General features: G+C 37.4%; 4 protein-coding genes, 2 long non-coding RNA genes and 1 pseudogene across 10 annotated transcripts in view; 4 read left to right on the top strand and 3 right to left on the bottom strand.

Moving 5' to 3' along the window:
* LOC133706794 (F-box/kelch-repeat protein At3g06240-like) overlaps positions 1 to 3,171 on the top strand; it is a 3,573-nt gene extending 402 nt beyond the window's left edge. The window contains exons 1-5 of the mRNA XM_062132338.1: positions 1 to 1,211; positions 1,348 to 1,701; positions 1,849 to 1,897; positions 2,418 to 2,622; positions 2,799 to 3,171. The exon at positions 1 to 1,211 is cut by the window's left edge and continues 402 nt beyond it. Coding sequence (XP_061988322.1) covers positions 1 to 1,211; positions 1,348 to 1,701; positions 1,849 to 1,897; positions 2,418 to 2,622; position 2,799 — 1,820 coding nt within the window. The 3' untranslated portion in view covers positions 2,800 to 3,171. The remainder of the gene's footprint in view (positions 1,212 to 1,347; positions 1,702 to 1,848; positions 1,898 to 2,417; positions 2,623 to 2,798) is intronic.
* Positions 3,172 to 12,323: 9,152 nt separating this feature from the next.
* Positions 12,324 to 21,465, bottom strand: LOC133745603 (uncharacterized). 3 transcript variants are annotated; one of them, XM_062173702.1, is made up of 13 exons: positions 21,297 to 21,465; positions 20,990 to 21,196; positions 20,734 to 20,829; positions 20,043 to 20,131; positions 19,812 to 19,940; positions 18,937 to 19,057; positions 18,057 to 18,135; positions 17,842 to 17,951; positions 16,937 to 17,008; positions 16,149 to 16,327; positions 14,335 to 14,431; positions 13,118 to 13,165; positions 12,769 to 12,874 (listed from the first exon to the last, which is right to left on the bottom strand). In XM_062173702.1, exons 1-12 carry the CDS (start codon positions 21,378 to 21,380, stop codon positions 13,124 to 13,126), a joined length of 1,305 nt encoding a protein of 434 aa, XP_062029686.1. In that variant the 5' UTR covers positions 21,381 to 21,465; the 3' UTR covers positions 12,769 to 12,874; positions 13,118 to 13,123. The 3 variants fall into 3 exon arrangements, with proteins under 3 accessions (XP_062029683.1, XP_062029685.1, XP_062029686.1); XM_062173699.1 differs by lacking the exon at positions 13,118 to 13,165 and having other exon boundaries at positions 12,324 to 12,874; positions 21,297 to 21,463; XM_062173701.1 differs by lacking the exons at positions 13,118 to 13,165; positions 16,937 to 17,008 and having other exon boundaries at positions 12,324 to 12,874; positions 21,297 to 21,462.
* Positions 21,466 to 38,206: 16,741 nt separating this feature from the next.
* Positions 38,207 to 41,479, top strand: LOC133743061 (uncharacterized). The gene is made up of 2 exons (XM_062170797.1): positions 38,207 to 40,030; positions 41,176 to 41,479. Exons 1-2 carry the CDS (start codon positions 38,611 to 38,613, stop codon positions 41,184 to 41,186), a joined length of 1,431 nt encoding a protein of 476 aa, XP_062026781.1. The 5' UTR covers positions 38,207 to 38,610; the 3' UTR covers positions 41,187 to 41,479.
* A 3,990-nt stretch (positions 41,480 to 45,469) lies between these two features.
* On the bottom strand, positions 45,470 to 47,748 carry LOC133742288 (glycine-rich domain-containing protein 1-like; annotated as a pseudogene).
* A 3,822-nt stretch (positions 47,749 to 51,570) lies between these two features.
* Positions 51,571 to 55,988, bottom strand: LOC133707045 (probable leucine-rich repeat receptor-like protein kinase At1g35710). The gene is made up of 2 exons (XM_062132591.1): positions 52,733 to 55,988; positions 51,571 to 52,212 (listed from the first exon to the last, which is right to left on the bottom strand). The coding sequence occupies exons 1-2, from the start codon at positions 55,935 to 55,937 to the stop codon at positions 51,824 to 51,826; spliced, it is 3,594 nt and encodes a 1,197-aa protein (XP_061988575.1). The 5' UTR covers positions 55,938 to 55,988; the 3' UTR covers positions 51,571 to 51,823.
* Positions 55,989 to 60,081: 4,093 nt separating this feature from the next.
* Positions 60,082 to 61,210, top strand: LOC133707334 (uncharacterized). The gene is made up of 2 exons (XR_009845059.1): positions 60,082 to 60,754; positions 60,857 to 61,210. It is a non-coding gene; the product is annotated as an uncharacterized LOC133707334 (long non-coding RNA).
* A 5,139-nt stretch (positions 61,211 to 66,349) lies between these two features.
* LOC133706398 (uncharacterized) lies at positions 66,350 to 67,472 on the top strand. 3 transcript variants are annotated; one of them, XR_009844510.1, is made up of 4 exons: positions 66,350 to 66,627; positions 66,741 to 66,817; positions 66,900 to 67,042; positions 67,129 to 67,472. It is a non-coding gene; the product is annotated as an uncharacterized LOC133706398 (long non-coding RNA). The 3 variants fall into 3 exon arrangements; XR_009844509.1 differs by having other exon boundaries at positions 66,724 to 66,817; XR_009844508.1 differs by having other exon boundaries at positions 66,355 to 66,817; positions 67,129 to 67,470.
* Positions 67,473 to 71,479: the final 4,007 nt, after the last annotated feature.

The following is a 71,479-nucleotide window of genomic DNA, read 5'->3' as shown; positions in this document are numbered from 1 at the left end:
GATTCAAGTGCGTCTCTAAAAGGTGGTATGCTCTGATCACCGACCCCAGGTTCGTAGCTAAGCACCTCTCCAATTCCATGCACAACAATCTCTCGACAACTAGCGTCCTTTTGAAGCGTTCAGTCTGCAAGGACACAAGGGACGCTGAACAGCCTGAAATGGTTTTCTCATTTCTTAAATTTCGCAACGATATTGATAATGGTGGTGACCATGCACATGAGGAGCATAGCTATTTTTCTGGGGTGGAGGACGTCGAGATTCCTCTGCAGACCAGCTCCGAATCGCTGCACATTGTAGGCCATTGTGATGGGATCATATGTCTAGTTGATCTAACAGGTGATATGGTGTTTTTGTGGAATCCAGCAATTCAGGAATCCAAGCTTCTGCCTCCCAATCCATACCTGCAAGGATATGCGTTCTACTATTATGCTGTGGCATTTGGCTATGATCCTAAATCTAATGGCTACAAAGTTGTTAAAATTGGTTGTCCTTATCCTGTTGGTAGAGAAAGGGATGATAATGGATATTACATCTATGATCCCTACAAAGCGGTATTATACACCCACATGGGTACTGATTCTGATTCTTGGAGAGAGATCAAGACTTGTTCTTTAGAAACACAAACTACTATCCTTTGGCCCGAAACTTTCCAGATGTACTTCAAGAATGTGTGTTATTGGACGGGACAGGAGCAAAATAAGGAATTGCATGCATATGAAGTAGACTATCCGGAGGATCAATTCATTGGGAAGGTGATCATATTCTTTGATCCAGTGGATGAGGTATTTCATGATATGTTGTTCCCGGATTGCTTTTATGATGGGAATGAGTTTTTTTTTGGTATGCGCCTTCTAGTGTGGAATGAATCCATTTCTCTTTTTGGATTGCAAAATACTTTTTCAAAATTAGGTGTATCTTTTGGAATATGGGTGATGGATGAACTTGGTGGTCCTAAGGGTGCTTGGACTAAACACATAGCATTCGAGCTTACCGAAAAGCCATTAGCATTTTTGAACAGCGATGAGATTCTTTTGGCGGACACAGAGGACACAAATGGAGATGTAATTTTTTATAATCTGAGTACCAAAAAGCTCAACCACCTGCCCATTCAAAGTGTACGAGATGATGACTATAAAGCTGTTGTCTATGTGAATAGTATAGTTTCGGTCTTGGGAGGCAACAGGCTTGGGAGGAGAGAAGATTCTAGCAATGTACACTTTCTTACTCCGTTTCTTATCTCTTAATTAATGCTTACTAATCTTTGTATCAATAAGGACGCTGAAATTCTAATTTTGGTTCAAGGAAGTAGTACTGTGCAAATTATAGTTGCTTCATGCTATTTTGCAGGCTGAAATTTCTCACTCCAAGTACACTTCTTCTCCATTGAGTCACTCGATTTTGGAAAGGACTCACTCATATTCAGTCTGGGCAATTCCACCAGATGAAGTGTCTATCAGAGTCAAGAAGGTGATGGAGGGCCTCCGGGCCGAGTTTGGTGGCCCGGAGATCGAGCCCCACATTCCCGTTGTGGGGTCCATTCGTATGGCACATGAGGATGTGCTCAACGAGTTTAAGAATTATCTGCAGTCTCGTGTAATTTCAGGGTACAAAGCTAAAGTTAGTCGGGTGGTTTTTAGGAGTTCTTATTACCAGTGTGTTTCCCTCCTTGTTGATTCATCATTTTCATGCAAGAACTATGAGGTATTTAATTTTCCCACTTCTTTCTATCAGTTTGAACTTTTTTTTCCGGTGGTATGTATCATTTTAATCTTTTATTTTGTCTTGATTTAGTGGATATGTATTTTCTGGTTATTATAATGACTTGTATCAATTTTTTATTGCCCTCAGATAACGCAAAGAGCTCTAAACTGCAACCAAATATTTGGTTTCTGCAATCGTAAGTCCTTTTCATTGTAGATGTTCTTTTCACAATTCGTTTAATTGCACATGTGCTGCACCTGGTTATGGTTGTAATTTGGCTTTTGTCATGCAAATCAGAATCTTAGAACTTCAACAAGTTGAGAATCTTCTTCAGTTGATCTCGGTCTCTTTGAATTGAAAAAGATACATTACTGATTCATCTTGAAGCATCTAATTAGGTGCTCTTACATACAAAGTACATACCCTAAATTAATTGTAGTTTATTGAGGTTATATATATGTATGATATGAAGTATATGAATCAACCAATTAGATCTCCTTGGTAAAATAAGATATCATAGATGCCAATTCTTGTTATGGGTTTGCTGAGCATATAGACTATAGAGAGTGAAGATAATTAGATTGCCAACGTTGATCTTTGTCTGCCGAATTGAAGCATAATCTACTGATCATCGGACTATAAATGTTATTCTTCTCCTCTTATTACTAATAAAAGAATGGACTATTGAATAGAATGCCATTGTCTGTTCTCTGCAGGAGTTAGACCACATTTGAGCCTCCTTTATGGGTATCTGACCGAAGAAGAGAAGAAAAAAGCTGAAGAAAAAGTCAATATTCTGGATGAAAGCATTACTAGCATGAGCTTCCCCATAACTCGACTTGCACTGTACAAAATTGACTACAAGGATACAACTCTCAAATCTTGGGAAAAGATTGCTGAATACCCCCTCCTATTCGATTGGTACGTGCATTTAGTACACGGCTATTATTATATATAGCTTCTGTTGTAATATAATACTCTTAATAGTTAGGGTCTCTCATTTGATCAAGAATAAGATATTTGTCTTTAGATTCAATGTTTTCCTTGTTCTTTTCTTGGAGTCCATTAAATCTTATACTATTTTTCTTTGAATCCAGATGGGTCAGTGCCAAGGTATGAAACTATGTCACTAGCTCAAGGGTTTAGTCAATAGCAGGGACTTGGATGACACATTCAGTCCTATTGTAAGACCTACCACAGTAAGGTTGGTTCTGGCTCTTGCAGCTACAAATGTTTGGAAACTAAAAGGCATCTGGATGTGAGAGTGCTTTTCTTCATGGAGAGTTAAAATGAGGTTTCATGAGACCAATATAAGGGATTTGTTGATGAGATTAATCCTCAATATTGTCCAACTGCCAGACTTGCTGAATTCTTAAAATTTGAAATTTCTTTGGCTCTGGTCACCCCATTTATCATGCATTCAGATTACTATCTTGTACCTTGGCTAGGTTCATTTAAATCTTTTATGTATGGATCCGATCAATACTTTTTGGACCCTTTTGATATACTGTACATTGGATTTCTAATCTGGAAAAGTGGATGTTCTGTTCTCTTTTTTCCTAAAAGAATCTCAGAGAAGTTTGGTAGGCCTGCTAACACAGTCCTCCTGATTTGTTAGAATGCCTCAGATTGTATCCCAATTCAGTTTCCTAGTTTGTAACTCTTCTCTTTCCTTCATTCTTGATAAATATACTGGATTCTAGCATTGCAATAAGTTATAATAGGATCGAGCTCCTCTGCATTGAGAAGCCTGCAGTTTTGGCGAAGTTCATTAAATCCTGATCTCTAGGATCATCCAATGGTTATGCGAAAGCCACATCAGCTAACATTAGATTGTTAGTTGTCTTCCTTCATAAAACAACGTTAGGCTGTCGTTAGTCCGTTAACTCCCCCCATAAAATTCAAGAATCCATTGTTTTTTCCCCCTGAAAGACGAACTGGGTTCGGAATCCTTGATGAAGAACAAATGCTAAAACTCTCTGTCCTCTAGTCCTTTCTTTATCTCTTCCCCAATTTCTATCACGAAAAGAATTTCAAATTTTACTTGCAAGATGATCTTGCTTTTATCCCTAAAACTATATCAAGCATCGTTAAGACTTAAGAGGGCTCTTGAGATTCAAATCTGCCTGATGTTTTCTTTGTCCAGAAAGATAAGTTTTGAAGAATTAAGACTTCGATATGTTAAAAGAAGAAGAAGAGAGGAAAAAACAAAAAACTCAACCGGGGTAAATTCCTTTCATATAATATAATGATGATTGCGAATTTGATTGCAATATATCTTGGAAAATGGCTGGAAAGCAAGGCCTCTAGGTTCCCTTTCTCTTACTAGTTTATCATTACCTGAGAGAAGTTTATGGACAGTTTCATTTTGTATCTTCATCTCCCCTCTCTGCCCAGAAAGTGGTTGATTGAGAGAATGTTCAGTTTGTTTTTTTTTTTTCCTGGAGTTAACGACGGTTAAGAAAGAAATACGAACCCTAGATATTGGCAGACGTGGCTCTTTCCAAAGACATTAGATTACTTGGAGGAAGGAGATTTTATTAACTTCACCAAAACTGCAGTCTTCTCACTGCAGACGAGCTCGATCCGTTATAATAACCATACTTTTAACTCAATCTTCTCATTGAAATGTAGGACGATGCCATAGATACAATAACATATTTAAAATTCTCTGTTTTAATTTTGATCAATAATATAGTATTCTTATGCCGAGGGGCTTACACTTTATTTATAACTCCACCACTCAATTTATGAAGGTTATAGTTTTCGCGTTCTCACAATTTGTTTTTCTGTTGCAACTCTTCTTGTCCGTTGCTTTGTTATCGAAACAGAATACGATTTCATGCAAAAGAAGTAGAATTTTTTTTGGTCCACGACCACCAGGTGAGAGATTCACCTTTCTGCAAAGAATAATGACAACCTTCCAATTACTGCCAAATCGTTTTCCAATAGCTTGCTCGAGCTGGGTGTAGGTGTAAGTTTTGTCAGCTGCTGGTACGATTTTTTCATCGGCAAATGCTTGGTAGACAGCCTGCAATTCCTGCCACAACTTGTGAGCGCGTGAGAAGTACTCAGTCTGAGTAGTAGTGTCTTGGCTACATTGGCCATGCTTATCATACTCGTGTTGCCAAAATTTCATTGGCCATGCTTATCAGTTGGATAGTTATCCAGTAACGTCGGCCAGCTTTGCTTTAGTTGTTCTTGCAATGTCTTTTGTTTAATCATCTACAGAAAAGTTTAATTGTTACACAAGTGAAAATGTACAAGTGATATGGAAAGATCTATTTTTATGACACACAATTAAAATAAATATACCTCATCTATCTGAAATGGTGTTCCAGCCTCATCACAATCAATTCCATCTCCCACATTAGTCCAGTTGGAGGCGCACATGCCGTGGAGGGTGAACCTCAACGGCACACGATCTGCTTCCATTACACACCTGTACTGTCACGCCCCGAATTTTGAATAATAAATTCAAATCCGAAACATGAATTAAACCACTTAATCAAATAAACGTTCTGAATTTTTTTTTCTCAAGCAACCTCAGCACATGATACACAAACTCCAAATCTCGAGACCTCGAGTTCATTATTACAATTCACTCTCACAAGCAATATTGTAAAGCTCTAAATGAGCATAACACACCTCACAAAGTAATTTAGATTGCCACAATTGCAGCCACTCTACGCAGCTTGATCTCCATCCTGATTCTCTTGACCTGTAGTAGTACCCGCTACACAATTTGAATAGTGTACCGGGATTGCAACAACACCAAACCCGGTAAGCTTTTGACAGCTCGTATGAGTAAACAAGAAAGAACTGTTGATTTATTAAAATACATTTCCTTTAACTCAAGTATAGAAATGTAGAAAAAACACAATCACATCGACCACCACAAAACCACGTCACTTTCTCACTCTCATATATATATATATATATAGACACTTATGAGTTACTCTCAATTTCCCTCATAAGATCACTCAACATTTGGCAGACAGACTAGAGCTCTAACTGATCGTAACCACCGGCCCGGCGCGAGAGCGTGGTTCACGATTTAATACTATTAGTAACCACCGACTCGGTACAAGAGCGTGATTCACTAATAGATGCCATGGTCACCACTGTGACCTATTGATCTCCACAGATCAATACATCTCCACAGATCAACAATTTATTGTTTCTCAACAATTAAACTCAACACCACATATATTTTAACAACAATAAAATATTTATATAGGCATTCGCACTGGAATTATTAATATCAGCTAAAAGTATCAAAAATTAAATATAAATATTTAGAACTTTGGTTCGTGAATGAACCATGTGCGGTTTACTCACCTCTAATCCCGCTGCGTCTTCTTACAACTCGAATAAGAATCACAATCCGTCCGCCAAATCAAACCGTCAAACACCTAATCATAAGTGACTTGAATTTAGCCAACAACTTATAAAATAAAATAAAATAAATGACGATCTGACGGTCAGATCGAATTTATACGACGATCCAACGGTCAGATCGAATTTATGCGATGATCCAACGGTCAGATCGACTTTATACAATGATTCAACGGTCGGATCCTCACGGATCGCCCTTTGGATTATCCTCCCGAAATTATCACAAAGATCCAACGGTTGGATCTTCCTGAATCGCCTTTATTAACATCTCCTCAGATTTATATGAAAATCCGACGGTTGGATTCTCACGAATCGCCTTCCAAAACACTAATTCACAATTATACAAAGATCCAACGGTCAGATCTTCGCCCGTGACAACACAAAGTCATCGGGACAATCATACGATCAACATATCAAAACTACAAGTCCATCGGACGGTCCGATCTTCACAGATCATGAATCGAACGATCGAAATCGATCGAAACGTAAAAATTCATAACTTAATCATACGATATCCAAAAATTGCGTATAATATACCAGAATGATCGTATTGAAATATGGAATCTAAAAATGTACAGAACCCATATTATTGACCCCCGGAGGTGGCCGGAAAGGGCCGCCGACCACCGCCAATGGTGTCGGGGCCGGGCTGCCCTTCTTCATCTCATCAAGCTTAACAACTTTTCTAACTATCATGTAAGCTGTAAATGACCGGAAGGGGTCGAAATTACCTAGAACAGTCGAGGTGGCCGGAATTTTTCCAGAATCCGGCAGGTGCTCTGATCAACGTAAAAACCTCCACCACTCGCTTCGATCCTTTCTGGAGACTTCTTCAGAAACTCAAGGCGAGTTCACGGGTTCAAGAATCAATCAAAACAAAGCTCTACAGATCGAGATATCCTGATCGAAAGTTTCGGTGGCCGGAAAAATTCCAGAATCCGGCGAGCTTGAGTTTCAACGTAAAAACTTCAACCTCAGGCCTCGATCCCTTCTGGAAAGTTGTTCAGCTCCTCACTCTGAGTTCACCAGTCCAAGAAACACTCAAAATGACGTCCTGTAGCTCGAGATATTTGGATCCTTTGCTCCGTTTCGATCCGATCGGGGTTGAGCTCCAGCCGCCTCCAGAGACAGCGCCGCCGTGCATGGGTGCTTCTGGGAGTTTCAGATGGTTGAAGCGAACCTGTGGATGGAGTTTAAGAAGGTTTCGTGATCGGTAGCTCGAGCTACCATGCTTGGAACCAAATCGGGGTTAAACGAAACTGGGCTCTTCGCCGCCGCTTCCGGCCGTGCCGCGACCCAAGATTGCCACAGACAGCTGCGCAAGGCCGAGACGAAGCCAATGGAAGTTGTCCGTGGTCGATTGGTGGCCGGTGGAGGAAGGGAAAGAACGGAGAGCGTTTGCTCTGTTTTTGTGTTTTCGGTCGAGAGAGAGAGAGAGAGAGAGCCTTTGCTCTGTTTTTGTTTCTGGTGTCGGTCGATCGAGGGTGTCGGCCGATGATTAAACAATCTCAAGCAGCCCTACTAATTAAACATAATCATGAAAGGTAAAGCAGTGCAATCATGAAAAGTAAAGCAATGCCATAATTATGTTTTTGCTTTGATTAAAGAAAACAACCGGGTATTACATTTACGGCTCATTAGGTTTATAGTAACAAACTGCTTTGGGCCATCGCATCACGAGTTGATAATATTCAAAGGGTTTACCTAGTGAATCAGTTCCATGCTGGAGAGAAAACAGTACTACTAAAACAAGAAGAAGGAGAACGGAATTTCCTTTGAAGACTGACATGGTTAATTTGCAAAGCTGCTGGATTGATTAGAGGAATGATTAAGGTCCTCGATCATGATATATCTGTATTTATAGCCAATGCACCACGTACGAATCTAAAAAGGCTTGATTCATCCATCAATAATGTTGACCAGATTGAATGCTCAATCCAGAAATGGTTTGATGAGGCTTTTTCTTTCATGCTTTTTCAGCCTTAAGCTTGACACACAATGACTCACTTGGCATGGCTACCCCTAATATACCATAGAGAACTCTTCTTGTTTTTTGAACAATTAATGATCTGCTTCCTACACCATTATGAGTTTGTCAAACAGAAAAAAGATAGATACACACTCATGCACAGTTGGTTTGGCATACACTTTCAATTGAGTCATATACACACTCATGCGCAGTTGGTTTGGCATACACTTTCAGTTGAGTCATATAATTTGCTTAATTGCTGAGTCGACTTGCACACCTGATGAGATTCTTTTTGGTCGAATTTACAAAATCTCACTTCAGACGTCAAGTATTAAAAAAAGCTCAATGATGAACAACAATTCCCTCATCTTTCTTGTGGTCTCATTAACTCTGATGATTAATTATCTCAAGAGTCAAGGCAACTCCATATCCCTTCCCATGCATGCCATCTCTCATATCTTCTGGTTGTCTCCCTTAATTTCACTAGCTAATCATGCTATCTAGCTCCTTCATTTTGTTATGGAACTTTCACGACCTAATATATATGACATTGCAACGTACAATCGAACCTCTGTTCAGGATTAAGGACACTAATAAAGGCTGAATAAATTAAATCACGAGGATGATCGATATATACATATATAGCCAAAAATAGGTATTGATCTTATATCTTATATATATTTGCCTGAAACAGGGTGAGTTAATCACAACCAGTTTGCATTGGTTAATGATCGACAACCATGAACCATCATCGATCATTGGTACAGACTATATATACGGTTAACTAGTAGTATCTTGTATGACCTGATTATTATTCATACACTTTGCACTCTGAGGTATACATAGAGATAGTGTTTTAAATTTATCTGAGAAAATTAGGATATCAATCTAAATAGCTCCAACCCAAATGAACAATTAATCACCCTTCTAGCTAGTAAGAGTTGAATTGCAAGCTTTTAAAATTAGGGTTCCACTTTTTCCTCAGTTTTAAAATTACGTGAGGTAGGCAGCTAGGGTACCAATCCACTTAGTATACTAGAAATGAAAATAATGTGAATATGGGTGTATCAATGTTGAGTACATTTATCATATATGTTTAAACTATTCTTCCTAGCTTGAACAATTATATCTTTGCTTAATTGGTATATATAGACTAGAGACTAGATTTGTATCCTTTCACACAGGCCTGTTACTTATATGGCAAGTTTCTTATGAACACCAATCCTTTTCATCATGTAACTCAACACTCAAAGACCCCAAATGCACAACCCTAATAATGTTCTTAGCAAGTAATCGAAAAGAAAGTTCAAATAGATAGCTAGCAAGAAAAATATTTATGATCATCAGTTTGTCTCAAAGTACGAAGTTGTATATCTTACCCAAATTTTAGGTGGGGTTCGGTAACGTTTTCAAGTCATCTTTTTCATTTTATAAAATGAAAATGGCTTGAAAATGCGTTCGTTGGTCTGTTTTCAAAAATACAGAAAATAAAAATTGAAAATGATTTTTTATTTTACTCGTAAAACAGGAAAACGACAAATAGACGTTTTCACCTTTTCATTCTCATATTTTAGAAAACACGGAGATATATGTATACATTTTCATTGTTTTTTATATTTTCATACGGTACCAGACTCATTTTTGCTGTTCTCGTTTTTGAAAATTGTTTTCGAAATAAACTACCGGACACATTTTCGGATCTCAAAAATCCAATTTTGTTTTCTCGTTTTCATTTTCAAAATCGGTTTTTGAAAAATCATTTTTAAAAACGTTACCGGACAGGCCCTAGTTTTTCATGTTTTCAATAGCTTAGGGTTGAAGTTTCACTATAATATATAGTTACAGATTGAAATAGTCTTCTTAGATTTCATAAGCAATAACTAGAGTAAAAGTATCAAAAGGTATTTGGAAATATGCATAATTGCCATAATATTTCCTAAACTTAGCAATAATTATCAATTTACACTCCAAACTTGCAATTGAGAGAATTAACTCCCTAAACTTGGTGAAAACTACCGATTTGCACCCCCTCTGTCAAATTCAAAGTTTTCCATCCAAATATGAGGGCTAATATGGTCAATTTATATATTTTTTGTAATTTTAATTTATTTCTTTCAGTAATAAAAATAAATGAAAATTAATTTTTTAAAGGGAGATATTTCATGCCCTTCCATCAACTTATTTACTCATTCATTCATGACTTTTTTTTTTTTTTGCAAAATTATGCTTGCATTTTATTATTTCAATAAGAGAAATTAAGTGGAGAAATAAAAATTTAGCACGAATCGAATTGATGAACTACTTTATTTTGGTTTATAAAGATTGACTATGTTAATTGCAAAAAAAAAAAAAAAAAGTTCATCAATTCGATTCATTGCTAAATTTTTTATTTTTCCACTTAATTTTTCTTACTGAAATAATAAAATGACATAATTTTGCAAAAAAAAAAAAAAAAGTCATGAATGAAGGAGTAAATAAGTCATGAATGAAATTGTACAAAAAATTAAATAAATAAGTAGATGGAAGGGCATGAATCTCCCTCTAAAGAATTATTTTTCATTTATTTTTATTGTTCAAAGAAATAAATATAAAATGACTATATTACACCTCATATTTGGAGGGGTGCAAATTGGCAGTTTTTGCCAAGTTTGGGGTGTTAATTTTCACAATTGCAAGTTGAGGATGTAAATTGGCAATTATTGCTAAGTTTAGGGGGTATTTTAGCTATTATGCCTTGGGAATAATGTGATATCTCTATTCATCTCTCAAGAAGGTTTATATAGTATTACATCCGTATCTAAGTTAACTATGAGACTAATGCTAATTGATACACAAAATAATCATAATAAAGTTAATTGATACAGCTCATGTCAAAACACCCCCTCAAGTTGGTGTATAGATATCTTGAATGCCCACTTGTGAATTGAGTTGTGGAATACCTTACTAGAAACAACTTTGTTAGAATATCTACAAGTTGATCTTTGGTCTTCACATGGGGTATATTAATGATCTCTTAATCCAGCTTTTCTTTGATAATATTATGTGCAATATTGATGGGCTGCCTTGTTGTCACAAAATAGATTCATAGCCCGTTTGGGCTTGAACCCTAAATCCTTTAGTAAATTACGTAGCTATAATATTTCTCATACACCTTAGGCCATTCTTTTTTGCCTTCGCACTAGATCTGGCAACTACTTTTGGTTTCTTACTCCTTCATGTAACAAGGTTACCTTCCACAAATGTGAAGTATCTTGAGGTTGATCTTCTATCAGTGATACATCCGGCCCAATCTGCATCAGTGTATCCAGCCACCTCCAAATGATTATTTTTAGAAAATATGATTCCTTTGCCAATTAACCGAGAATACGATATACTGCATTCATGTGGTTTTTCACTTGGAGCATGCAAGAATGGCTCACCACACTCACAGCATATGCAATATCAGGACAAATGTGAGAGAGATAGATTAGTCCGCCAACTAGTATTTGATATCTCTCGATTAGTAGGCACTTGATTGTGATATTTTGCTAACTTTTGATTCTGCTCCATAGGTGTATGCAAGTGTGAGTAGGTCTAAGACATATTTCCTTTTAGATATGAAAATGCCTTCCTCTGATCTAGCCACCTCAATGCCTAGGAAGTATTGTTAAACTTTCTCATAACATTTTATTATGTTAATGTGATATCTAAATAATGGAAGAGCATGTGATATCTAAATGATGCAGTTGTTGGCATGGTTTCTTCATTTCAGTGAAGACGCCCCTAAGCCCTTCGGGTTAGAAGGGCAACCCCACTTGATAAAGGTGGTAGCATCATAAATAATGGAAGAGCAAGTCAATACGCAAATGAGTAAAGTCACACGAGGACAGAGCAAAGGCATTCCATAATGGAATACAAATGTCAAAGTACACATTCAATTTAATCAAGAAGATTTCTAGCTGGTGGGGAAAAGGATAGGCCAGCTTAAATCACAATTGCTTCAGATTGTACGAAAGTTTTTTCGAATAAGGAATCATATCCCGTTGTCATTGATCTCAAGCCAGAACACCACATAACATACCTATTCTCTACCAACTATATGCAGATAAGAAAGGATGGTACATAAGATAGCATCACTCATTAAACATTCAACAAACATTGACGCTTACTAAACTAGCAAGCTGCAAGCCTAGAACTAAAAGTACACAGTGGTGATGATGTGATGGTACGTCAAACTCTATACTACTTACATGTGTTAATAACCTCCCAACATTAATGTAATGTTAATTTCCACCATGTGCATTTCACTCATGAAAAAACTTTCCACTATTTGTAACAACTCCCACTTTTTTTGATAAAGTTTCTCACATCCATTTAATTAATTATTCACACCCATCGAGTGTGTTTTGCTAGTATCATTTATGCAAGGCTACTCACTACAGTTCTCAGTAAAAAGAAATTAATCACTTTCATAGGATAACAAATGGTTACCAAATTTGAACAACCAAGGCTTCGATTGACCTATGACTTGACAGATACTAGAATGTATCCTACAATGATAGCCACGATAAGGAATACAGCAGCAGCTATGATGCTAGGAGTGATTTTGGCATCAGTGGTGTCGGTTGATTTTTGGCTACTTTCACCCCTTGATGTGTCAAGTCCACCCTTTTCCAAACAGGAGCCAGATGCTGTGGAAAGAGGCACCGCCACATCCCAAAAGGATTCGGTGACTGCAGAGGGGGCTTCTCTTTCTGGTTCCAAGATTTTTGAGGCATCTGTTGGAACTTCCATAGATAACAACTCCACGCAACGATCTTTTAGAACCTAAGTGAGCATGAAAGTCATAGGTCAGAATTATGAGAGGAATTTGTACTAGAATCAACTGACAAGGGAATAAAAAGCTCATACTAATTAAAACCTAGTCCACAGGAGAGCTATTCTGCCTATTCAGAACCAGAAAATGGTACTACTGTAATGTTTTTTCCTCAACCCGCAACAACTCCACAAACTGATATTACAAAATTTACAAGCTTCTCACACGGATTTATATAGGGTATATGAAAATACCAGCTTTCAGTGGCAGTCAAGACTCCAAACATATGTATCCTTTAATACCTAAATGGGACATGTTGCCAAACTGTGAATTTAAACTTCAGATTCAAGCAAATCTGTGTTTCAAACTGACATTCCCGCAATAGAAATACGAGATTGTCTGAAAAGAGAATAAACATCTATATAAATTGGAGATTAAAATGACATATACTGAATGCCACAAAGATCGAATCACTCACAATGGGTGTAAACTAGAACTTTGGAGAGTGCAATTCAAGGGTTCAAATCTAATTCAAGAAAGACTGAGATCCTGGCGTGTAGTCAGAGATATTAAGGTAAGACAAAACTTAGCAGAAGGTGCAGATTTACAAGTGAATAGAATAAGATATACCATGTCCTAATCTTTGTTCCCCAGCAGTGGCAATAACCATCAACCTTTTATTTTCCAGAGGGAATTAACAGAGAATTGATCTTCCCTTTCAAAATGGAAACATTCAGCTCCAGTGCGTATTCTTTATTTCAAAATAAAAATAATTAAATCAATCAAAACAATAATGGAAAACACACTCACTGCAGAAGTAGGTTTTCTTTCATTATTTAGTTCAAGCAATATTTCGCTTGTTCCACTTCGTGGCATAGCTCTCTCTAATTGCATATGTTGATTCTATTTCATCTGCGCAATATATTCACTTCAACAGCTCTTGATAGCTTACAAGGAGTGACTTCAAATAATTTTGGCAGGTTTTACTAGTTGTTTAGACCTCAAACTAGAATTGCACAAGATCAACTCACTTTTATGGATCATCAATCTTGTCTTAGCAGCAAAGTTCACTTTGTTTTACATCATCCTTCCCTGATGAACTCCTCTTCTGCAACCAGTCCTCTTCTTCCTTTTTCAGTTTTTCTCCATCTCCCAGAAGGCCAGAACCATAAGGCCAAGTCACTCTCTCAAAGCTAACCCGGTTCCAAAGCCCTCAAATGCATCCAAACCCCATCCTCCGGTTCAAAATCCCGAAAATGAATTCAATCTCAATGGCCAAGTCCAAATATGCCAAAGAAAATGTGGCGTTTTATCTTTAGCTTTAAAGTTCTAATTTAGAAAATCCGTTATGGATAAAAATAAATCAAGAAGCATAAATTCTATGGAGATGCACCACCTTGTAAAGAGCGTAGTGATGTTTTTCTTTTATTTTGGTATAAGCAGAAGTAGTGATCAAGTCAGAACCACAAACCTCAAATGTCTCCGATGGTTGTAGGTAGTCACACACAAATGTGCCAGCCAACCAAGGAATAAAGACTCGACGAGGAAGTGAAAGACCGCATGCTTTTCTGTTTCAAATGCATAACAAATGTGGTCAGTTTGACAGAGTGCAGTTACAATTCACTAACAATCAATATACAAAATGGCTGAGACAAATAAATCACACTAAAATTTAAGGATATCTTGACAGATATACTGATATCGAGAAAATGTCGGGAGTTACTTTTATAAAGGATGATTTGTGCATAATTTACTTTCAACATTGGGGGTACAAAACACAGATGACAATCCATTTATATTTAGAAAACAGTCCTAGGTTTAAAGGTGAGTTTACTTGAGAAAACCATTAGAGATTAACTAAAATTATGAAGAAAATCGTAAAATTAAACCATTGAACCCTTGTAATTAATAACCTGTAACACCACTTTTCTGCGACAAAAAAAAAAGGCCATAACATCAGTACAGAAAGAAAACACCCATTACATCAGAAACCAAAGTAATACAGACCAAGAGGAAATAAGAAATCAGAGTAGGCCATTACAACCGTAAATGCCTGTACTAAAAACAGATCAGAGTAGCCATAACCAAAAATATAAATAAAAGAGGCCCCAAGAGGGGTCCATCTAGAAACAGTCCAAACAACTAGAAGTCTAAACCATCTAGCTCAAACAATTGTAGATACTGAACAGTCAGTGACTCAGCTTACTTTACGAAAACCCGGACTCACCCAGCTGTTTTTACAAATCCCACATCAGACGAAAAAGAACTCAATTCTCCCAATCAAATTATAGAACAGAGCTAGCAGAATGAAAGAAGGGTCACAGATACTGACAATAAATCTTCTTCCTCTTCTTACTTCTCAAAATGGGCAAATTCCTGAATCTGGTATTTCGGGGACATATGGTAGTCGGGAAATATCAAAGATAAGAGGGAAGACGAGTTCAGCATCCGTATCTGCCTGATGCTTCCAACGAAAGGAACCTTGCTACCAGTCTAACATATGCTTTACAGCATGTCCAATGCGCTCTCTAATTGAGCTCCTTACACAAAATTTAGGGAAAGCCAGGAAAAAAAAAAAAAAAGCTCCAACCTTGCTCTGTATGTGTGCTCCTCAAATAGGGGAATCACTAGGTGCTCCTAAATCTGAGGAGAGAGAGAAAATGGCTCCCTAGTGCATTAATCAATTAATTCCCTATTTAAATTTCCAATTTTTTTATTTTATGATTTGTTTGCCATAATTATGAAGTATAAATATTAAACTTAAAAAGAGAATAGTAAATTGTGGCTCCTTATAATTTGGAGAAAGATTTTTTCGTTCCCTAAAAGTAGCTCCTAATATAAATCTTAGCTATTTTTTTAATAAAAGTGATGAAAAAATAGGGAGCACCGTTGGAGATGCTCTTAGCCTTAACTGATTTCAATATTTTGCGACATGAAAAAATAACCCACAAACAATATCAAAGTAAGGTGATAGTGCAAGAAAAATGAGTTGCAACTTCAAGGGAAACGTAGTATATAATCTTAAAAGAAAGTACTTCGGTATTTCCCTGTTTTATATATAAACTACACCTAATGAGTGGATGCGGGGAGATTGTGCAACAGATGAAAAAGATGAGATAGTGACCTGCTTCAGTTTTATTAAAAGAAAATAAATGAAGCATTTTTCTGTAATGTAATGTACAGAAAATATGTATAATAACAGGTGAATAAAAATGACATGACATATTATCAATCAAGTTCATTGCGAAGGATCTTGTTTTACTGAATTAAATAAGCATAACAAACCTTAATGATTGAAGTACAATTTGGGATACGGGTGTCCCACTGGATATCCCATCTCCTACTTCCTGGCTATCAGCATCATCTCTTGCTTTCTCGATGCCAGTGTCAATTGGACCTGTCTCTCCATCTGCCTCATCACAGATGATATCTAGTCTACTTTGCAGACTTGTGATAATATCATCCTGCAAAAATATATAAGAAATTCAAGATTCTACAGTAGGTGAGGAATGGCCATGAGGAGTAAAACTAGCAAAATACAGTATCACAGAAATATCAAGGTCGGTGCAAAACAAAATTTTAGTCAGTAACTAAAGAGCAATGTTATGTATTAATATAATTTAAATTTTACACTATGCATTGCAGAAGTTCTACTTTTACTATATCTGAAGTCAATCTGTCCTCGTGACCATCTCCAACATGCAAGAATGCAAGAATGCTTCATCAAAAGCAAACAAAGCTTTGAGTATATTTGAATATCATAGAAAAGAAACACTCCTTATTTATATGGACCCTAAGATCTCCACTAGTACATTTGTACCTATTTGATACAGCGAATTGTTTCAATTGTCAATCTACCTACTGGTTCCAATGCAGTGAAATTAAAATCTATTTTATTACAGCATATTGGCATATATGCAGTACATTGCAATATATTTTTGGCTTTATGCTGATGTCTAATAATAAATAATCGATTCAATCGTCCCATCCACCTATTAGTTTCAGTAGATTGGAATTAAAATACAATATATAACACAGCTTCTCTTGATGTTTAAAGGCTTCCGTGGTATTACCCCTTTTGATTGACAGCTGAAACCAATATGCATGTGAGAGAAATTTTGCTCCCAAACCCTACTTAGCCATACCTAGTAATCGCAACAAAACTGCAAATATGACACTGGAATTTGCACAGCCCAACAACTTATCTAGCAAATTAAATTGAATACATTAAAAAGTTAGTTTAAGAAACAAAGCTTACATAATTATGAACCATTAAGGGTGCTCAAGTGTTTCAAAACATATCCTGGACACCATCCAATAGAAGTGAATTTACTTGTTCTTTTTCTTGTTTTCAATACCCAGAACCTCCCATGTGGTCTGAGGTTCTATCCCCCTCAAGGTAACTAGCTATTAGCTAGAGTTTCCTATCTCCTAAAGATTGTAGGGTTCATCAGGAGCCCCAGTATCAAACCTGGGTCTGAAAAGTGGGTTGGGGAGATTGGGTTGAGCAAACCATGGGCCTGACCATTCCTACTAGTCCCTGTTGGTCCTAGAAGTAAATGTACTTGCAAGGCACATAAAGATGTGATCAATTAAATGAAAGAATAGATTTTTATTTATTTCATCCAATGAATATATATTTGTAATATACAGTCCAGTCCTACATGAGTCTTACTTCTAACGAGCATGTGCACTCTACCAAAGGAATATGCATTAAAGTCAACTGCTGATAAATGTGAAATCAAATTAACTTGAGAAACTAAACCAATAACTAGTTTCATTCTAAATCAAGATCAAAGAATCTAAAGTGATGGCCTGCTGTATACCCTTATATTAAAAGAATCATTACAAAATCAAAAGTGACAGCATTTTGTGTGATGATAACTGTGAATTTAAATTACTTTGGAAAACTAAATAAATAAATCATCTCATTCAAAAATCAAGACCAAAGAATAAATAGTTATTTCCTATTATGTACCTTTATATCAGCAACAGCTTGTGAAATTGGTTCTCGAATATTTAAGTATGCAAAGGAACAAACAGAACCTCTAAAAGCAAGAACACCAAGAGCATCTTTTTGGCTGCATACTTTACGCAATATAGACAAATGTTAGAATAAAAACTTAGAATTGTTAAGACATCACAAAAAGAAAAAAATGAAAACTAAACAAATTAAGGGATACATAAACATACCTTCAGTATCTTCCACAAATGGTAACAGCAATTCTACTTCATGCAAACCATCTGATGTGGATAGATCATTGTGTACAACCTAAAATTTTATGCAAGACAGAAACACATGTATAAGAGTTGAGGTTAGAAAAGTCAACTAGAAATTGATGACAGATGATTCTGGCAAGGGAAAAAGCACAATAATTAATTTACGCCTAAGGTGAGAATTAGAGCCCAGTTTCTCACACTTTTGATTTTGGTTCTAGATTTCAACTGTTAGTTAGAGATAAAGGAAAATACAAGACTGAAAGAAGGGAGAAAAGGGGACCAGAAAGAAGATATGAAGGACAATCTATGAAACAACAAAAAATGAAGGAAAAAAACATAGTCTACTTCAAGTTGTTTTTACTGTCAACTTTATGTACCATTCTATATACATTTTCTCTCCCTCCCTCTGCTTTTTCTCCTTCAATTTTCCTAATATTGCCTAATCACTGACCTACAAAATAAAAAGGGAAAACCAAAAGAAACAAATTACTAAACTGACACTTACTGATTTAGTATGCATCAGTTCAAACTGGAGGTGAAATTAATTAACTCCACACCAAAAGATTCCATATTAATCGAAGTGCCCTTCTAGTACTGCTATATGTTAGAAAGTTCTTTCCTAAAGAAGAAAACAACTGAGGTTGAGATAACATCTTTTTGACTCCAAATTATATGTTTGGTAAATCATTGTACCATCAAAGACATCAACATATGACAGAATAAGGTCATCCAGCGCATCAACAAACATGGGCAGGTTGCAGCTTTTCATATTCACACAAGTGTTTTAGAAAAAAGAAAAAATATTGTGCAGAGAACTGTAACAAGTGAGGAGATAAATAAACCAATTACTTACCAAATTTCCATCCAGCATGGCTTTTGCACTTTTTAAATATTTAGCATGAACTGAAATTTCATGACGAAGAGCTTCACTCATAGTCTGAACATTTGATGAATTCTTGTGAGATATAGGTAACCTGGAATACATAACTCTACCATGAGACCACATTCTAGAGCTAGTCAATGAGGTATCACTAAAGGAAATACAGATCCTATTATTTACTAAGATATTATTCTCAGTCCTATGAGATCATATCAAGTGGCTCAGGTATAAGCCAAATAGAGTACAACAGACAAGGAAAGAATAGAGGATCAACTCCAATGTCCTCCATAATGCATAAAAAAGGACTCCAATATAATTTTGGTTAGACATTTATATGCTTGATAGTCAAATCATCAGCATGCAGGTTACTTTTACATTAGTGAATTCTATCAACCAGTCAAATGAGTGTTTCCACTGAGAAAGGGGGGGGGGAAATGGCACGACTGCACGAGGCGTTTCAAAAGTTGTTTTTACTTTTTCCTTTCAACTTCATTGATCTTTCTATGCCTCTGTTTTGTAGGACCCATGATGGAAAAGGGATTTCATAATCACCTTTCATTGAAGAAAAACAATGAATTCTAAGATCTAGATAAATGTAATTATAGCGCAATAAATATAGCAGATGATTTTTGATAGATAGAACTTTCAGGAACCTAGGCTACTCATTTTCATATAGGTCATTCAAATGCAAAGAAACTATCATAGTTCCCCCTAATCTTCACCCAGAAACAGTAGAAAGAGATAATAAATTCTGCCTTCATGGTGCAATGACAATGATAATACATCTTTTTCAGAAGCAATTTTTAAGTTAAATATAAAGACATATCAATTTTAGAAAAATACCATACCTAATATCGAAGTTGTACATGCACCTAAATCTTTGAAGGGAAGTTAGGACCCTTCCCATTTTGAAGTCACAAGGTCTTAGGCTGCTTGATGTAATATTTGAAGTCACCATACAATTTCGACATGTCCATCTACACAAATAAACTTGTTAGTGAGCCTGCAATAGCCTTCAACAATATTAAGAGAGCATATTGGAACGAGAAACAATACTTGAGTTCAGATAGGAAAGATACCTCCTTGGACTATAGCAAATGTGAATAAGAAGTCTCTCATCCCAATCACTCTCAGAGAGCGGCGCAGCTTTGGCAACTCCCATTACAGTCTGCAAGGGCCTTTTCATTAATGAAGACAAAAATAATTTTCTTTTTGTTCAGAACAAGCATGGGATATATTTCAAATGAATATTGGAGTTCACATATCCAATGTATTATTTGCAACACATAAGCCAGGAATAATCTCTCCATCAGGTTTTCATAATTATAAATTCAGAACCTTAGCTAGCACTAAGCCAGCAAGGATTTGATCATAGAGAACCAAATGAATTCTACACAGATTATATGTGGTCAGATTTTCTATTATATTAGGTTTTAGAAGATGAAAAGGGTGTGCCAACTAAAATCAGAGGTTAACTTAGCAAATTTCATGGATGGGATTTGATAGGTCTTAAACAACATATCAAAATCCAACATTGACGAGCTAAACAACATTCAACCTAGCAATCTCCTCTCTTCCTACATGCTTCCACAGTAACTAATCACACAAAGAAAGCTCATCGAGCGACTCTCCGGTACAGCATTGCTTCACAAACGTATTATCTACATCAAAAGTACATACAGCCTATGAAGATCGGTACTCACAACCTGTTAAACAACATACATATATACTAAGCAAACATCAGTGTCCAATCCAGGGCCAAAATACTACCTGGCAAAGCACAATGTTTGAATTCTTGAATGCATTATCGCTGATCCAAATGTAAATCCCAACCACCTTCATGCCGCCCACCAACATTCTTGACACCTACAATATCAATAAACACAAAATGCAGTCAAAACCCTGGTTACAGACACACAAGCAAAATTGTCGAAACCCCGAAAATGAGATCAAATTCTAGATTCTTTAAATGCAAAAACAAGATAACAAATTAGCAATGCATGTATGCAACATCATGTAGATAGACCTGACGAGCATGTTCGGCGACCCAATCCTTGTCAATTGAGAGAGAGTGGGAATCAGAGGACTGAGATTTGGGCTTGAGCCCCTTTCTCTTGTCGGGCTCGACGAGGGAACAAGGCGGAGCTCCGGCGTCGTTAGGCGGAGTCGGGACCAAATCAAAGACGAAGCCTCGGTCGAGGGTAGAGCTGAGCTTGCCTATGACGAGCCCCACCTGAATCGCACAACAAACAGAAGAAGACGGTGAATTTGAGAATCGGCGATGAGTGTGATAGTATTGGTGGAGAGAAGAGAAAGAGAGAGAGAGAGAGGACCTGGGCGGGGGTAGAAGAGGATTGCTCGAGGCGAGCCTCGGCTAGTTTGAGCTGGGTTTCCTCTCCGATCACTGCTTTCACCATTACTGGTCTGAGCTTCTTCAGCGGAGGGGTTCGAGTTTTTGTTCACTAGTCAACTTTGAAAACTTTGACCCACATTGGGTGTTGCTATTTAAACCCAGCAAATTTCTTAATATACCCCCAGTATTTTAAATATTATCCTATATTTCCTGTTTTACCCCTGTTTAAATAAACCCAGCAAACCATATATCTTCAAGGTTGAGACCAGTTAGAGTACTGATCTGGAAGGAGGAGATCGCGAGGAGCATTCCCGTGATCAAAGCAGAGAAGCTTGAGAAGATTTGAAGTGGGCTATTGGATCCGATTACATTCAAAAATTGTAGAAATTCCAATCAATCAATGATTTAATTACTTCTCACCCATATCAATACAAAGTATGGAAATTTTTTTTTTTTTTTTTGTCGTGAAACTGATATTCATAAAGCCAAAAGGCATATGGAGGCCCAAACAAAGTCAATGGCAGGCAATAAACCCCTCAAAATCAGAAATTCATAAGAATTAAGACATGAGTAGGATAATAACTAAAAACCAAATTAAAACTTAAAAGCCCAAGCAGCCCAAAAAAACCCAAGCCCTAATCAAAGTTTCTTCTTCCTCTCCACTTTGCAGCCGCCATATCAGATTCGTCACCGGAGCTCCGACGGAAATCGCGAGCAAGGATTGGTAACCAAGGGTGGTCTGCAGAGGTGAGGATACGGACAGAGCCGCCATACATTCTCCAGTTGACCGATTACGAAAAGATCTCGCATAAAAGGATAACAACAACCAAACCAAAATAGATCTTAGCAAAGAAATCTGAGATCTGAAGAGGTGGTTGCAGAGGTGTACGAAATCTTCCATGGCAGGACAAGGTAGACAAGAAGAAGGAGATTTGTTCACGGTTTGGGAATCTTGAGGAGCAAAGGAAGAACAAAAACTGAGAATGACCATGAGAACAAATCTGTCCAGATCTAAGATCTAAACACAACTTGGAAAGAGAGTAATTTGTAATCTTGTGTTTTCAAGATTAGCATTAAATGTGTTGCCTGCATGTCATAGCTAGAGTCCTCTAGAATTCTCAATGTCTTGGAACTCTACAGACTCTCCTAGTTTAAATGTGTGTTTGCAGCTTTATGATGTAACCAAGAAAAAAGAAGAAAAAAAAAAAGATAGCAGTAGCAGCAACTAGATCTGCTTATCCTCCTTTGTGATTCAATTTAGCTTATTGTGCAATAATACCAGTGCATAGTACTGACTCTAAAAAGTAAAATAGTAAAATAATAAGAAGAAAAATTGATCAATTCTCAGTCATGAAATTGATTCAATTCTCAGTAATGCAATAGTGATACCAGATGTTGTTAGATGAAAAAAAAAATCTAGTCATGAAATTGATCAATTCTCAGCAAACCAAGGTACCCAGACAGCAACTTTAATAAATCAGTAAAATAGTTTTTTTTTTTTTTTTTCGAACAATCCATTAATATACCAAGAATGTAGGTAACAATATAAACATGACCCATCCTCGCAGGCTACATCAATATTGAGCCATGCAAGATAACCCTAAAGCTACATAAATGTCGATACCCTAAAATCAGCACCAGAACCAGAGTAATCACGACAATGTTAGGGTGATGGACCAGAGTCCGCCCTAACTTATTCAAAAACACCTAGGACCACCCTACGCAGAGGGGGCTTCCCCAATGTCTATACTTACATCAATTTTCAATTTTTCCCTCTCTTTTTTCCCCTATAGATCACCTAGCAGCTCTGGTTATGTTCCTTTCTTCTGTTCTTTATGAACAAATATATTTGTAGGTGAAGAAAACCCAAATCAATTACAAAGCAATAATTTAGAAGTTTCCATCACATAGTGATCTTGGAATTGTATTTGCATATATTGCAAATTGCACTAAAAGGATAAAGTTGGAATCCATGTACTCAGGATTCAGGAACGAAGAGAAACTTAGGCTCCATTGCATAGGTTTATCAATGGATTGTTTACAAGTTAATAATAACATGTGCTTATCAACAATCCGTTTCATTGAATTTTATATGCAAATAAATTGGTAATATGAATTGGCTTCTCTACACTTTCACCACTTCACTAGAGTCTTTAATACCTTCTTCCAACAAGAATTAATACCCCTCCCATAATCTTTGCTTTGATAAATAAACTCACTATTATTAGCAAAAAAGGAACTCAAAGAGGCAATCTGGTTGAAGTTGGGCAAGTGTCAAGATGTTACGATGACACAACAAGGGGCGACCTAGTTAGTGTTGAGCTTTGGATTAAAAACGTTTTTTTTTTTTTTTCCTTTTTCTTGAGGTTTAAATAGAACCACTCTTTGGATATATAGAGTAATGTGTAGGGTGAAGGACATAAGAAAAGAAGAAAAAATAGCGCTCGAATTTCAAGAAGAAATTAGTCTTAAAGCTCTTCTTTTTTTTTTGAGCTAAATACTGGTTACTACATTGTGGTTTAGGTCCAAAATCAATTCAGTCCCTGGACTTCTAATTTTATCAAAAACACCCAAACACCCTTGCAGTTTCAATTTTGATCTAATAAGTCCAATCTGTTAGTATTCCGATAATTGAGTCATTTAACATGTTGACGTGGCTCATATATGGCCTATGTTTTATGATGTGGTGTTGAGGTGGCATGCATGTCAATTTAGAAGTGGGTCTCACTATTAGAAATCTATCAAATAAAAAGTTTTTCATCAAATAATCCAACTATAAGTTGAACCCATAGCAGAATATTAACGAATTGAACCGATTAGATCAAAATTGAAAATGCATGGGTGTTTTTGATGAAATTAGAAGTCCAGGGACTGAATTGATTTTGGACCTAAACCGCAGGGTAGTAACTAGTATTTAGCCCTTTTTTTTTTCTTTCAACTTTGTGAGAACTTTTTTTCCTTCTAGTTACATGAAGGGTAAATTTGGATGAAAAAAAATTGGAGGTTCTAATAAAATAGTTAAATAAAAAAGTAGAATGAAACTAACTAATTAACTTTTTATTATTATTACTTTTTTTTTTATAAAGAATACTGTCAACTCATTTATAGATCAACAAAATTACACATATTGACCCACTTAGTAGGGTTATCAGAAAGATTCGTTACCTAAGCAGTGCAACCATTTTAACCAACAATGAAACATATCCAAAAATACACAACATTATCTACGCAAAACTCAAATGTGCATAGATATTGTTGGTACTCTTAGCGATAGTCCTCAAACCTGAGTCGAGTTAGGTGTCATCTCCAGTAAAAGAGTAGCACCTCCATCAACCACCTCTTGACTTCCAATATCTCATCTACAACTACCACATCTCTAGTCACTGCAGCCCCTTCCTCGATTACATATCAGCCTGTTTTCGAGGAAACCTCTTCTTCCTTATTTTAGGACACCTAGTTAAAGTCTTAGAGACATTCTTGCTAACGTTTGGGCGCCGTTCTTTCTTCTTATTCAAAGAGATGTGCACCACGTCATTTGTATTAGGCAAATCAAAACTATCATCCACATCCAGAGGCAAATAGTCAAGCTTCTCTCCTTCGGTTTGTCATGCACAAGTGATAAAAATAAGTGAGACTTATATTAATAGGAAGCCCACGATAACAGGAAGAGATTTATACCAATATTGTAGCTGTAAACTGCTGGAAACCACTGAAATTGGCGTTGATGACGGTGAGGTCGTGGCTACAACAACGAGGACGTGTTCGAATGGCTGATTCATTCCACTATTTAAAAAGTTAGATAAAAAATGACCAAAATATCTCCAACGTGAAAGACCGTCATATCTCTCTTGTTATATAATCCATTTTAACAAACCATTTGCTTCTATGGCTCTATGAGGAAAAAAACAAAGAGTTGGTGGCCCTATGGGTAATATAACATTCACAAATAGCCCTATATGTAATTGGCCTAAATTTTTATCATAAAATGTTTTTAATAACAAGTGGAGGATAAAGTGTTGAGAAAATTTGGTCTTGTTGACGAGTGATCATTTTCTCGGACAGTTGTAAAGTTTTCCAAAGAGAACAGTGATATTCTTAACCATGTTCGTAAGTAAGAGAGAGATTAGTTAATATGTTGATGGGGTTGAATAAACACCACGATTGTTCAAAAGTAAAAAGTTGTAATTCAGATTATGAGAAAGCTGTAAAACATTCTTTTAACAAAATTGTGAAAGCCATATGTTATTACCATATTTGTTTCTACACCTGTCATTTTTTTTTTCTGTCAACAAGATCGTTTTTGAACTAAGTATCTTAACCTTTCCTAATTGCGAGATTGAGGACCTCTAGCATCCGGGTGATGATGCTTTGTTCGCTAAGGCGGAGGGTTGAGTTACCCTATGGCGATTGAGTGTTGGCGGTGAAAGATAACCGTGCAAGTGATGATCAAATTACAAACGATCGATGTATATATTATGGAATTAAAGAACGGGATGTTCAATCAAAGAGTACATAATTTTACTGTAATTAATATTGATTGTTAAATTTGAATCAAAGCAAAAATGATCATTTAGGTCAATCAATAAAGTACTTGTACAATTGTTCAAAAAAAAATTAAGAATTAATTTCAATTTACCTACTCCAACTTTAGGTCCATTTTCATCTTAGTCATTCTTCTTCTAATTTTATCAAGATTACCCCCTGTACTTACAATTTTGATAAGCCGTATTCAATGTTTGGTTCTCTGTCCAAATTGGACATTAAATGTTGATTAGACCTTGCACTGCTGGTCAATTTTGCTCAGCTCAGCCCACCCAAAGCGTTAAATATGACAATTTGTCAAACTTTTCCTTCAAAAGTTAAACATTTCCCAATGAACACATCTTGCCATCATCAAAATTTGTGACCCAAATTTTTTTCCCTTCTCATCTTCTTTTCTTTTAGATCAAGACCCATTTGATTTCCTTGTTTAAGACCAAATTAGAAGACTGATAATTGAACCAGTTCTTGAGAAGCAACAAACAAGTAGAAAACATAAGAACCATCACATGTGATTACCAACACCTTTAAGTTAAGCATTCTCTCCACAAATTCGGGCAAGACATAGTCATGTGCTTGAAAAAACAAGACCACCTTTGCTTTTGGTAGCTGGATGTTGGGCCATTCCATTGAGAACTTTTCATCTGCAAAAAACATGATATGCACATATGTATTGTTAGTGTGGAGAGAAATAAATATGAATCATGCACTAATAATATATGAGTATAATTGCTAAAGAGATCGAGAGATTGGACAACGAGTTGATATCGATAACAGGCGAGCCTGCATGGTTTGACCATTCTGTTTCCTCCACCATTAGGTCTCTATAAGTAGGAGACCGTTTATATAGTTTCCCTATTCACGCCGAATATTGATCATGACATCAGTACCACTCTGCGTCTTCTCTATACAAACCTCCAAACACCAAAACCTCCAAGCAACAAGGTCTCCGTCATGTAATCCCTCTTCTCTCTTAGTTTCCTTTTACCTAGCCTCTTGAATTAGAATTTTTCATTTTTGCAAGGGAATATAGATCAATACTTTTTTAACTTTTGGTATTGTTGATTTTTGTTTTCCTTGTAGTATTGCAGCAAGTTTCCCTGGATTCGGTCATATATCTGGTAATACTAAGGGCTTGTCCGGTAACGTTTTTAAAAATGATTTTTCAAAAACCAATTTTGAAAATGAAAACGAGAAAACAAGATTAGATTTTTGAGATCCGAAAATGTGTCCGGTAGTTTATTCTAAAAACAATTTAAAGACCTTCATATAATAGACCAAACAAATGCAAGAGCGACGTGAGAATATGGAAGAAGAGAGCACGTTCTTTTTTTTCTTTGTTTTGGAAAATATATCTCCGTGTTTTCTAAAATATGAGAATGAAAAGGTGAAAACGTCTATTTGTCGTTTTCCTGTTTTACGAGTAAAATAAAAAATTATTTTCAATTTTTATTTTCTGCATTTTTGAAAACAGACCAACGAACGCATTTTTAAGCAATTTTCATTTTATAAAATGAAAAAAATGACTTGAAAATGTTACCGAACGCCACCTAATATGGCTTGATCAATTGACTTTTGAGTAGTTTATGAATTGTTTACTGGCATCGTGCTTCGCCTTGTTTGAAAGAACTGTAATCCTAGATCTTCGTGACATAATTGTTTTTGTCCAAAGATATGGCTACTAATATGAGGTGGCACAGTGATAAAATGAAGGATGTAGCTGGTACTATGAGCCATCCGACAGATTCTATTGCATGAAAAGAATTTGATAGAATGTATCCCAACTTTCAGGAGAGCCACAAAATGTTAGATTAGGCCTTGCAACTGATTGAGAACACGAGCCTCTCTTATAGTATGTGGCCAATGATAGTAGTTCCATATAATTTACCGCCTTGGATGTGTATGAAAAACCAATTCTCAATGATGACTTTGCTAATTCTGCGGCCGAACACACCAGGTAAAGACATTGATGTCTTTTTGCGTCCCTTGATCGATGAATTTAAGGAGTTGTGGGAAATTGGTGTTCAAACTTATGATAAATCTACTGATTCTAGTTTTATCTTAAAAGCTGCTATGTTGTGGACCATTAATGACTTTCCAGTTTATGCCAATTTATCTGGTTGGAGCACTAAGGGTTTCCTGGCATGTCCTGTGTGTAATAAAGATACCAAATCTCAGCCTCTAAGGAGTAAAATTTGTTACATGGCGCATCGTTCCTGGTTGAGAAAAAATCATCCATGGCGCAAACTTCCAAAATTATTCAATAATGAAGTTGAGACAAGAAGACCCCCAAAAGAGTTGTCTAGTGATGACATATTGCTTTAGCTTGCTTAGCTTCAACCTTGTAGGCCTGATAAACACAAAGATAACCCTGATAAGAATAGGAAGCGAATAGTAGCTAAACTGAACTGGACAAAGAAGAGTATATTTTTTGAGTTGGAGTATTGGTCCAAGTTGAAAATTAGACACAACCTGGATGTAATGCACATTGAAAAAAATGTATGTGATGCAGTTGTTTGGCTTAGATAAGAAATCCAAAGATACAATTAAAGCTTGACTAGATTTGCAAGACATGGGAATACGTGAGAGCTTGCATCTAGAGAAGCACGGTGAAAAATTAAGAAGTATCTTGCCTACTATACTATAACTCCACCACAAAGACTACAATTCTGTGAATGGATGAGCACTACAACATTTTCTGATGGGTATATATCCAATATATCTCGAAATGTTAAAGATGGGAAAATCATGGGTTTAAAGACTCATGATCGTCATGTGTTGCTACAACAGCTACTCCCAGTTAGAATTCGGCCATTCTTGAGGAAAGATGTTTGTGATCCTATAGTTGAATTAGCAAGTTTCTTTAAACTAATATGTGCAAAAACATTAAAGGTAGCAAATTTAGAGCTATTGCAGCGTGACATTGTGGCTATTTTATGCAAGCTTGAGCAGGTATTCCCGCCTGCATTCTTCGACATCATGATCCACTTAGATGTGCATTTGCCACAAGAAGCCAAAATTGCCAGACCAGTTGGATATAGATGGATGTTTCCGATAGAAAGGTAATAAAGATTATTCTTGTTTATTTTTTTTATTGATTTATTCGAATATTTATTTACTATCAAATTACTATCTACTTGGCAGGAAGCTTGGGGATTTATAGGATTACATACGTAATAGAGCTTGACCCGAAGGTTCTATTGTTGAGGATTATATTGCAGAAGAGTCACTAACCTTTTGCTCAATGTATCTAAATGATATTGAGACAATTTTCACTCGACCTAAACTAAATTATGATGGGGGTGAAACAAATGCAACTTTGTCTATTTTTGCTCAGAATGTACGACCACTTGGTGGGTAAAAAATGATTGATTGGTCAGATGAAAAGAAGGAACCTGCTTATTGGTATATCTTGGACAATTGTGATGAAGTTGAACCTTTTAAAAAGTGAGCGATTAATTTTTTATTTATTATCAACTTTATGTTTTGATTATATATTTAATAACCCTTTTCATTGATGTGTATGTAGTCAACATTATGAAATTTTGAAAAGAGAGTGTAGTCAAGCTAGAAGAGAGACAAAGAGATCAGTTTACTGCATGGTTCTAGACTCATATTACAGAATTATATAACCTGGGATCAAGTGATGTGACCAAAGAATTATATGCATTACCATTTGGTCTAGAGGATAGTGTTGGTACCTACACGATCTATAACGCAAATGGTGTTTGATGGCATGTCAAACAGCTAGAGCAAACCAGAACAGTGTAGAATAGTGGGATCATGGTTCCAGGATCACGTAATGACAGAGAAAGTGACTTTTATGGATAGTTGGTTAGCATTGTCAAATTAGACTTTCCGTACGGCTATTCAGTTTTTCTATTCAAAGGTGAGTGGTTTAATACAATAATACAAAGAAGAGAACAAGAACCATTTGTGATTACCATTTGACATCGTTGAATGTAAACGATAAATGGTACGTAAATTAAAGATCTGTATGTACTTGCAAAGTAAGCACAACAAGTGTATTACCTTGATGATCCGAAGTTAGGTGCTGGTTGGAAAGTCATTCAAAAGATTCGACACAGACATATATGGGATGTGCCTGAGAATGAAGAATCTCATGATGCAGAGACAAGTTATGTTGATGAGGTAGACCAAGAAGAAGAGGCTAGTAATATCATTCATCCCATTGAAGAGAATGTTAATTCAATACCAACACTTTGTAGAAGAGATGTCGAACCTGAAATTGTTGGTTTGAGCATCAAAGATATTGAACAAATCAACATAAGTGACGATGATTTTATAGATGATAATTCTCTAGATGAGGAATTACCATCAGGAGATGAAGATAACACTCGAGAAAGTGATGGATACAGTGACTTTGATTAAGGTAAATGATTTTAAATGTACGTGGCTCAATAAGTGCGTGCAAATCATCATTAGTTACTTTTCCCTATATGGCTATGCCTTCCTAACTCATAACTAAACATCTTTCAGTCCTTAGCATAATTGCATATTATATTGTTAACTTGGTCTTTTTGTCGTCAGTTAATTTCTATTTTTGTTTATTATTTAATTATGATGTCGACCATGTGTGCAAGGAGGCTTTGCTTTCTTATCTTACCAAAATCACAACTGCTTCTTGTCTCTGTTTCTTACTAAATATCCACTTTTATAGAATTGGATTAATCAATGTCAGATGCTCTGAGAATTCTGCATGTGTTTTATTTTATTTTTATATTCTTTTTAACATGGTTTAAATTTCAAGTTGGTATTGATTTTCATTCTTGATATTTACTGTAAAGATATTTTTATTTAGCTTACTTATGGATATTTATTCTTGATATTAACTTTTGGTGTTTGATTTTTGTTATATTGTGTAGTTGGATAGATATGTGGCTAGGAGCATGAAGATTAATTATGTGGTCGGCTCCTATCTTGATCCCCTTACAGTTAAGGTAAACCCTTTCTTATTTGGGCCTATAGGTCTGATCACATGCTTTATCTCATATTTGTTTGTTGGTCTTTAGTTGTCTAATTCAAGTTTAAACCACTGGTATCTTGTGTGTATTTTTGCTTTGATTAGTTGGTAAGCATTCAGTGTGCAGTTTTGGTATTGAAAACTAACTTTTGTTTAATTTGATGTTTTGCACTGATTAAATAATATTTTATGCTCATCATGAACTCATTTCTGTACAACGTTATGATTGCTTTCTTTGATGTTTCCTTATCAAATCCTATTTACTCATTTCAATATTCTTTATCAAGGTCCACCATATATATTTTCATCTCCTTAGTTTCATGAATTTTGTTGGGGTCAGCAGTGTTTTATGATTAAGACTTTTAGTGCAGGTATACTGATCGGACACGTACATGTTCAAGGAAAGTCACCAATGCCTCTGGTTCTCCATCAAAAGCCGTCTGCCTTTCTGATCTTAATTAGTTACATATATTATTTCTAGTCGAAGACTTGTGAAGCATATTATAAAAGTGCTCAATTTGTTCATGTTAGTTGGATTTGGAAAAAAGAATTGATGTTAGGGCTCTGTTTTATTACTATATTATACATAATAAATTCAATTTTTTGGTAAAAACAAATTTTATTTATATAATTGGCGACAACTCTTAGATTTGTTGCCTAATATAATTCAACAATTTATTAAAAATTAAAATTAAATTTAAAAATAATTTAAAATTTGAGAATAAAAGGAGACGAAGTGAGTTTCGTCCCCTATTTGTCTGATTAGAGCCATTAAATTTAAAATAAAAAATATAAAAGGAGACAGAGTGAGTTTCGTCCCCTATTTATCCGATTGGCGCCATTAAATTTGAAAAAAAAAATTTGAATAAAAGGAGACGGAATGAGTTTCGTCCCCTATTCGTCTGATTGGCGCCATTAAATTTGAAAATAAAAGGAGACGAAGTGAGTTCGTCTCTTATTCCTCTGATTGGCGCTAATTTAATTAATTTTTCCTCCATTCTCTCAATGTTCAATGAGAATGGGGGATGAAATTTCATTGAATAGGGCTAGGGGACAGTTTTTATATCTTCTCCAAATATATTAGGAGACGAAATTTATCGGTCGTTGCCTTAAACAATTTGGGACGAGCATTAGGACACGACTTTAGCCACAAAGCAGTTCTGTCTCAATGTTTTTTTTTCTTTTTTCTTTTTGGGGACGAATTCTCAGCTTTGGTGACAAAATGATTTTGTCCCTGAATGAGTTTTCTCTAGTAGTGAAGAAAATACCGGAAAAGGTTTGGGTCTTCCTTTTTTCGATTCGTCGTGTATGGTGAATGAGAGGATGCAAGACTTATAGATTGGAAAGATAGTTCGAAGACGAAGAGAATGAGACCAGTTTCATGGCTTTCGGTAGCCGAAATCGTCACCGGCGAAGCCAGGAAGTTCCAGCAGCGATCAACATTTACTGGGCGGTTTTAGTAAGTTTATTGAAATGGAAGGTTCGATTCTGCCATTTATAGAAGGGAAAATTTTGCAAACAGTACACCAAGTAAAGGCCACTAATAATTCTTATACATAAAGTTCCAAACCGATCATTTTGGTACACGGACTCTTGAGCTCGACCCACTATATAGACACGACGTCAATGACGCCGTTAATCCTTGTGTCATTTTTCATTTGTCTGAGGGTAATTAAGTACTTTCGTCAATTTCCTCTCTCTGACTCTCTTGACTGTACGTGAGACTCTCTCTCGTTCCACAGATCCACTACTCTCTCCATCCATGGCCGCCGCGACCGGAAGCTTATCAAGCCGGAGATGAGCCGCCACCAGAAGGCCGGCTCCATACCTTTCCACCACCTCTAGAAGGCCCACGACTCTCAGTCTCTCTCAAACCCCAAAATTTCCAGAATGGAAAAGCCCCAAAATGAAGAACCTTAACCCCAAATCAAAGAATCCCAAAATTCCCGTCACCGAAATCTCCCTGTCGCTGGCTCCGCCCTCCTCCTCCTCCTTTGATTCTCGTTTGCTTGATCTAAAATAGTTAGTGGCTCACACTTTCCCCTTTCTCTCTCTCAGCTCAGGGTTTCTACCTCTCCTTTCTCTCTCAAAGCTTAGAACATAAATTGAGGTCAACCTCTTAGCAATGCCTTGTCATATGCATTTCACAATTTGTGTATTTACTAATGAGTTTTTGTCATTTTTATGGTTTTGTTCTGGGGAGAAATCGATTATTGGGTTTGTTGCTATTGTTTGCAATTCTTCATGTTTTGGGTTTGCTGATGTGCTTCTCATTGTACTATTTTGTTCTTGGAAGAAAGGACATGAATGAATGCTTCAATTAAGAACCAATCTTTCTTATTTTGGGATGAATATTTGAAGGGAAAGAAGAAGCAGAGCTGGACTTTACTGAAGTTGATTATTTTTTCTCCTTTGGTTTTATGTGAAAAAGGAAAACTTTGCAAAGTGGGTAGTCTTGCTTCCTCTTCTGGTAATTCATGTTCTCGGCACCAATATTGGAGAATCCTGAAGATGTTTCAGAAATAGGTTTTTGATCAAAACGGGGTTTTTACTTTTGGGTTGGACCAACACATCAGAGAGCTCAGACCTTATAGACGTTGGCTGGACATCAGTTTGGGTGCGAATCTGCACAGATGATGAGCTGCGAGATGGATTACTATCTAGTCAGTCGAGGTCTTGGGCGGCTTGGTGGCGGAGCAAGTCGGGTTCTGGTCGGGGAGGACTGGAAGAGGCAGTGAGAACCCGGAGTTGTTGTTGCTGTTGTTGAACACCGGGATTAGGATTATGGTAATGGTTGTTGATTCAGCAGAGGTGAAAAGCTGTGGATTGATTAGGTTGGAATTGCAGAGGTGATCGGGATTGGGAGGGAGGAAGAGAGATGGGTGCCCATAGTGAGAGAAAGCGCTGGGTGCCTAGAGAAAGAAAGCCGGGTGCTCAGAGTAAAAAACTGAAAAGACCATAATACCCCTCAAATTAACGGCGTCATTGACGTCGTGTCTACATAGTGGGTCGGGCTCGAGAGTCCGTGTACCAAAATGATCGGTTTGGAACTTTATGTATAAGAATTATTAGTGGTCTTTACTTGATGTACTATTTGTGAAATTTTCCCTTTATAGAAATATGATTTTAGTAAAATTACAAAACTGCTACTCACTTTAAACCCTTAGAATTTCTTCGTTATAACTCCGATTTTGGCGTGCTACATGTTCACAAACTCGGTTTGTCACGCCTCCAAATTCAATGCCAATATTATACTGAAATATGGCTCGTGAATTTGTGGCATGAGTTAAAACAAATAAAACTTCCTCCTTGAATTAATCAACAAAAAGTGAAAGAAATTATATATATGTCTGAATAATACTTTTATTAGAAAACAAAATCATTATTATCTTTACAAAACCAAAATTTAGCAAAGTTCAAAACATTACACATATTCAATGGAAATAGTAGTAGAAAAACATTCTTTTATTTAGTAGGTTCATCCCGTTTCCCCAAGCATCTACTCGTTACCTGAAAACAAGAGTGTGTAGCATCATGAGCAACACAAGCCCAGTAAGTAAACAACTTACATTCTTATATTAATGTGTCTTATAAGAAATCAAATTTGAACAACCAAGTAAAAATGTACCGAGAACCATTTATATGTTCATACCAATTCTTAAATATGTATGTGTATACACACAACATATATATATATATATATATATATATATATATATATATATATATATATATATTCAAATATATTCAAATATATTCATCTGCGTGAATGTTTATGAGACTGCTAATAAATCACATAATCACATCTTTTTATCGAATCGACAAATATTGTAGCATTAATAGGTGAAATAACCTGAAAACAATGTATGCTCGATTCTCTTTTCACTTAACACCGTAACATATTAATAATATATCGCAAACAGATATTTGATCAAAATAATATACTTATACTTCTATTCTTAGTGAATATTTCAGATTAACTGATAACAATTTATAGATCCACGTGCTAGGGTCCATAATACCAAAGCACGGGTAAGCCGCAACATACCGAGGACACTAACAAAGTATGGATACTCAAGGTCGGCACTTCCTTCCTATGAGTATAATAGTGCACTATCTGTAGGGACTAGTGCCCAGACTAACTTCACATATCACAAAATATTTTTACCAGTAATTCAATTAAGCACGGGGTAGTACTAATCACCCGGTTTCACATCTCCAAGCATAATTACATCAATAAAGCAAGCTTTAAGTAGTAAATAAGACAATTACTTAAATACTAACAAAGCATATAAGCAAGCTTACATAAGTAAATACAATTGAACACTGTCAATACACAATTAGAGTGATCAAATTAATATACACACAGACACACAATTAAACTTGAAAGTTAACGTGCAATAAAGTAAAGGTACTGTAAATTAAAAATAGCAAGAGAATATTAGATAGTAGTCAAAGAATTAGTAGTCCTTTTTCCCATAGTATTGGAATTTTTGGTCCAAAATGTCCATTCGTCTATCAAAATAATGGTACCAAGTACCGTCAACTCTCCGTTTTTATAACTTGTTCAATTTATGTCCGAAATAGGCAAGTGAGGATAGCAAATGAGGATACCATGTCAGAGGTTTTTTTTGTAAGAAATCCAATGGAATAAGTCATGTAATCTAATTCGAAGTGATAGAGTCCAGAAATGGCGAAAAACCCAGAACAGCGCAGAAACTGATATTCTTAATATTAACCTTTGATATCTAAGTTTTTATCTGCTGTATATTTTCCTATTGCTTCTAAGACTTTGCAGAATAAAAGTAGAGATACTAAGCTTCAAACTGATATAAATTTTGTAGAAAATGGTTAAGAAATGCGGGAGATACAAATTTTTGAATTTGTGATAGCTGTGTGAGATTTCCAGCGAGTTTACTAGTTGAAAACTTTGATTAGCCATAACTTCTTCATTTCTTAACCTTTTCTAGTGATTCAAAAGCCTAAACTGAAGCACTTTTCATAAGGAATTTAATAATTTGATTACTTTTGACAAATGTACAAAAATATAGATATGCAGCAAAGCAGATTTTTTTCCATTTTATCATCGGTTATGCATTTTGATAAATCTTAAAGGCAAAAGAGTATATGAATGCATTCATGTACTTACTTAAGAAAATCAGAAGTGAAGTGAAGATTTTGGTCTTGGATTCAAGCTTGGACTTTTTTGACAAAAAGGGAACTTCTTAAGAAAAAAAGGATGAAGGATTTGTGTGAAAAGCTTGAGTTGAGTTTTCTTTTCAACTAAGGAAGCTTCTATTCAGCTTTGCACTTGATCTTGAAGCTTGAAGAAAATATGATACAGATCATATGTTTATATAGGCTAGAAACATGCACTAGAAATCAATTGTTGACCATCTTGTTTGACTTCCAAAACCATACAATAAAGTGAGTTGATAGTCTAGCTAGTTTTTTTTTGTTTTTGATCAGATAAACAACTCAAATGCTACAACTAGTCTTTCGTGAGTCGAACTCACAACCTCCCACTTTCAAAGGGGAGACTATGCCACTAGACCAAATGGTATTGGGCGATAGTCTAGCTAGTTAGGGTGATTGTTCACAAGGAAAAACAAATAGTAAAAGGGTTTGAAAAGAAATTAGCTAGCAACATATACGTATTGACATTTTGATTGTGTGAGTGTGTGTGTACCTCAAATAAAAAAAATAAATGATTCTTGGTATTTCTTTATTAAATGCAAGTATGTGTTGGCAATAATTAGCACAAAAAAAAAATATATGCATGAGAAAAATAAAAACAAATAATAATCTCAAACTTAACAACAATATACAATCAACTCACTATTTCGTAAGTAGGGCAAAATGGTGCCTTTGGCTTCTAAAAGAAAAATGTTCAAAACAAAGTAAGATTTTATAAATGTAATGAATAATATAGTGCTCTACATCTGACACTAATTTTCGGATTATTACGGTTTAACGTCATCTACAACTTTCGTGAAGAAGTTTCCTCAAAATTTAAGCTGAAACAAAAGTCAACTTTTGATCTCTTAAAGGATCGAGACGAAAGTAAAATGTAAGATTCTTAATTGATTACCGTCCAAATAATCGGTAAATAAGTCAGTTTAGGTACATGGCATAATATAATCAGTGTAGTTTGCACCACACAACGCTCCCCAGAAATATGGGTTGCATGCTCAGCCCTCTCAACATCCACCTCCTGCTTTAGAACCACCACCACCACCACCACCCTACGCTAAGTATTTCTTATTGTAAGGTACATATCTTGTTCTTAGATTACTTTCTTCTTCTTTCTAGATATATTTTCACATTAATCTCATGATAACTTTTCAGTCTCAAACATTTGTAGTGTATCTACTAAATAGGTGTATGTAAGTAGGGCTTAAATAACATAAACCTTCAAACTCAAAAAAGATGGATGCACATTGATATATGGGTTCTTAACCCATTGGTCCATTTTTAGGGAAAAATTTTCCATCAACCCACCAACAAAATATTTTCTCAATCAGCCAATTTAAGCGCGAAATGACGGTTTCAATTAGAGAATCATATCTAAATGGTAAAAGAACCAGTTTCAGAAAAGGCCTCCAACTACCCATAAACATTCTCTGCAAGCATTGCAAGTTTATGTCCATGATCATGTGGCATGGAAAAGATAATTCCTTTTATTTGTGGACCCTTAAGTATTGACTTTGATGGAGATTGCATTCACTTAAGGGTACACAAATAGAGGATTATCATACCCATTCATCCGAGTAAGGAAGCTGGAATAGTGCTGCATATAATCATCTCTGTGCAAAAATGAATTTGGTTTGGGTTGGAATGAAGTGGCTTATATGTGAAAGGAGAAGAGAAAGACTTTGTGTGAGTTTTGTGGAAGGGAAAATGTGTCTTGTTTTGTGGAAGCCTAGCAAACCCAATAGAGCAATATATACAAAGAAGTACGTGGTTAGTGGTTTCTGCTATCAGAAAATTAAAACTAGTCTGTGTTGAATCGAAGAGACTGAGCAGCTTAACAAAAGAAAAGGTATCAAAACAAGGTAGAGATATTGCAAGCTCAGAACGAGGACCCTCCATGAGTCCCTGACATCTCTCTCACAGAATCACACTTTTTTTTCCAAAACCAGATGGCTGCTCACTTCTCAGCCCCTCTAAAATACCGTGTTGACATCTTTGGTGGAGCAATCGCAACCACAACAACCACCCACCAGCCTTACTTCATCTTCCAATGATAGCCTATGGCTCCCTCAATCCTCTCTCAACGACTTGGACTAGATTAGGCATGTCAAACCCACCACCACCACCACCACCTATTCATTCATAACCATCCTGCTCACTCCAAGACCACCACCTCTGCCTCCTATAAACCCAACAGTCTGATCCGTTTAGTTAACAGGTCAATGAATGGATCAAAAAACCCGTGTGACATGTTCGAGATCTCTGACCTTATCCTCGTAAACCCTTTTATTTGGGTCTTAAAAAAAAAAAACAAAAAAGAAGAGAAGTTACCAGAGTAAGATCAGAGATTTCTCTTTTGAAAAATATGTCACTCCGTTATTTTTGGGTCCGAATATCGAAAATGAGCAATCATATATTCCTCCAGCGAATCCGAGAGCCTTCTCTGTCACACGCTTCTTCTATTCCCCAAGTGACTCCAAACCCGTAAAACGTCCCCACTGGCCACTACTAGTTCTCTCTCTCCTTTTCTCTCTCGTGAGTCTCGTTTCCACTCCACACCCTTGCCGAGCTTTCCACAATGGAGAACTACTCCAACCACTCCTACCCTGACTCCCGCGAGTCGTCCCCACGCTCCCGCGAAATCGACTGCGACACTCCCTCCTGGGACGATCAGCCTCCCTCCTCCGCCGCCGCCGCCGCCGCCACCACCTACAAGGTCAAGCTCATGTGCAGCTACGGCGGCAAAATCCAGCCCCGACCCCACGACAACCAGCTCGCCTACGTCGGCGGCGACACCAAAATCCTCGCCGTCGATCGCAGCATCAAGCTCTCCGCCTTCATTTCCAAGCTCTCCTCCCTCTGCGAAACCCCCGACGGCGCCGTCTGCTTCAAGTACCAGCTCCCCGGCGAGGATCTCGACGCCCTCATCTCCGTCACCAACGACGAGGACCTCGACCACATGATGATCGAGTACGACCGCCTCTACCGCGCCTCCGCTAAGCCCGCGCGTCTCAGGCTCTTCCTCTTCCCGATCAACCCTTCCGCTCCGGCCAGCTTCGGCTCCAACGAGTCCAAGTCCGAGCGCCAGTGGTTCGTCGACGCCTTGAATTCCGTTCAGATCCAGTCCCCGGAAGGCTCCTCTCCCACCGCTCCGGTCTCCGCCTCCTCCACCAACCCCGATTTCCTCTTCGGATTCGACAAGGGATACGCCGCCGCCGCCGCTCCCGTCGCGAAATTGCCTGATTCCGTCACGCCTCCGACGGTTCCTGATTCGCTTGTGAAGAACACGCTCGCCGCCGGACCGGAATTGGTCTCGGAGCCGACGCTGTCTCAATTCGAGATTCAGAGGCAGATTCAGGAGCTACACAGAATGCAAATTGCTGCCGGTCACGAGCCGACTATCTATCAGAGGAAAAACGAAGAGGTTCCGAACCCTCGGGCTTACACAGCTGATTATTACTCTCAGAAGCTTCCAGAAAACATAGCTCCGGCGCCACCGGGAGCCGCTCCGGTTCCAATGCCGGCACACATGCAATTTCCGACTTCTTATATGCCGGAAAGGCACATAAACACTGGAAGTTATCAGGTGGCGGCGGCTCCCGGTGGAGGCGAGCAGCCTGTGTACCTCATTTCCACACCAGCTGGTGTATACCAGGCTCCGGCTCATAGACCGGCCACTGGACCAGTCGGGCAGGCTTACTATGGTGTACCGCAGAGAATGGTTCCCGAGATGTACCGTGACGCACAGGCATACAATACGGCAGTGGCAGCTCAGCAGCAACAACAGCAGCAGCAGCAGCAGCAGCAGCAGCAAGCAAAGGTGGCTGCTTACAGTGAAGGGTTTACACAAGTGGGTTATGACAATTCTGGGAGGCAAGTGTACTACACCACAGCCGGAGGCGCGGTGGCTTCATCTTACCAGAATGTGGCGCCAGTGCCGGTTGCTGTTGATGCAAGACAAGGTGCTGGTGGTGGCGCTTTGAATCAAATTCAAGACGGTAAGGTTGTTGCCTCCATGGCTGCCCAAGCCTCTGCTATATGACATATAGAAAATTACATAAATGTGTATTTTTTTTTTTTTGGTTTTTGTTTGCCTTTAGTTGTTAATTTTACTCTTGATATGGTTTTAAGTTGAATAATAAGAATGAAGCATTTGTTTATTTGGGATAGTTTGGATGTTGTTGGTCTTGAATACGGAAACGTTTTTGGTTATGACAATTGACACTGTTTCTTGTGTATATGAAGACTTGTTTTGGGGTGAATCATTTGCTCTCTTTTGTTTGGTTGGTCTTGATTTAGAAGTAGTGAAAAAACTAATACATCACAATTGATATTAAACTTTAGGTAACATGTAGGAGGTGACAAGAACAGAGACTGTATAATTGCAATATTATAGTGTTAACTGTTAAGTTGAATTGTCATAGCTCAATTGTGCTCCATGTTTTGAGATCTGCATGGAAACAACTATCATTATTTAAAGGCTTGGGCTCGTAGTTTTGGCATCTGTTAATAATGAATATGACGCATGAAGAATACTCGAGCTTTTTTTTTTTTTTTTTTAATTTGATGAAAGGTCAGTTGCAATCAAAGTGCAGCAATTTACACTCTTTATTGATTAATAATTGTAGTTGATTAGTCTTTTAGTTGTTTCCAGCCTGGATTTGTTTAGATTATTACATGATTCTTTCTGCCATAGATATCCAAGTGGACTATTATATTCATCTCTTTTTGTGAACTGAGGCTATTTTGTTAACTCTAATGTGCAACACGGGCATAAACAAACTTTCTAATGCTTATTGGTGTTTGCATCCAGAATTTTCGGGATATCAAGTTGACAGTTTGCACTATTTCTTTTCGTCCTTTTCCTGTCAAGTATGCGTCTAGAAGTAGGTGAAGCTTAGAATAGAAGAAAATGAGCAATAATTATCTTTAGAATCATTGTGCTAAGCACAAGGAAAAGCATAGATGTGAAGGATCTGGTTTGTTCTTTGGCATATTCCTAGACTTATATATGAAGACAACGAAAAATGAAAACCTCTTTGTCATTTGTGAATATTATGTGTCAATCCTTGCATAAGGGTTATGCTAATCCTTCCAATTTTGTCGGATTTCCTTTCATCTCTCTTTTGTTCTCTCTTTTTAGGTGCTAGGTGAAGAGCAGGAGGGCTACAGTAAGAAATTGTGACCATCTCTGCATAAGAAGGGTCGGTTCTAAATCACCCTATGATCCCTCTTGCTCAATCAATTTATTAATTTAAAATTCACTAAAATTTTATCCCAACTAGAATGTTCTTATGTTCAAACTTTATGGCCAATATATTGTAAAAGAATGTTAAAAGACATCGTATCAGATACTTCAATAGGCAACTTATAAATGTTTTTAAGTCATTGGACAGATGTTGTGCCGAATACTGCTAATTTGGAAGTGGGGAACCCTATTTTTTATTTGGGATCTGGGTTTCCTATGTTTCTTTAGATTGATATATATAATCTTACTTACCCTTAGCATCAATAGTGGATTTTGTTCTATCTTCTGATGGGTTATTTTTATGTATGGATCATGGCTATTTTCCCAGATCTATATATAAGTTAGGATTGTTTGATGTCTATTAGTTGCTTAGTTTGCATCTAATTAGCCCTGTATTTCTCTTGCGGTCAAAAGAGGGTGAGAAATATGACGTCACAGATTCAGAGCTGACCCAAATGATAGTTACATAGATCATGGCTACTTCTGAGTTTTATATGATCATGATTATAATAAGATTCAGTAATACAAGATTCGGCGCTTATTTTGGCTAATTATTTAGTCAGCAGTGCCCAGGTGTTCATTTTCATGTTCATTTGTCATAGAGCGGCGGCATAAGGGTAGTTCGTTGACAAAGTTTAGTTCTATATTAGAAATCCCCACCTGATGAGTATGGGAATGCGGAGGGGAGGTGGGATAGCTGGTCTAGCAGCTGAGGTTTTTGTTTTTTTTTTTTTTCCAGCTGTTTTAATCTTACTTTTCACCCTGTTAATTGTCTGGTGTAAGAGAATTGACGGAAGCCAAGCAGCGTTAAGACGAGTCTGTTGATGACTTTCTTCATATACCGAGTAATTTGATAAGATTTTTTTTTTTTTTTTTTTTTGAGAAAAGTAATTTGATAAGATTGTGGCTATATATGTCAATATGTCGACATATTATTATCTCTTAAATAATAGTATAGACATATATTAATACAGTCATCTTAAATAATAATATAGATAGTCTTCTAATGAAAAATTGTTATATAGACTAATACAGAGGGAAAATGAAAAGCTATTCATTGGGTTGCAGGAATTTTTTTTTTAATTGAAATTCTTCTGCTTGTCCCATATTGGCCCAGCTACAGAATGCACTTTTGGAAAAATTTGTATAGTATTGCCTAATTCTATTCTTTTCCTCTTCCGAGCTGTTGTAGTTTTCAACTTATAATGCCTTTACCAAACATTGGTTCAGAGATGCGTGGATAAAAATACTAAACAAGAAAACATGTCTCAAGCATGATAAAAAGGCTTTGCAGGTTTTGCTATAACCTTTTCAATTTTCATGAAGTTTGTCCCTTTCATCAAAAGCATGTTTTGATTATTTGATAGGGACCATCTGCTTACCATTACATTTTATAATTCACTATAATATAACTCATTGCCACTTGTGATATGGGGTGTTGTCTCTGGTTCGCTAGTGTATCAAGTAAAAGTAGATTAGCTTGATGCAGAAGTGCGTGCACCATGCATGGATGCTCAAACATGATTTCGAGCTAGTTTATGACTGTATGAAGCTGGTCTATTGTTATTGACAGTTTCTCTATCCTTGATGTATCGACCAGTAAATGTACTATAACTGTTACCCTTATATACACCGGAATGTTTGTATTTCACATAGATTTGCACCTGGTTTGGGAACAATAATCGTCCGGTCTCCATCCCCAATATTATTTCAACTATATTTAGGGGAGTGAATTTATATTCAAATGACCATGCTAGATCAAATATCAAAGTATTACATACGCTAGGGTACAAGTCCAAGAGGCAAGCTAATCGACTAACCAACCATGTTTTAGCCTAATTTGGGAACATGCCTTAGTAGATAAAACTTATTTGAGTATTACATACGGAAGGGTTTAAGTTCAGGATGCAAGCTAGCTACTACCTAAGCCGTGTTTTAGCCTAATTCGGGAACATGCCTTAGTAGATAATACCTATATTGAGTATTACATACGCTAGGTTATAAGTCCAGGAGGCAAGCTAAGCTACTAACTAAGCACGCTTCAGTAGATAATACCTTTTCAATGTTCTCACAACTTGGTTACAACAGAAACTTGATTTAATAAAGACATAAGATTTTGGAGCTCTTCTGCATGGAGAAGCCCTGCATGTGATATGAAAAGCAGTAGCTTATTTTAGATACACCCAGATCAAATTCAGATGCGTGCCCGCCAGCCCCGATGCGTCCACCTCCAAAAAGTGGGCATAACGATTCTTTTAGCCCACTTAATTTGAACACCATATGGAGATAAACTGTTGATCGAGAGAGAAGCTGCATGTTCAAGTAGTTGAAAAGTAGGAGTCTAAGAAAAGTAGTCTTGATGTATTTTTAGTTCGTTCATCTATTGTTTTATGTTTACTTACTTTTTAAGATAATTTTAATGTACGGTGTTATAAAAGAACTTATATTTTTTCATAGATGTTTTGAATATTAATACTTTGTCTTTTTAACTTCCTATTGGTAGTGATGTGAGATAAATTTAAAAGCAACATTCCATAATTCATTAATTTGAGACATGTTGCTCCGCATAATAGTGCCTTTTATTTGGCATAATTTGAAAGCAAATCCTAAGGTCCGGGTCAAACCATTGTTTTTCCTGCAATCTACCCGTTGGATCGGCTTTGCCCGACCCGGCCCATAAAAAGGAACAGACACATACTCCCAAAATTTGAAAAGACCAAACTATCCCAAAATTTGAAAAGACCAAACTATACTTACAGGGAGGTTCATCTTCTCTGTTAGTTCCCGCCGTGCTTCTTCTGGGCTCCGATAAACCAACCTTTAGCTTCATTATTACCGAAATGCCCCTCCCAAGACCCCATATTCCAACCCAGTCCTCCTTCCGCTTCTCTCCCTCCGACGCCCTAGCCTCCTCGCCGACAAGGCAATCACCTACCTCAAGCGCCGAATGAGAGGACGTATACTACATTGATAGATGGCTTCGCCCAACAAGGGTTCTTTTAAATGAAGCTTACGTACGGTCTTCTGAATGAAATGGTTGGGGGTGGATTTTCTCCTTCAGTTGTGACTTACAATGCCCTTATCAATGAAAGAAGCTTACGGTCTTCTGAATGAAAGAAGCTTCTACTCAAGTTGTTCTATGATAACTCTGTCCCAGATGATGTCACATACAATACTCTAATAGAGAGCTGCACGAATGTTGAATTTAAGAGTGTGGTAGCCCTTGTAAAGGGATTCTGCAAGAAGGGTTTGATGAAAGAAGCAGATCAAGTTTTTGAAACAGTGATCAAGAGGAAATACAAACCTAATGGAGCAGTTTATGACGTTATCATACATGGTCATTGTAGGGAAGGAAATGTTCAGAAGGCATTGAATCTGTACAAGGAAATGTTGCTTTCTGGTTTTCTTCCTCATACTGTGACTGTTATTGCGCTGATTAAAGAACTTTTCACTGAGGGAATGAACAATGAACTGAGTCAAGTCATAGAGAACACTCTGAGGAGCTGTCAGCTTACTGATGCTGAGCTTGCAAAGCTACTTGTTGAAACAAACCATAAAGAAGGAAGTATGGATGCAGTTTTTAATGTCCTTGGTGAAATGGCCAAGGATGGTCTCCTTCCAAATAGTGGAGCAAGCGCTTGTGCAGGGGGGTAAATATTGTCTTACTAAAAAGAGAGAAAAAATGATATCAAGCATTCAAGCTGATTGTCATTTTCTCTGATTGACCAAGTAAATGATGAAGGTGGTATGCCGAAGTGCATAATTATCTGAGTTTTGGTTGTTGGCATACAAATTGCTTTACTGAAGTTATGGTGGCTTGCTGCAATGAACCTTGTTCCTCCATTGCCATGTTCATTGGCCAATTTATTTGTGAAGATTCATCATTTACCACTGCACTTTCCTTCACTTGCTGGAAAGGTCCTGATGAATGTAAGTAACTATACATGCATACTTGTGTGACACTTGAGTATAGTCTGTGTTTTAAGTTCTGTATTTGGTTTGAATTAGTATAACATTTCATTTCTGGTAGATATCTAGATATCAAGATCTTGATATCTGTACAGAAATATTGCAGCTTTTCGTAACTTTTTCTTTTCTTTCTTCCTAATTTTGGTTTTAATCCATCTCCATGATTAAATTGTGGGAGGTTCTCACAAGATCAGCAAACAATTTCTGAGAACACTATCTTGTGTTTTTAGGTATTGCTGGCTGCTTCTTTGTCTTTATCACTTGATCCATTCTGTTATGTGGGTTTCTATGCAGCAGTAATGCATATTTTCAAGTTATTAGGATACAAACACGCAGACAATTTTGAATCAATCACTTCCTTTTTGGGAAGACAATTGTTACTTGTTTCTACCATCAACTCCCTGTGATCACATCAAACATACAGAAAACTGAATGCAGCAGTGTACATAGGATCTACACTTTAGTTCGTAAAACTTCAACTTTCTGAAAGTGATACTAGTATTGGAAATCAAAACTTTGTATGCTTAGGGTTACCTCATTTGAATGCTCATCACTTCATCAGCTCATTATCAGCCTCATACATCAAGCATGACCAGTGTTTAGCATTTTGAAACCTTCCAGAGAGTGAAAAGAAACTAGGCTTCTAGAAGGAATGTGCAGTATGTATAGTGATGGAATTGGAGTGGTCCAAGAGAGAGCGATGCATAGGCTGATGGGATTCAAAACCAGGACACCAGAATTTGGCATGAGCTCTAACCACTTCTTCACTTGCAGTGTAGAAAGTGGGTTGAAGAGGTTGTCTAGAGTAATTTCAGAGTTCCCAGTAGTATAGGAGACTTTGATATGGGCAGTATTGAAGAGGAATGTGACATAAGTTCGAATAGAAGCTCTCCGGTAGGTTGGCTTTGAAAAACAGAAACCTCTTTCTCCTCTGAGTCAGAAGAAATGTCAATTGTTCTCCTGGTACTGAAGAAAAAGTCTGGCTGTTTCTTACTAAGAGAGACAAAGAGGCTGCCTTTATGCTCGGTTGGTAAGTTTCTCACCGCAACTACTTCCATCATAACCTGAACGAGAATCAGGAAGCAAAAAAAAAAAAGGTAAGAGTTTATCTTTCAATGCAAGCAAATTCAAAACAAATGTGGCAGATGAAGGAGATACTGGAGCTTACCTCTACAAGCATTCTTTTAGGAAGCTGAATAACATTCCAGTATTAGTCAGGGACAACTACTTTCTTTCTCGCTATTTCTAGTTGGCTGAGATTGATGGTAAGGGAAGATTGAGTACTGCCTCGGTACATTGCTTCAGCTCTCCAGTACCTTGAACCAAATGTTTCTTCCCATTGTTTGGTGGTCTCTGAAAACCCAACATCTAGCTTGTTACCTTCGTTCGGTCAGAACCTGTGTCACCATGCTCTAACACCTTGCCTATTATGGGCCTTAAGATCTTTGCAGTAAGTAGCAGGATGCAGTTGGTGACAATGCCAGATGAGGTCAATGTCATAAGTAGGAACACAAAAGCGCTTAACAGACAACTGCCTGTTTCTCTTGATCAAATGCAGAAACCCTTTGTATCTGGCCACAGCTTCCTTGAGGAAAAGGTCGTCTTTCACACAAGCTCTGGATACCTGATGTATTGTTGTACATGTTATGAATGAGACACAAGGTCTTTGAAACCGCAGCATAGGATATTTTCTCTTTTTTTTTTACCTGATAGAAGAAAAGAATTTGCCTTTTGACAGCTGAAACTAGATCATACTTGGTGCTTTCTGAAACTCTCTGAAGACTTATAGCAGCGTCATCTGAGAAGCTGTTGTTTTGAAGTTCATATGGCTCATGGGGATATAATTTGTTCCAGATTTGTTCAGTTTTCTTTGTGTAAGTTCCCCGAATGGAGGATACAACATTCTGGTTGTTGAGGATTCTCCCGTAGAGAGTTTCACAATCAGTTACATAACACACTTGAAAAACCATCAAAGTAATGTAGCTTGGTATTGTGACCGAATGTGTAGAACTCACAGTAGAACACAGAAAGGTTGAATGAGATTTTATCTGAGAAGTCTACCGGATTGAGCCTATGACAGTGCCAAATCCATTCACAATCAAGAGGCACAACTAGAGGAGTTTCTGTAACCTCAGATTCAGTATGTTTGGTAAGCAAGGGAAGACAACAATATTTGTACCTGAACTTGGCAGAATAAGTAAGCAAAAATGGTTGCAAAACAAGGCTTAGCAGTTGCGCTGAGAAAAACTGAAAAGAGCAAACTCCACATGTGATGAGCAATGCAGTCTCTAGTTAACTTGCGTACCTGTAATAAATGGCCTTGTACAAAGCAGGGCCTTCATAGAGTTGCCGATTTCGATCAACGACTGCTAGAAATTGCAGCTGTTGTTTGGCTGCAGCCACAAGGTCTTTGCTTAGCACAATCTTCTGAGCTTCAGCCCACTCTACTTGTTGCTTCATCTCCATTCCTCACTAAAAAGAAAAAGAAAGTACCCCATCAACCAAGTAAGAAAGAAACAAGTTACACTTCACGCTTTCAATTTTGTCAAGCAGGGTTTTAAGTTTATTACCAGGTTATGAGTTTATAAATATCAAATGCTGCTCTTCTGTGCGCTTTTGAATTCCAATGTGATTGTTTAGGCGGTTGCTTCGTTTGATATTTATAGGTGAAAATTCTCATGCCAAATTATAGGCCTGCAGGGAGCATACCACAACGGCTATCCATCTTTGCTTCAATGTGAGTACTCACACCTTTGCTGTTTTCCTGGAAATGGACGGCTTTGGTGGGAAAATTGAAGACATGCTTTGGGAGAGGAAGAGGTTCCTTCCTTGGGATTGTTTTAACTTTTAATGTTTATGGTCAAATTGTGTGAAAAACCAATCTGGTAGCCGGCCACAAGTAGAGTCAATCCCAACTAGATTCAAAGCCACTGCTTCTAATTGTAACACAGTCACTATTGGTCACTCTTACTGATTAGTTTCTCATACCCATAGCTAAATTGTACTCTTGAACCCGCTGGATAGGACAAGTGTCTTTGACAAGCGGCGTCGAGTATCCATGATGATATTTTTGACCAAAAGTTAAAAAAATTGGGGTAAAAAAGAAAATTAGACCAAACCATGAGTACAGAACAAAGATGTAAATCGACCATTTTGCCTAGGTGTTATAAATAAACTTAACTTTTTTGTTGTCACATTTTCACATTCATCAACCACGGCCAAGCTTAAGCATTAAAGCATGACTGCATGAGAATTACTAACACAGGTAAATTATAACTTTCGAAAGTTTTCATTTTGTGCTGTTGTGATTAAATTATGCTATTTATATCTACTAGCAAAACAAGCAAACCACACTAATTTTAATCATACAGACTTCTAATGGGATTACTTCAAGTCATTAAACTCTTTATTTTATTTACTCTGGGTATTTATCCCAATGCCCACCATGTGTTTGACAAAATGTCCCGAGATAAGTTTGCAAATGTATTTAACCTATAAAATCTTTTCTTAATTTCAAATTCTAAAGTAATATAAGTTCTGTGCTAGCTACATAGTTCATGACTTCATGTCTTGTGGGTTTGTTCAAGTCTAATGTCCGGCTATCTTAACTATATATATGCAGTTTGGCATGGGGGTGATAAACACCTGAAAAACAATTTTCATTGTTGGTCTTTGTGATCATGCAATAGCTTGCCTGGGAATGGTTATCAGTTCATCCTCAACATGAGGTGTTGGCGGTTCGTCCAACACAATTCTTCAGTTACCTTCATTGTGTGCTCAGAAAGATGTCACACTCACTAGAGTTGCTCAGAAATTCAGCAGACACAATCCGTGTGGCAAAGCAGAGGCTATGACATCTCTGCTTGCTGAGGTACGTAGGATCAACCATTCAGTTTGTTGACATGTTCTATAAAATTATTACTCTTTTGGTTGTTTTATTTCTAGTAGCTATTTGATTCATCAGTCTTCCATACTTGTTTTCGGCCTCGGTGTGCATCAGATATATTAATATTAGGAAAATGAAATATAGGTATAGGAATGTGAAATAGTACTTGTGACAAAGAACTACTTGGTAGTATATATATATATATATATTAGTTTCTCTCTGAAAGAACTACTTGGTAGTTTTCAATCTTTTACTCCTTCACCACATATTGGTACAGAGCTCCATGGATAACAAGCAAGCAAGCATTAAACCACAAAACATGTCTCCAGCATGACAAAAGACTTAGCAAGTTTTGCTGTAATCTCTGCTCTTTTTTATGAAGTTTGCTCCCTTCATCAAAAGCATGTTTTGATAGGAAGCATATGGTTGCAATTCTATATAATAACTTCACTATCAATGCAACTCACTATTACTCCTGATATGGACACATGTGGTTCATTATCACATCAGAGATTTGAAATAAGGGGCACTCCAAGAGGCAAGGTCCCTTCTGTGAATAGTATTTTTTTTAATTTGTAATGCATATGTCACTAGTGAGCACCCCTATTTTTCTTTCAACATTGGTTACAACAAGAACTGGATTTAAGAAAGAAACCATCAGATTTTAGAGCTGTAGAGAAGCCTCCTACATGGAGAACCCCTGATTTGGTGAGAAGGAGTAGGCTATTCAGATAGCCTAGGGTTATATACAGAACTTTATATGATCTTATGCATCAACTGTCTCATGCTTAGCCAAAACCACAACTTAGGATGGCATCGAATCAGAAATTCATTTTCTGCCACAACTAGATACATTTGCCACATTTTAGTCCACAAAGCCCACTTCTTAAGTACATGAACCACCTTTTACAAGGGCCTCGCATTCATTGAACCCTCAGTATCCTCTTCAAATTTCATTTTCTCTCTTGCAGTGCACAAATAGATTTTTTTTTCTTTCATTGAGCTTAATACCAGCAGCATCCTTCAAATAATTCTGCATAAATTCTGGTTGCTTCGCTGCACTGGTAGAAGTGAAAGCATCATAGCCTTCATTTGTCAAAACACTGAAAGTATAAAAGCTGATGTGATCCCACTCATCCCAGGCAATAACGGCCATCTGTTCATCAATTTTTTTTAGCTAGAATCACCTTTTTCTGAGGATTTTGCTATAAGAGTAAAGAAGGGAAATTACCTCTAGGAATCTCAATTTCACATTGAGCAAAGGCACCTCCTTTTCCTAGGGATCTGTTGAGATTTCGATAGCTGAATGTCATAAGTTTTGTTCGGTTTTGTCTAGGGCGGTATATGGTTTCATACTTGATTTTTTTATTTCTTTTTACCTGCTTCATCAAACTTATTTGTAAGGTTAAAGAACCAGTCAATGTTCATGAAAGATCATTCAGCTCCAACAAACTAAGCTAGATCATTTGTTGCACCTTGTGGAGTTGTTCTCATAACTTTCGATTTTGGGAAAATAATGGTTCTCTTCTCTTCTACTGTTGACTCATTTGATGCACATCAAACATAGGCAAACTGAATGCAGGGTTGTAGACTCCTTGTTTTGGTTCAGAAAAGCCAACATACAATTAATACCCATCTTCGAAAAGAAAATTTATTATGTTAGAGTAACCTCTTTTAAAGGCTCAGAAGTTGTTTATCAGCCTCATCCCACCAATAACCCAGCTTTTAGCACTTTGAAAAGTTCCAGAGTGAGAAAAAAAGAAAAGAAAATGAGACTTTGAGAAAGGACAAATTTGAACCATGTGCATGCAGTATGTATGGTGAAGAAATTGGCGTGGCCCAACAGAGCTATACATAGCTGCCATGCTTCGTACCCCCACAACATTAACTTGAATCAATCCCCACTTGCCGTGGATAAATAGATAACAGGCAGTTCTTGTCCTTGTTACATGTTTAAGTCCACTGTCTGGCTATCTTAACTATATGCAGTTTGGAATAGGGATGATAACAGCTGAAAAATCATCTGCATTGTTGGCCTTTGTGAGCATGCAGTGGCTAGGCTTTGAATGGTTATCAGTCATCCTCAACATGAATTGTAGGCGGTGGAAGCTATTCGTCCGACACAATTCCTTAGTTACCTTCATAGTGTATACCTAAGCTCTATCTGGATACAGAGGAGAAGATAGATATCACAGTCACTAGACATGCTCAGAAATTCAGCAGGCACACTGTCTGGTAGAGCAGAGGCTACGTAGGATCGACCACTTAGTTTGTTGACATGTTCTTTACCAAATTCTCTTTTGGTTGTTTGATTCTGTTAAAAATTTTCATGCAATTTGGCTGATAAAACTTGTTTTTTCCCTTGGAGTGTATCACATACATCACAGAGGAAACTGGAACTTGTCATGCTCGGTCTTGATTCTGTTCAAACTTAGAAACCCCAAACTGGGAGAACATAAATATGAACATTTAAGTGATTTTAGAAATATCTACGTGTTCAACAGTAAATTAAATTTCATATATCACTTACAAAGGAAAAATTCTGTCATATAGTACCCATGCTATGGATAAAACTGAGCACACAGCACCCTGAGCATGCAAGTAGTGGCCAAGAAATTGTAACATCTAAGAAAAGTTTGAAGAACTCTTATTCTGACATAGAGTGATATATAGGAAAGAAGCACATTCTCAAGTAGCCAAAGCATCGAGGGTAAGCAAATCACCCCATGTTATGATATGCAATGGCTTTGATAATTCCAGCCTTTGAGTTGAGAGGTTTTGAGATACTTGTTTCATTGTCGGGCGAGATTGTGGATGTGCATTCAGACATGCACACGCAATCTTCACAACAGAGACCACTTCCTTTGGTACTTCATCAGTAGGAGAGGAAATGCGTTGGTCCAGAATATCCACAATTGGCATTTGATGGGCAGGTAGTGGTGTAGAGGAGGATGATGGCCCTGATGATAAAGATGAGATAAGATCTCCTGGATGCCTTCCCATAATAATTTCCAATGCTAGTACTCCAAAGCTGTACACATCACATTTCTCATTCACTTCCATTGTATATGCCAGCTCTGCACAGAGAAACCATATAACTGGCATTAGTCGTATGTAGATAAATATTCAATGAAAAAGTACGTTTCAAGAGCAGTATATCTTGCATATAACTGTATATCAAAAACCATAACTGAACAATTCCTTTACATCATTTACACTATATATTATGGAACGATTAAAAACTGTAACAAGTTATACAGTTTTTGCTCTTTTATAAATTCTTTAAAAAAAAAAAATTAGTTTAGGACAAGAAAACTCTGTGCTAACACTTTTGCTCGAGCATGAACTTCTTTCTTGTACTATGTTTTCATGTAGATATTTTAATACTCATTACAAAAACCTTTCTACTAGTTTTGCAAATACATTAACCTCCTTTTGCATATCTTATATCACAAAGAAGTTTAAATTAAGAACACAACAGTCAATTTTATAATTAATTGATTGAAAAGTGTGTGGTTAACCACGCAAGAAAATGAATCAAGTATGGCCTAAAATCTGAAACTGTTAAATACAGAGAACAGGGAACAACAATATTACCTGGTGCTACATACCCATATGTGCCTGCAAGGGCAGTCCAATTGGCTGAGTCTGGGTTTAAAAACTTTGCAGTGCCAAAGTCTGAGACACAGGACTCATATTCAGAATCCAGCAAAATGTTCTTGCTTGATATGTCTCGATGCACAATTGGTGGCACGCAGTCGTGGTGCATGTAACTCAAGGCATGAGCTACACTCTTCACAATAACCACCCTTCTACTCCAACCTAATTCTTTAGCTTCATGATCATTGCTTAACAATGATTCCATGCTACCCTTTTCTAGGTACTCATACACCAGAAATGAGTGTCGTGTATGTGAACAGAAACCATGAAGCTTCACGATGTTTCGGTGTCGTATCTGTGTTAGTGCCCTTACTTCATTCAAGAATTCCTTCTGAAGATTCTGCTCATCGTTGCATAGCTGGTGGAGTTTCTTTACAGCAACTCTGTTGGCAGATGGCAAATTTGCTACATAGACGCTCCCATGTCCTCCCTTCCCAATGCAATATTTGGAATCAAAATCTTCTGTGGCTTTTATGATTTCCTCATACATCACTTTTCCATCAAAATTTAGTATTGACGAAATAAAAATTCCTTCATGACGGGGCTTGGTGTCTTGACTTAGAGTCTCCTCTTTCTTTTTTCTTTCTCTTCCAAAGACACATAGAAAGAAGGCAGCCAGAAGTGCAAGTGCTCCCAGCAGAGGGAACAGTATGAAAAATATGAGTTTGTGGTCCGTTTTGGAGTTCTGTTTGCAAGGCGGCAGAGCTGCAACATTGCCACACAATCCTTTGTTCCCTTGAAGTGCTTCTGGGCTAGCCTTTTGAAATCCAGTGCAGTTGGGAAGGGGCCCTTCCAAGTCATTGTTGGATAGGTCAATGGAAGTCAACCAACTCATCCTTTCAAAACTTGTGGGAATGGAACCAGAAAGATTGTTGTGGGAAAGGTTTAGCTTCTCTAAACTCCCCATACTGCTCAACTCTGATGGTATCTTACCTTCAAGCAAGTTGTGACTTAAATCTAGTTCGGACAGGTGATCTAACTTCCCCAACTGAAATGGAATTCCTTGTCCGAACTTGTTGTTGCTCAAATTCAAGTGGTTTAAGTTGAGAAAGGCCCCTAGAATGCTTGGAATTGACCCATTGAATTTGTTTGTCGACAGATCAAGATATTCAAGATTAGTCAATGATCCAAATTCTGAAGGGATACCACCGAAAAGCTGATTTCCATCCAACCTCAGCTCAAGCAAAGAAGTCAATCTCCCAAGTTCCTTGGGAATCATCCCAACTAAACTGTTTGAAGAAAGATCGAGTTCATGAATTTCAGCTGCTTTGCCAATTTCAGGTGGTATACTACCAGTTACCTTGTTTCCCGCAATTTTCAAGGTTGTTAGTTGCGGGCACTGTCCCCATTTGCTTGTGATTTCACCATACAAGTCATTGTGGCTGAGATCAATATATTGAAGTTTTGGATAGACACCAAAGTCTTCAGAAATGTTGCCTGTCAATTTGTTCCCCTGAAGATTCACTCTGAATAAACTTGTGCAGGTTTTCAAGCTTCTGGGGATTGGACCAACCAAATTGTTGCTGTTTACTGAAAAGTTTGTGAGTGATCCACCATAGCAAATATTTTGGGGCAAAGAACCAGAAAGTTGGTTAGTATCCAAATGCAGTTTAAGCAACTTCTTGAGGTTCTCTATCTCTTTGGGGATGGAGCCGGAAAGTCTGTTATCACGAAGGAATAAGATTTCCAAGTTACTCAAGTCACCAAATGAAGCTGGAATTGAACCACTAAGTCGATTCTGGCTCAAATCTATCTCCACAAGGGACTTCAAGTTCCCTATCTCTCTAGGAATAGTGCCAGAAAGTTCATTATCATTAAGATTAAGACAGGTAAGGTTACTCGGATCACCAAGAGATGCTGGAATTGGACCACTAAGTTGATTCACACTCAAAATAAGAAACACCAGGGACTTTAAGTTCCCCAACTCTTCAGGAATTGCGCCAGAAAGTTTATTAGCAGCGAGATAGAGATGAGTAAGGTTTCTCAAATCACCCATAGATGACGGGATTGAACCAGTAAGTGTATTATTGGTCAAAACTATGCTCTTAAGAGATTTCAAGTTTCCTATCTCCTTTGGTATAGTGCCCGAAAGATTATTGGAAACAAGATTGAGACTGACAAGGTTACTTAAATCAAACAGAGGAAGTGGGATTGAACCATTGAGTTGATTCTCTCCCAAATTTAAATCCACTACAGATTTCAAGTTTCCCATCTCTTTGGGAATTATACCAGAAAGATTATTGGTAGCTAGAGAGAACTCGGTCATGTTACTGAGATTTCCTAGAGACACGGGGATTGAACCATTAAGTTGATTCTCACAGAAACTTAGAATCTCCATAGATTTCAAGTTCCCTATCTCTTTTGGAATAGTGCCAGAAAGCTTATTCTGAAAAAGGTACAATGTCTTTAGCTTTTTCAAGTTACCCAAACTTGGAGGGATGGACCCGGTAAAAGAGTTGTTCTGCATATACAGTCCAACCAAATTAGAGAGCTTTCCCATTTCTGGTGGAATGGAGTCAGAAAGATGATTGCCAGGGAGATACAAAGAAGTCAGGCTGCTCAAATTACCCATAGAAACAGGAACTGGACCTTCTAACTGGTTTTCAATTAGATACAGGAACTCAAGACTTGTTAGGAGACCGATTTCTGGTGGGATTTTCCCGGACAACTGATTATAAGACAGGTCAAGATAGAATAGTTTGGAGAGGTAGAAGATTTGAGGCGGGATGGCACCAAAGAAGTCATTCATGCTCAGATCGATATAAGCAAGATTGGGGAAGGACAAGAATGAAAATTCATGCAGCGTACCTTGTAAACCAGAATAGAAAAGGGTTATGTTGTTGACACTTCCTGCAGCATTGCATGAAATACCAGTCCAAGTGCATGGGCTTGCATTTGAAGAATTGGTGGAATTGCTGGGATGGTAAGTCCAAGAGGTCAGAGCATTGTGGGTGAGATTTCCAAAGCTGGCTTTCCATTTGAGAAGAGCTTCTACTTCAGTAGTGGACGACGCAGAAGCGAAAGCAAGGTTTGGTGATCGAATCTGCTGAAAACAGAAGATAAGACAAACTAGAGAGCATACTTCATACATTGCTGAAGATGTCATGGTTTTGGCTTTGGTTTTGATCTGTGTATACTTCATAACATTGCTATTGCTACTGAGGGCTTTTACTTATATATAGTACCCCTGCAGACTCTTTCCACTCAAAGTACGTCTTCAGCTTGCAGACATGAAAAGTCTTTCTTAGAATTTTCTCTCTCCTTGGGATAAAGACACAGACTTTTCAAAGTATTCTCGTCTGTATCTCTGTATTCAAATTCGTAGGCTGAATGAATGGTGATCAATCACCAAAGAAAAGGTATATATTGGATGGCCGACAGCTTCAGATGCATGGATACAGGGGAAATATTTACTCAAGATATACTTGTGAGTTGTGACTACTCAACTACTCAAGGCCAAGGGACAAGTTCTCTCACTCGTTTTTTGTTCTCGTACTCAACCTTAAGAATGGAGAGGCATCCGGTTGCCGCTGTGCTGGGGAATTAAGAATTGACAGCCAAAAAGACCTTTAAGCTCATGCTGTCATGCACATATCTGAAAAATTGCATACTTGTTTTGACAATCTTTTTTTTTTTTTTTTTGGGGTCTGACTAGATTGAATGATGCAATCCCTACTTTATATAGTAAGCCAGTAGAGATAGAGATTTTAAGGGGAACCTTCAAGCTAATGATGGGTTACAAATGCTTATTGGTTGATAAGAAACTTCAAGCTGCACTGAAGACTTTGAGTTCCTAACAGTACCTTTTAGTTTCGCTCCCTTACTTTTCTTAGTGTTCTCAAACTTCTGAATTTTTTTTCCCCTTCATTGGCTTAGTTTTATTTGTTCTTTGTTTCATACAAGTTGTTTGTAGCTAGCAAATTAGTTACAAGTCTTTAATCTCTTAAAGAAGGTAAAGCAAGAAACTGTGGAAGTCACTTTTGTGCCTAATTGGATCGAAATCAATTGTTTGGAAGTAACTCTAGTACGGTACGTATGTGCATCCAGGCTTCACGAGCTGAGTGACGGAGTCTTTGAGGAACATTGATACCTTATGAAATGTACTCCAATTTGGTTGAACTTTGAATATACACAGTTTTAACTACTTTCAAATCATTTCAGTAAAAAAATTAGTTACTTTCAAATCATCTGGACTCGCAAAATTAATACAAAAGCCAGTGAAAAACCATTGATCGATCTTATCATTCTGCTCTTCAAAAATAGTAGAGAAAAGAGGATGTAAATCTATATAGATGTACAACTCTAATGCCAAGAACATCCTTAATGGCTTAATCCTTCTGCAAATTTCTAAGAAAAGTTGAATTTAGACATATGGTTAGTCCTCTACTTTCAATTCACAAGTAACGATTCAATGAATTAATTTTTTTTTTACCTCAAATTCTATGCGATGAACTACATTTTTATGCAATTAAAATTTGTTACATTTGAGCATGAAACATAGATGCAATAAATTTATGTAGAATCTTCAATCTAATTTCTTTATTTTGACTATGTACAGTACGTCATTTAGTTGATCTAAGTTGAAACGGCATACAAGTCTTTGGTTTTTAGAAGCCTAAATTTGATAAAGTTGGTCAACTTCCACATCGGATCAGATCTCCTAATGAAGTTCAGGAAAAAGCTCCAAACACAGGCACAAAAATGACTTTCCTAGTGATCTTAATTCCTGCTAGTCAAATATGCTCTTCTGGTCAAGCTACTATCTGAACAACATTGCAAAGGAATTGTTCTAATAAAGATTCTTCTTTCCACCAAAAAAAAAAAAAACAAAAACCGAACAACAGTTATCTTAATCCAAATCACCTGTATTTAAGAAACTGCATTTATGAGTAAATGAGTGACGCAGACGGAATGATCGGATTGATAAACTAGGTTTACCAGCAATAAACCTAAGCAAAGATTCTGGAGTCCACCAAAGATAAAAAGAGAATAATCTCAAATTTATTGATAAAAGATAATAGATGCGCTCTGCAGCCTTAAGGCGGCTTATTTATAAGAAAATAAACCCTAGGGCGACTAACAATGAAACCCTAAAGCCCATGGGTAAAAACAAAAACAACCCGAAAATAACTAGGAAAACCAAAACACCGGAAAATAGAAAAATGCAGTTTTGAGGCCCTAAACGACCCCGAAAGCCCGAAAAAGGTCATAGGTCGTGACAAAGCGACGAGTTTGATTTCTAGCGCGATTCCCTTTCCGGAAAGGTAAGGTGCATCCCAAACGGACTCCGTGGAGCTGTTTCGCGTCTACTAGTCACTTTTCGTTTTCCTCCTTTAGCACGATCCAATTGTTCTTCAAATTGGGCAGCCATCTGTTCTGCATCAATGAGAAACCGAGAATTACATTTGGAAAAATACAATGAAGAATGCTTGCATCTCTTATTAGGACATTTATTTTTAAGGGTCTTTATTATTCTTTCCCAAATAGAAACTAAATTATCCTCGATTACTATCAGAGACGCCACTTTCATCACCTAGATCGACCATCTCAATAAAATCTTTTCCAGCATCAACTTGACCGCCCTTAAGGACCACTTTTCTGTTCTCGATGGCATTAAGTTGTTCATCAATTGCTTGGCCTAACTCTGACAATTTCTCACGACTTAAGCCATGTAGACGCTTACCTCTCAAGTATTCCCGCAAAAGCTGCTTCTTTCAAGTGCTTGTTTTTTTTTTTCTTAGTGCTTGCAATTCTCTCTTTAGCACAAGCACGAGTAGATAAGATGCTACCTCTGGAGAAGGCCACACATCCATCTTGTTAGATGTAACATCATATATAAAAACACATGCAATAATCCCACATATGGTGGTAAGCTCCTCCAGCTTCCTAACCAATCTCGTCTTTGTCCTGTTGAAGGTTGCTTCATGAGAAATCAATTTCGGCTTAGTTTTGATTTCCTCCGTGGCTGAGAATACAAAGTAATTGGTCACCCTTTTGGAGTTGAAAAATGATATTTCCTTTGAGAAGAAAGTTAGAGATATATAAAGAGAAAAAAAAAAAAAAAACAAAGGGCTGCAGGAAATCCACCAACTGGCCATTAATTATTGCATTTTGGTAGATATTGATACCATATATGAATCATCAAGAATGGTATATTTATAAATGCGAATTTCCCTCAATTAAGTACTCACACGTGCACCATGCGAGCATTTTTGACCGAATCCTAACGGCCAACGCAATTGGCATTTTGCATCTATCATATTTTATTTTCTTTTTTCTGGCCAAACTGTGCTAGTCAAAAAAGCTTCAACCATTACAGTTTTCTACACCCTACTCCTAGAAGTTGTTTTGTTTTCTTTTATCCCAAGAAACTAGACATCATCCCTAGGGAGATGTAGGCTGTGCAACCGAAGTAATGATAAATGACCTACTTCAAGCTATTTTAGACATTCTAAAATCTAGATTCAGTGCAGAATTAATTAGAGAGCTAGCGCACTTGGAATTTATAAGGTTTTTTTCTTATTTGGTTAATATGAAATTTTTGGGAGAGGATCCTCTCCTGAGCAACTTAATGACCTGAGCTACCTGAGCTTTCTACGAGATGACGACACGTGTATAAACATAATCGAACGGTTTACATAGTGCCACATTGACTCTCCCAACTCTTCTCTCCCTCTCTCTAAGTCTCTAACCCATAGAACCTGAGGCGAAACCATAGCCTCATCCTCACTGATGCTCCCGTCCTTAGCTTTAGCTTCCTTATGTCATCACCGGATTCCGACTTCACGTTTGATTCGAAATCGATGTTCATTATAGAGATCTCAATCACAACCAAGTTCTATAGACTCTCTCTGTTAAGTTTTTTGACTCGTTCTTATGAGTTTTGGTGGTTGCTAATTTCCTTCTGGGATTGGTTGCGATTGAATTGATGGGACGAAATTGTTTGGGATTCAATTGATGGGTTCAATTTCTGGGTTCTTGTGGTTACATTGCCCCAGGTTAGTGATTGAATTGCTCATTGGCCTACTTAAATTTCTGTTTTTAACATCACTTTTATTCAAATATGGGATTGCCTTGAATTAAGTTCATGTTATATACCCATGTTCTTATAGAAAGTTTAGATTTTGAACCTGAAATTTTAGTTCTTTATTCTCCATAATGATCATTTATGTGCGCACAACTTTCAGATTACAAACTCTACTTTAAAGGTTGTTGTATCGTTCTGAACCAGTAAAGTAATGAACTTGCAGAATATGCATACACATTGGCTAACCTCCCAAATGTAAGCTATCTTTTCTCATCAGTTTTCGAGCTTTCCAAAAGCTAACCTCCCAATTTTCAATTCAACCCCTCTTGGTGTTTGGTTTGAGGGAAAAGAAAATTGGAGGAGATGGGTGAAGAAGTTATGGGGAAGGTTATGAGGGGGGTTTAAGTTCAGTAGTGTAAATTGAGTGACCACCACCAAAGTTCTTGTTCCACTAATCAAGTTTAAGTAGTTAGCTCCATGGAAGTGTTGTATACACTGTTTAGTTATTGTGATTTTTCTCTGAAAGCACTGAGCTGGGGAATATTATATGAAATGGAATTTTTTTGAATTCTGGCATTTATGATCAAACCCCTGAGCAATTCTACTTTCATGAATGGTGACATGTCCAGCAATTATACCTATGCCTTTTTTTTTTTAATGCAATTTTACTTGTGCACGTTTATGCTTATATATGAAAAGCTGAGAAAATTCGATTGCCTTTTTTTATTAATGCAATTTTACTTGTGCACGTTTATAATATCAATTACATTGGAACAACTCAATGCAGATGGCTTACAATGAAGAGGAATTGGAAGAGTGAGCTGTTGATGATGATCATAAGTACTACTCAGGCTCATACTTGCAATGCGTTTTCTTCTTTAATTTTGAAGCAGCCAGGTTTGAAGATTTCCTCCAGTTGTCCCAAACTGAAGGTAAAATGGTTTGTGAATGGACCCCAGAGCATTGTGTTGAAATTTTGTTTTTCAAATAAGCTATTTTGGATTGGCGGACTCAAAACAGTTTGTATTGAACAGCAGGGTTAGATATGAGTGCTGCAGTTCTGAAGAATTTGAAAGCATCAGAAGTTGCTGGTGGAGCCAAGGAAGTATGCAGAGAAGCCAGCCAAGTTTGTGAGTCCAAAATGCAGCCCCCACTTCATCCAGCAGCCTCGTTGAATCAGCTTACCTCTTTTGTAGTTTGGCTAATGGCAAAACCAAAGTACTTGTCATGTATAGTTCCTTGGTGGAGTAAAAGAGATGTTAGCCGTGATCTTTTCATGGCTGGTACTTAGAATTTTCTTTGTTTTTGTTTGTTTATAAAGGATACTCGACAAACCTTACTTTTATGTAATTAATCATGTTGAAGATAAATAGATTTTCTTTTCACCATTCTCAGTTCATTTGATCTTGTTTATAGTCAGCAAGTATTCAATATGAACAAAAGCACTGAAAAAAGTGCCAAATCAGAGATAAACCAATTTGGAAGTGATTTTGGTATTCTATATATGTAACCCAGAAATTGGTAACAGAATGACTAATAGTTGTCAATAGCAAGTACAAGGCTGCACATTTGCCCTCTCTTAAAAAAACAAAACAGTAAGCTGCAGAATTGCCTTCTCCATTTCTTACAAAAACTATACAGAAGCCACTGCACAATTGCCTTCTCCATTTTTTACAAAAACTGTACAGAAGCCTGCACTACACAATTGCCCTTTCCGTTTCTTATAAAAACAAAACATAAGCCTGCAACTCTTCTCTTACAAAAACAAAATAGAATGATGCACAAGCGATTTCGTCCCCAGAAATTGAACCCATCAAGTGAATCGCAAGCAATTTCGTCCCATCAATTCAATCGCAACCAATCCCAGAAGGAAATTAGCAACCACCAAAACTCATAAGAACGAGTCAAAAAACTTAACAGAGAGAGTCTATAGAACTTGGTTGTGATTGAGATCTCTATAATGAACATCGACTTCGAATCGGATGTGAAGTCGGAATCCGGTGATGACATTAAGGAAGCTAAAGCTAAGGACGGGAGCATCAGTGAGGATGAGGCTATGGTTTCGCCTCAGGTTCTATGGGTTAGACTTAGAGAGAAGAGTTGGGAGAGTCAATGTGGCACTATGGAAACCATTCGATGATGTTTATACACGTGTCGTCATCTCGTAGAAAGCTCAGGTAGCTCAGGTCATTAAGTTGCTTAGGAGAGGATCCTCTCCCGAAATTTTTAAGTAGAGTTTCAAATGTTAATAATCGAGTTGGCAGCTTTGGAGAACAACCAACCAGGCTATTCAATAACAAGAACGAAACACCCCTATGGGGTCGCAAAAGCCAGTGCCTTAGTTGGTTACTTTTAAGTCTTGCTTCGAGGTTTCTTAGTTTTTGTTAGAATAAAGGTGCGTGAATTTACCAAAAGGTGGGTGTACTCGGGATTTTGTGGGATTTTATTCTTCTAGAATAGGTTTTCATGAGATTCTAAGGGGCGATTCTTTCTGACGACCCCATAGGGGTGTTTCGTTCTTGTACTGCTTGCTGAATTATAATGAAAATGGCTGACCTATTTCTCTCAAAAAATAATAATAATAATAATAATAATAATAATACTGCAGCTATCAATATATCTGCTGATAATCCTGAACCAAGTCAAATAAAAGAACATTGACATTTGAGTTTTTGGCAGACATTTCATCAAGCAATTTTGAATTGCATAACTCTTGTGAAATCAACTGAAGTTCACTGATGTATTCACTAAAGATGATTTTTAGTTAGTTTTTTCATACGATATGCAAGGTGGACATGAGAGATATCAACAAACCAACTTAATGACCTAGCCGTCTCTGCAGCTAGGGTTTCTCGGTGCATCCTCGCATTGATAAAATTTCCAAAACTTCATCTTCTTCAACTGATCTCAATCCTCTTTCGATGGCTGGCCTCGGGAATGCTTCTGTGGCATCGTTGCGGAAGGCGGATTCGACTCTGGTGGCCCTCGGGGATGCAGGGGCTGCGGCTTTTCAGGATAACCATTGGTACATGGTGGGACGTTTGTTGGCACCGAAAGCGGGCTTGCCAGGTTTCAAGGGTACCATCTCCAATATCTGGCATCTCAGATCAGGCCTTACCATTCAAGAGGCAGGTGAGCGTTTTGTGTTTCAATTTGAGAATGAGTCGATGCGCAATCGTATTCTGCATGGGGGTCCTTGGTTCTATCGCAACACGATGCTTGTTGTGGGAGAATATGATGGGCTTTGCCCACCTGAGATGGTGGCTTTGAATATGATGGAGACATGGGTGGTGGTGCGGGGTCTGCCTCTTGCCCTGCGGAACAAGGTTGCACTAACCATGGTGGGTGCGACGCTAGGGCAGGTGGTTAAGATGGATCTGCCAGCCCTGAAAAGGAAGGAAGAGGAGCAGAGGATCAAGGTCATGTTTGATGTTCGCCGCCGGATTCGGACCTGGAAAATTATTGAGTTTTCTCCGGTGGTGAGACCGGAGTTAACCTTCATATATGAGAAGGTCAAGGGCTACTGTCGTGATTGTGGTTTGTTTATCCATGATGCGATGGGATGTGATAAAACATTGATCAAAGAAAAGGAGGAGCTTTTGGCTAGGGATTCGGTGGCGGCTATGGAGGGTCTTTCATTGACTGTGGGTAAGGCAGTGGGTGTTCCTGTGATGGAGATGGAGTCGAGACAGGGAGGTGCTGCTCTGGTTTGTTTGGAGGTTGGCTCGGGTTCAAAGGGTCAGGGTGTTGGGACTTTACGGACTGAGAGGGTAGCTGGAGCTGGAGTGCCCATTGGTGTCTTGAGTTCCCAGATGATGGGAAGGCAGCTGTTGATGGAACCGATCTTGCCACAGTTGAAGACTCATGATCCTTTGCTTTACATTCAGCCGGTGGTGGGGTCGAAAGCTTTGGCTTTGGGTCCAGTCATGAATGGGAGCGGGGAAGAGAATATTCGAGTGGAATTTTCTTCCATGCAGGCGCTGTCAAATGGGAGGAAAAGAAAGGCTAGGGCAATGTTGAGCCGGTTTGGCAAGAAGCTCTTAGCACTTCCGGACTCGTCATTGGCGGTTGGAGAGAATACTTCCTTGGTTGTGCAACACAAAAATGGAAAATTACTGGTCTCACCTAGGAAGAAGAAGATTGGGCGTCCGAAGGGAAGCAAAAATAAGGTTAAAATTACAGAGGAACAGGAAGAGAAGAAGATTCGCAAGTATAAAAGGAGGGGAAAAGCTCTGTGTTTTGACTCAACTTTGGAAACTTTCGCTGTCGCTGCTGAGGATGAGACTGGGCATGGAATACGGCAAACAGGAGAGGAAGAGGAGGCTCCACTTGTGGAGTTTCCGGTTGCAGAGGGAGTGGTAGAAGGTGAAGTTTCACCTTCTACAAGCAGTTTAATTTAATTTTGTTTTTGGGTCGCAAAAACCAGAGCCTTAGTTGTTTCCCATTTATGCCTGCTTCGAGGTTTCTTGGTTTTTGTTTGAATAATGGTGCGTGGATTTCCTAAAAGGTGGGTGTACTCGGGATTTTTTGGGATTTTATTCTTCTCGAATAGGGTGTCATGAGGTTCTAAGGAACGATTGCTTTCTGTCGACCCCATAGGGGTGTTTCATTTTTGTACTGCTCGCTGAATTTAATGAAAGGGCTGACCTATTTCGTTCAAAAAAAAAAAAAAAAAACAAACCAACTTATGGGGTATGATAGAAAGGTGAAGAGGCTAGGGGAAAACATTTCTCACTTGGTCTTGAACACAAGCATGTTAAGCATGTTATACCTTCGTACAATGTGTTTTAAATGCCTTATATTAACTAAGAATAAAATCTAAAGTCATGCAGAAAGTTTTTTTATTTGGTAAATGTAATGTTTGATCGAAACTTTACTGTAAAATTTTCACAGAAACGACCTGAAAAAAAATGTCACATAATGAAGAGGGAAAAGAAGTTCATAAGCTTATGACATTTTTTCGTACATAAGAGAGCACACATAAGAAGGAGAAAAAATCCACTGTTAAATCATACAGAAGAGGGCAAATATCAAATTTAATATAATTTACCAAATGAATTCTATACCATCCGAATAAAAACCAATAAAAGGAAAATAACATGTACAGGTATGCAACTGGATGAAGAAACGGAGAAGTCTCAAATTGTTATCAAAGATTGACAACAACAAACAAGAAAAATAAATCAAAACCACACATAAATGAAGAGAAAGAGCTCCATAGTATGAAAGACTTACATCACAATATGGTAAATAATTGATTCGATATTGGCTCATGATATGAAAGATGTTTGAACTATAAGTGTGTGTTGCAATTTGGGACTAAAGAGGGTATTCTCTTTCATATTCAAGACAACAAAGCCAAACAATAGAACTCTCTACAACCCAAATTATCAGGTTTTGCCTTGAAAACCATCTCTACATCACCACCAATTTATAGTGGGTGTATACTATCTAGATACATAGTAGGTGAGGTAGATAACCAAATCTGAGTGGCAGCCTCTGATTTGTTACTCCATGATTAAATGTACAATGATTGGTCAAGGTTTTATAACCTCATGTCATAGATGGTTATCAGGAACTACTGAAAAATTTATATTCAAAACACGTAGGTTAATTTTTTTTTTTCTCAAGAATTAAGCTAATATTTATCCCTAGTTGTTATAGTGAGACATACATTTTGAATCTAGAAATCAGCGATCGATAATAAGATAAAACTTTAGCCTTATCTATAGATGAGTTTTCTGCTCTCAACGGAGGAGATGATGAGGAAAAGACAGAGCACAAGAGCCACATTGAGATACATGTTCATCTTGTTGTTGGAGACAGTCAAAGCCATTGTTGCTTTATATGCACGTAACTAATTAACTGCAAAGTTTTCTGTAACAAGTTTACTCTGTGAGTGATTGATCGATGGTTTGAACGACAGTGGAGAAGTAAAGCCATATTTATAGTGTATGTGCTGCCTCGGTTGTTACTGGCCTGCCGGCTTTTCAAAAGTAGATTGTGTTCAGCAACAATGATTAGTATTGGCTTGTGGTAGTTACTAGATTGATTCTTTCAATGGTGCAGATCGACAAGTTGAGTTTGAGTTGGTAGAAGTGATCCAACTCTTCTTTGCATAGAAGTTAGTGTATGTGTGTTAGTATATTCTTTGGGTATGGAGGAAATCTGACTGCGAAGGTGTTCATGGTATTCTTTTTGTTTTACTTTTTTGCTCTGGCTTGTATAAAGTTGCTGAGAAGGTGTTCATGGTATTCTTCATGTTAAATATGTTTTTCTTGATGATAATCTTTTTCTTACTTTTGGGGACTGATGAATTTATTATTTACAGGCCTACTTATCTCTTCCCCGAGGGCACTGCTTCTGTGATTGGCCTAACAGCAATGATGTGTGACTATTACTCTATGCTGGTGAGTATGGATTTCATCTTTGCTTTTCTGGTTGGCTAGTTGTGTGGAAGTAAGCTGATGAGGATGAGATTAAGATTCACAATATCATTAGAGGTGACAATGTGCTCCCCATTCAGTTGTAAGTAGTAATCACCTTTTCGTTCTTTTAGTTTTCTACTTCATTTCTTATCATATCTATATGCTCAATTTTGAATGTATGTGACCTCTTTCTCAAGGTTATGGCATTGATGATAAATGTGACATATCTATCATTGATGGCCATTGTTAATTACCTGCTTGGTTGGTTTGCATTACGGTCACATCATTAACCATTTTAAGGTCATCAGAATAGAGTTCTGCACTAGACTATGTCATCCACGTCTGTCGTAGTCTAGGCCTCGCCTTGGACTTATTTGGTAAGGGACTTGTTCATAATTTTCTTGTATATAGTAGCAACCGTCAAAGTCGCTGTGTTGTGTTTGTTTCTAAACTATCTACTTCCATGTTTTCAGATATGCATATAAACAAGGCTCTCTACACATTCAGTGGAACATGTGTATGGCAGCTGGTTCTGCCGACATTATCTTTGCTGGAATTTACATAATGGTAGGAATCTTTCTAATCATGTAATGTTACTTCACAATTTTTCTTGATTCTCATTAACCTGAGGTATTGGATGTTACTGCAGGTTGATGTTTGTGGCTACCGGCATCCAACTATTGTGTTGGAGTGGATGGGGAAGCATGCACTGGCAATTTTTGTTCTGTAGCTTGCAATCTCTTGCCGGTTATTCTCCATGGATTCTATTGGGGCAAACCTCATAATAACATTGTAAGTTCCTTTTTCTACATCTTGTGTGTCAGTCATCTAGTAGTGTATTGCAATCTAGATCTGATAATCTACATCACCTCTTGCAGCTCACCTGAATTGGAATTGGAAAATGAACTGATGGAGGCTAGTTGCTTGAGTTATACAAGTTTGAGTTCGACTAATTTTGTTGCATTTGGAGACGAAGAGAGACAATTTGGAGTTTGGTCTTTTTGTAGAGGCGGCATCACATTCTCTCCCTCTTACTCTCTTCCATGTATTCATAGTGCTCCTTTTTGGCAATATTGTCTAATACATTTCAGTACAATTATGTGGATTATAACAATATTAGATATATATTGGTAATTACTGTTCATTTGGTGATTTTTGATTTCATTTTCTGCTGTACGTACACAATGTTCACAACAGCCATACAATAAAAACTGTTGTGTGAGAGTAATACAGATCACGGATGCAATCAATATTTTAGTTGTGTGAATAATAGTCACACAACAGTTTTAACAAAAAAAATGACTTCTGAATCACCATCACACAACGGGTTCTTAAGTTGCCCGTTGTCTGAGTGACGTTCACACGACAGTTAATGATGTCGACAAGCTATCGACAGCCTGTCGACATGCTGTCGACATGGATGCCGAGTTCTTCAGACGACAGTTCTCTAAATCATGTTTCATTAGACGGCAGCGAGATATACGACAGTCAGCTCCGCATCAGACGACAGTTTTTAGCCGTCGTCTGATTCAATTTTTGTAGTAGTGTCGGTATCGGATTGTTGCGATTTGAGTAGTGAGTACCGACCATCATCTTATTAGTCTTTGGCAAGGAGAAGCAGAAAAACTCAAAGTCTCAAACTTTAGCCTCACCTCCACTTTATGGAAAGTCTTCTGCATAAAATTATGAATATTGTGTTTATCTTCAATTCAAAGCATGCTTTCATTGTTTTCTACTTTTACAATCATCAGTTGGCATCCTCCGGATTCGTCAACTAGTTTCTAACCTATTCTCATATCTGTTTTTGTTTCAAGTATGGATTTTGACTGATGACTCAGATCTTGTTTATCAGTTGCAGGTATTTTACCCAAGAAATAGTAAATCGGTTCCAGGTGTATTCTCTCCCCCTCTCCCCTTCACCCCATACTGTATGATCAATTTGTTATTGGGAATTTGGGATCTTAAATCTTTTCGGTGTTCTTAGTTCCCGTTTCTTGCAATGGATTGTATTATGATTTGGTGTTCTTAGTTATGAAGTCGGTATTCTGAGATCTGGGTTTTGCATGTAGCATTCAAAGTATGCAATCAAAGGCGGAGGAGAGAGAAAAAGCTAATACAATTTGGAAGCACTGGTAAATGTTCTAAATCCATGGATCTGGGTGATTTGTTTGTTCCTGATTGAGGAGGCCATGGTGGTATGAAGCCAGATGAGACTCCAAACATGGCAAGCTTTGCTCTTTCTTCTTCTCTGCCTCCCGCAATGTCTTCGTTGGTTCTGTGCTCTCAGCCATTGCAGTAGCTCAAGGTTCAGAGTGAAAAGGGATAAAAGGGTCGCAACTAGATTGACTCAGATTTGAGATGTTAATGTCTTTTTGTTTTGGGGGTGATCAGCCCGAGACTAAAATAAACTCTGTAAAATGGCTTCGTTTGCCGGTAAAGAAAATAAAATTCAACGAGAGAGTTTCACACAGATTTTAGTTTACTTTCTTATTTCACACTGTTTTTTCATTCTTAAATTTATATTACAATTTTATTTATCATATGTGATATATTAATGGGTCCCATTAAAAAACTCACACCGATTCTTCTATCCGTGGGGGAAGACCAAAGACCATCCCCAAATAGAACAGACATTGTATCTTTGAGTGTAGGGTAGCCATTGGGCTTCCCACCGAGATTTTAGTAGCTATTAGGATTTATACAATTATACTCACAGATTTCGATCAGTGTGTTTAGCTCTTTTTGCTAGTAGTGACTGCATGTTGTGGTGAATTTATTAGTCATACACGTGGACATCTTATATGGGGTGACATGGAGCATGTTTGGCTGCAAGACACGCGCACGTAAGATTATAATTTACTCTGATATCATGAGAAAGTAATTTGAGTTTCACAACCAAAATCAATTGACAATTGATAAAATTGACCTAAATTCTTATAAATCGATAGACAATGTCTCCATTTTCTAGGGCTGGGCTAAAAAGACGGAAAGACCGAGGAACTGAGTGAAACCGACCCGATTTGGCCGGTTCGGTTCGGTTTCGTCTTCTATTTCTACTTTTTAGTTTCGGTTCGGTTCTGATATATCACCTGTCGGTTCGGTTACGGTTCTCAACTTTTGTTCCTTGTTTTACCCGAACCGAGAGACTACACTGCATAATTGCACTTTCTCCTCTGCTTTCATATGATTATAGGCTTGTCTATGTACTTTTTCTGTAATAAAATACAAACTCTACCCTATAGCCTCCCATTTTTCTTTGTCCCTCGACTGCCACACCCATCTCTTTCTCTTTCTTTGGGCCCTTTTTCTTTTTAATTATACTTTATACTATCTTTTTACTCCCATTTCTCTGTGTCTGTCGCAAACCCCATGCCTTTTTCTTTCTTTGTTCTCTTTTTCTTTTTAATTATACTTCATAGTTCATACTCCCATCTCTTCCCAGCTAGCCGCAACCATTCTTCTTCATCTCTTCTCTTCCTCCTCCTCCACTTCTTCATCGTAACAGTTATTCCAGTCTTACAGAGGTTGTACTCTTCCTCCTTCTTCTTCACTTTTTCATCATAGCAGCTAGAGAGGTTGTACCAAGCTACCAAAGGCATAGTGTCATCACTTTGAACCCATCTTTTCTTCTTCTTCTTCATTACTGGTATCAAAATTTCTCCATGAATTTGTGTTCTAGACGTGTGTTTTAAAGCCAGAATCTCATATTTCTCCATTGAACGACTACCACGAACGAAATATAACAAGATTTTGAGATCGAGATGATTGGGATTCAAGCATAAATAGAACCGAAGAACCGCGAAACCGAACTGATTCCTGTCGGTTCGGGTTTTGCTCGGTTTCAGAGTTTAAAAATCATCAAACCGACCCAAATTTTGTTCAGTCGATTCGGTCTCGGTTCTTGCATTTTTTTCTGTAAACCCGAATAGTCCCAGCCCTACCATTTTCTTATAAATCAAGTTTTAAGGGACTAATTGACTAATAATATGCCGCACGTGATATGACCGGCATGTTGGAATTGTATCAATGAATTGAAAATTTGCGTCTACAATATATAAATAATTACAGCAATAATTTATACAATAGTATATGGATTACAATACACAACATGTATATAAGATAAATGAATTGTAATTGCAAGAGAACTGACTTGTGATTCGATAGAGGCTTGCAGATTAGCAATGTCCTTTAGACAGAATTTCACCCCTACTCAGTTCTTGTAGTTCGTTAGGCTTCTGTCCACCAGGATACAACTATCGATAATCCAAGAGCCTAGCACCAGACCTTGAATTCTAGCGAACGTACTAAGTGTTTTTCTCTCTGAAGGAAAGGAAGGAAAAATAAAATCTTTTTTTGGAGAGGAAGACCTGTTGGGTTTATATAATGTTTGAGACACCACTTCAGTTTAAATTGAAGAGGTAAGTTGTTTAGACTTATCCTTTCAATAACGTTCAAACTCAAAAGGTAAGTTGATCAGACTTATCCTTTTGAATTCAATCCGTCAAAAACTGAATTCTATTCCACCACCGTTTGGAAATCTCATTGAGGAAGATCCAAGTGAGGTGAAAATCCCCTTGAGATGGATCCGAGTGAGGAAGAAAATCCCTTTGAGACATATCTAATCCTCCTCAATAGAAACTGATTTCTATTCAAACTCTAACAGTCCCCCACATTTGAATAGAAAGATGAATATAAGGAACTATGGCAGACTTGTACTAATGATGAAACATTTCGAGAGAAATTTGGAATTGATACGCATCAGGAGAGGTGTCTTTTGGACTTGAACCTACCTTAGTGAATACTTATCGGACGTAACGAACTACATTTGTTACTGAAGTTTATTGAATCACAAACTGATTTAAAAGACCATAGCAGTTTGTCATATATAATGAATTAACTCAAGTTGGTTTGTTGTTTAGAGAGTCTCACTTAAGTTTGTCATATTCAAAGAAGTTCATTATTGGAAAATTTTTGAACTATAAGATGGTGGATAGCAAGATGGTTGTTAGCCAAGTTGATGAACTCCAAGTGATTATTCATGAACTTCATGCTGAAGGTATGGTGATTAATGAAAGCTTTCAAGTTGGTTCTGTTATAGAAAAACTACCACCTTCTTGGAAGGATTTCAAAGTGCATTTGAAGCACAAGAAGAGTGAAATGACCATGGAGGATCTGGTTTTGAAACTACGAGTTCAAGAAGACCACCTGAAAAGTGAGAAGCAACCCGAT

This window comes from Rosa rugosa, chromosome 4, assembly GCF_958449725.1.
Source record: "Rosa rugosa chromosome 4, drRosRugo1.1, whole genome shotgun sequence".
NCBI lineage: Eukaryota > Viridiplantae > Streptophyta > Magnoliopsida > Rosales > Rosaceae > Rosa > Rosa rugosa.
Note: the sequence above shows the minus strand (reverse complement) of the source record. Positions and strands in the feature narration are given on the sequence as shown.

What these genes read in the sequence shown, in the direction of transcription:
- LOC133745603 (XM_062173699.1), bottom strand. Translation starts at nt 21,380, where the DNA reads ATGGTGAAAGCAGTGATCGGAGAGGAAACCCAGCTCAAACTAGCCGAG. An exon ending in ATGTACAACTTCGATATTAG is followed by an intron (nt 19,058 to 19,811) that starts GTATGGTATTTT and finishes TATGTATTCCAG; the next exon opens with GTTACCTATATCTCACAAGA. An exon ending in ATTGTACTTCAATCATTAAG is followed by an intron (nt 14,432 to 16,148) that starts GTTTGTTATGCT and finishes CATTTGAAACAG; the next exon opens with AAAAGCATGCGGTCTTTCAC.
- LOC133707045 (XM_062132591.1), bottom strand. Translation starts at nt 55,937, where the DNA reads ATGAAGTATACACAGATCAAAACCAAAGCCAAAACCATGACATCTTCA. An exon ending in ATATGGGTATGTAGCACCAG is followed by an intron (nt 52,213 to 52,732) that starts GTAATATTGTTG and finishes TTCTCTGTGCAG; the next exon opens with AGCTGGCATATACAATGGAA.
- LOC133743061 (XM_062170797.1), top strand. Translation starts at nt 38,611, where the DNA reads ATGGAGAACTACTCCAACCACTCCTACCCTGACTCCCGCGAGTCGTCC.